The 72,089-nt window shown below is 42.6% G+C and overlaps 1 protein-coding gene across 1 annotated transcript; it reads left to right on the top strand.

The window, feature by feature from the left end:
• Positions 1-28,964: 28,964 nt before the first annotated feature.
• RNF103 (ring finger protein 103) lies at positions 28,965-50,782 on the top strand. Its single transcript, XM_031949803.1, has 4 exons — positions 28,965-29,655; positions 34,785-34,924; positions 46,120-46,235; positions 48,854-50,782. The coding sequence occupies exons 1-4, from the start codon at positions 29,430-29,432 to the stop codon at positions 50,346-50,348; spliced, it is 1,977 nt and encodes a 658-aa protein (XP_031805663.1). The 5' UTR covers positions 28,965-29,429; the 3' UTR covers positions 50,349-50,782.
• The last annotated feature ends 21,307 nt before the right edge of the window (positions 50,783-72,089 follow it).

Raw genomic sequence — 72,089 nt, 5'->3', positions numbered from 1 at the left:
AAATACAGTGCAGGTCTGAAATCAGAAAAAGATGAGTTCAAATCTCATCTCAGACACTGACAAGCTTTATGAGCCTGGGCAAGTCCCTTAATCCTATTTGCTTCAATTTCCTGGTCTGTAAGATGAGCTAAAATTGAACTCAAATCTAGCCTCTGTTAATTTTTAGCTAGACTCTGGGCAAATCTACAGGAAAACAATTAGAATGATGAAAGAGTTTGCATCCTTTAACATATGGGGAGCCATTGAAGGGAGCAGACTTAGCCTGGAGAAGAAAAGACTTCAGGGGGAGGTGATAACTCTCTGCAAGTATATAAAGGTTGTGACGAGGAAAAGGGACCATTAGTTTGTGTGGCCACAAAGGGCAGAATCAGAAATTGTTGGGATGGTTTTTAAAGGGACATATTTAGACTTGACTTCAGGAAAGACTTTCTAGACATAGAGGTGTCCAAAGTAGAAGGGCAGCTCTGAAAGATGGTGGATTTCCCTTCCTTGGAGGTCTTCATCCAACCATTGGTAGGAATATGGTATGACTGGGACTCCTTTGAACTATGTGATTCCTGAGGTCCCCTCAAGCTCCTACATTCAGTTTGTGGATAATGAAATGGCATTATTTCTCAGGGTCTCAGGCAAATTACATGCTATGACATGGAGACACACAAAGGCTTCTGCCCTTTGGCTGTGGTGCTGACCCAGCTGGATACAGGACGCCCGTATCCTTCAGGTGAACACATTGCCAGGTGATGCTGCTCTGGCTTCCAAAGGCTGTAAGGTGGAAGCCCAGCTCCATCTGTCCAGATCACAATGCAAGCAATGTAGAATCGAGGAACTTGCAATATAACCTTACCTTTCACTGCTTTTCTGCACAGCCCTCCTCAGAGTTTAATGAGTTATTGCCAAGATCGCAGCCCTAGGTGTAGACATGAAGAAGGTGCTTATAGGACTCCATGCCATGAGAATCTCTGCTCCAACAATGTCTGGCCATCTCTTCTGATATTCCTGCTGTTATAAGTTCTCTGTCCTGCCCTGATGACTGCCAGACAACTGCCACAACCCCAGTAGTAGGTATGTCATTTCTTCTGTGTAGCCAGAAGGATATCATCTCTTCATGGAGCCCTATTGGATTTTATATGGCAGTTGGAGGGAATCATGGCCCGATTCTGAATTAATGGAGCCATCGATGAGTCAGTGGCCAAGAATGAAATCAAGTAGAAATTGGCTCTCAGGCAAGTAATTTGTTATACCTCCATTTTTAAAATCATATAAGAGGCAGTTTAAAATCTTGGGAAGAAATACATTAGGCATCTTTATTCTAGTTTAGGATGACTGAAAAAATCCAACAACATTATATCATACTGAAAAGTGCATTTAAAAAATCAATATATTATAAATGGAAATCTATTTATCATTCTATTGTTTTATTTACAAGCTGTTTTAATATTTTATTTATATTTAAGACTGAACATAATAAAAAATAAACTGTTCAGTGTCCTATTTTTATTTTTAGAACACGAGGGCTTGTAAAATCATGAAAAAACAATAGAATTTAGAAAGCATAATCATATTTATGGAAAGACAATAACAAATATGAAGAAATTTGAGAAAGCCTAAAATCAGCACATGAAATAGGAATTAGATTTTTAAAATGGCATTTTCCACAAATAATATAAAATAAATATACCACCTATGAGAGAAAAAGAGAGGGGGGGAGGAAGAGAGAGAGAGAGATAAAGAGAGAGAGAGAGAGAGAGAGAGAGAGAAATGAACAGAAAAGGAAAATACAGTATATAAATTAATTATTCCATTGGACTATAATAGATTGAGCTGTGTGATTTCTGAGTCTCCTCATCTGTTAAGTGGGGATGATATTTTCTTTATCTTTCTCACAAGGTCATTATAAAGAAAATGTTTTACAATAATAAAATGCTAAATAAATTCAAGTTGTTATTACTATTATAGTCATGACATATTTGGCCCAATTTACATAGAACCAAATAGTTATTGCTATTATAAATTCCTACCACATTTTGATCCAATTTATTCAGCACTAAGTGAGGGTTGGTGCACTTGCAAAATTCCATAAAATCAGAATTCAAATGCATATAAGTATTATTGCATTTTCTACATAAATTTCAAACGCAGAAATGTAGGATTAATTGGAACAAAGAGATCACGCTAGCCCTCTAAGTGTGAGATAATAAGGGCTGTATTGTAGGGGATTAGAAATAAGAGGCAGGTTGTACACACCAGGAGGGTCAGTTACTAGAACAGCAAATTGTAAAACATTAGACCAGGGACCTGAGGCAGGAGGTGATCCAGGATCAGAGGAGTGAGTTAGCAATGAAACATATGAACACACCAAAGAATAAGCAGGAAAAACAGTAGAAGTCAGGCCAGAGTTCAATGAAACCAGGTGTCCAACACAGTTTGAGTTTGAACAAAGACCTTATAGATAATTTGTCACGCCCAACTTAATGAACATACCTGTGGCCTTTTATCCCTAGCTTGTGAAGATAACTATCTCCCTCCCTTATTTCTATGAAATGTCTTCAATTATGGACAGCTCCCATCTGCTGCCAGTTATGGGAAAGGATAGATCTGCAACAGCAGTAGAACTGGACTAGGGATCAGAATAAAAAAGAGAGAAAGAAAGATGCAAATTAAATTGAGAAGGAATGATGGAATGCTGGTAAGTGTTTTGCAAGCAGCTTTCTAGGGAATGGAGGGGAAGAAATGTACCCACAGCATTTAAATTTTTATCATGCAGTATTAATATTTTTCCATCACTTTCTTAAGTCTAGACAATCAACAGAACAATAAATAAAGCTCTGATTTGTAACATTTGCAGATTTCCAAGGTGTAAATGTTCTCACTGAAAATTTAACAATCTGTTCTAGCAGCCTCTAGCACACCCCTGAGAAGGAGTTGTATTAATATTTGATGATTGATTAGACATGGGGATGGTGGATTGAACATAGTAAAACAGAGTTGGTGATATTCAAGTTTTGAAGTCAATTAATTAGGCTGGTGACTTTCAGCCAGCCAAGGGTTGCCAAGTCCCTTTTAGGGAGTGTATGTACTAAGTCAAAACTATTAATAATACCAAGACATTTCAACTTCTAACACAGTAAATATTAATAGATATGACCTATATAAACAAAAGCTCTTTGGGGTCCTCAATAATTTTTAAGAGTATGAAGGAGGCAAGAAACTGGAAACTGAGTGGATGCCTATCAGTTAGAGAATGGCTGAATAAGTTATGGTAAATGAATATAACAGAATATTATTGTTCTATAAGAAATGATCAGCAGGATGATTTTAGAGAGGCCTGGAGAGGCTGATATGAACTAATGCTGAATGAAGTGAATAGAACCAAGAGAATATTGTACATAGCAAGATTATAGGCTGATCAATTCTGATGGATGTGGCTCTTTTCAACAATGAAATGGTTCAGGCCAGTTTCAGTGATCTTGTGATGAAGAGAGCCGTCTACACCCAGAGAGAGGACTTAGGGAACTAAATGTGGTTCACAACACAGCATTTTCACTCCTTTTGTTCTTGTTTGCTTGAATTTTTTTTTCTCTTTTTTTTTTTTTTGGTGCAACAAGATAATTGTATATGTTTATATATATTGGATTTAACATATTTTTCTTTTTCTTCTCTTTTTTTAAAGCTTTTTAATTTTCAAAACATATTTTACCATGTTTAACATATATTGCATTACTTGCTATCTAATAGAGGGGTGGGGAAGAGGGGGGAAATTGGAACACAAGGTTTTTCAAGAGTCAATGTTGAAAAAATTATCCTTGCATATGTTTTGAAAATTAAAAAGCTTTAATTAAAAAAAAAGAGTATAAAGGACTCCTGAGACCAAAAAGCTTGAGAATTCCTGATTTAGGTCCTTCCTACTTATTTTTGGTTATGGACAACTGGGAAAAACTCCCCTAGTGAGCTCCTATAGATCCCACCATCCCACTAGTAGTAGTTACCCACAGGTAGGCATAATACCCATGAGGAAACAATCAGTTTGTACAGAATTGCCCTTGTGGACTTGCACCATAAAATAATACTCCTTGTGAAAGCAAGCATTAAGACAAGTATTTTAATCTTTGTTGTGGTGTGGAATCCTTTGGCAGATAGTCTGGTGAAGTTTACGGATCAGAGAATTTTGAACTGAAAACAAAAATTGAATTTAAAACAATAAAATAATAAAACGGGTTTTGTTTTTCTTGCTTTCTCAGTAGAAGGGGATGGAGGAGATGGGAGGGAGACAAAATTCAGAGCTGAAAATAAAATAAAATTTAAAAAATAAAAAAATTTAATAATAAAAAATAAAGTTCAAGATGGCAGATTAGAGACAGTCACTCAATTGAACTCTCCTAACATTCCCTTCCAAACAAAGCTTCAAATAAAATTTTGGCCTGGCAAAGGCAGCAAAAACCAAAAACAAAATGAGGTGAGATCTTTTCTGACCAAAGAAAACTTAGGAAGTAGCCAGGAGAAATCTGTAACACCAGGTGGAAATCTAGTGAAGGTCTCTTCCACATATGTGGTAGAAGCAGCAGCAACAGCAGCAGCTTCTGAACACAGCACAGAAACAGGGAGGAGGTTGAATCGGAGAAAGATTATAGGTAACCCTTTGCCAGCACTGGGTACAGCTGATTGACAACTCTATTGTCCATGCATAGTTCTGGATCATAGTTCCAGGGCAGAGAGGACTGCTGGTGGTCTGCCACAAGGGAGCAGGGTGACGGTCAAAGTTCCAAAATCAAGAGGAGCACTAGTACTTATGCTGCAAGGGACCAAGGACCCTTCTTGGATCTAGTGGCAACATCTCTTCCAGAATCATACCACCTTGGAATTACGAAAAACTTGCAGACTAGCTATGAAAATAATAACAGAAAAAATATGAAACTTGACAGAGTGCTCCCCACCCTAGATGAGCAGAGACTAACTTTAACAAAAAGTTAAAAGTCAAGAACTAGGTTAGGAAAATGAACAAACAACAACAATGACAAAGAAGAATTTGATTATAAAAACCTACTGCAGTTGCAGGAAAGACCAAGACGTAAACACAGAAGACAGCAATGTGAAAACAGCTACCCAAAAAGGCTCAAAGAAAAATGCTAATCAGACACAAACCCATCAAGAATTGCTGGAAAAATGAAAGAAAGAGTTAAAAGTGGAGAGGAAAAAGTTAAGAAAAAAAGTGAGAATGATGCAAGAAAATCATGATATGAGAGTTAGCAGGTTGATTTTAAAAGGCACAAAAATATTGAAGAAAACAATGCCTTAAAAAACAGAAATGGTCTAATAGTAAAAGAGGAACAGAAATTAATAGAAAAAAGAACTTTTTTAAAAAGGAAAATAAATCAAATGGAAAAGGAGGTACAAAAATTTACTGAAGGAAAAAACTCTATATAAAAGCAGAATTGCTAGAGGAAAAAGGATGCAAAGTAGAAGGGAGAAGGAAAAATAAAAGAGGAAAATTTTCTCCCATAAAAGAAGCATTCATGAAACTCCCACATGACTCTGACTTAAGGTGACAATTAGGGGATCACTTGAGAGGTTATCTTACCTCCATTCAATATTCACCTTCCTTCTTAGTTCTTTTCCTCTCTTAGGATCTCCCCAAGGGGAAAAAATGGTAAAAAGCTGTGACCAGACAGTTTTTTGATGAAGAAATCAAAACTATACATGGCCATATGAAAAAAGGGAAAACATTTATAATAGCTTTCTTAGTAGTAGCAAAGAACTGGAAACCAAAGGGGGTGCCCATCAATTGGGAGATATCTGAACAAATTATGATTTATTAATATGATGGAGTACTATTCTACCATAAAAGATTATAAAAGTGATGGTTTCAGAAAAACCTGGGAAGATTTGCATGAACTGATATAAAGTGAAACAAGCAGAACTTGGAAAACAATTTATAAAGTAACCACAGACCCATAAAGACAAATAACTTTGAAGAATTTAAGATCTCTGATCAATATGATATCCAATCACAATTCTAGAGGGCTGGTGATGAAACAAGTTCCTTCAAAATTCACAAGTAATGGATTCAGGATGCAAAATGAGTTGCCAATGTGGAAATTTATTTTACTTGACTATATATACTTGTTACAAGAGTTTCATTTTTCTTTTTCTTTTCCCAATGAGAGGAGAGAAGGAAAGAAAAGTTTATTAATTGGGGGTGGGGGGTTAATTCATTAATTTTTAAAATAAAGTTTTAAAAGGGGAAAAAAGAGAACGATCCCCAAAAAGGACACAACAGCCGAACCAATCAGATTACTTCCAGTGACTGAGCTCCATGTTCCTTGAAGCAACAAGGAACACGCCTGTATCCCTTCAAAGGAAGATAAAATCAATTAATAAGTTTATCCAGGAACGTGCCTATATCCCTTCAAAGGAAGATAAAATCAATTAATAAATTTATTCAGGGTCCTCCCAAAATTTACACAAGGTAAATTTCTCACATCAATCAGGGGACATCATTTCTACATTTCCAATGGAACAGAATAGCATTTGTAGTGCTTTCTAGTACAAATGAAGTTATAGATTAACAGAGAGACCTCTGTTCTTTCCCAACAACCCATCTGGATGGCAGTAAGTGAGTTCTGAGCCAAGATGTAGTACTGTGAACAGCCTGAGGCCCTGCTGGCTTTCATTTCTGTTTTCCAAAGGACAGATTCTCCGCAGCAGTGTGTGTATCCAGAATGGAAGGGCAAGCCATTAGTTTTGCCAGCCATGTTTGTGTACATGGGCAATAAACCAATTAGCACTGTCAAATACAATGAGTGATTGTGTAGACTGTTTTCTAAAATACTGATAATAAGAGCCAACAACTATTTAGTGCTTACTATGTCCCAGGCACTGTGCTAAGTGCTTTATAATTAATTGTTATCTCATTTGATCCTCATAACAAGTCTGAGAAGGTCCTATTATTACTCTCCATTTACAGATGAGTGAACTGAGGCAAACAGAAATAATTGATTTGCTTAGAGTCATATAGCTAATTAGTATCAGAAGTCACCTTTAAATGCAGGTCTTCCTGAAAACAAGACTAGTATGCAATCCATTGTACCTTTAAAATCAAAAATCAACTCAATTGTTCAAAAATTAATGATTCAGAAATCCCAACTCCTTCTTCTTCTTGCTGTCCCATTTCTACTGATTTATCCTACTTTTTAGATCCTCTATACAATTTTTTTAAAAAAAGATTAAACTCAAATAGGAGTCTTAATTCTTTAGCTATGCAGGTAAAAGGTTCAAATATAGAAGGAATTTAAAATTAGTAGGCCCAAATGATGACTTGATGGTTTAAATTATACATGCTACCCAAGCTCTCCCTTCTCCCACCATAGGTTGCAAAATTAATAATAACAATTTAATCATTAAAAGACTTTTTTAGACTTGCATACCTTGGCGTGTCTACAGGCCTTCAATCTGTGACTTCTTCACAACTCGCCCCCTGATGAACCCTATTTCTGTTTTATTCCTGCAATCTGACTAACCTGTTTCCATTTACATGATACTGGAGAACAACAAACCAACTTAGTTTTTTAACTCACCTGGGCCCTCACTATATATTCTTTCTACTATTCCCTGATAGTCTGTCCCACTCACCATGCTGGCTGTTCCTTCCCTGTTGTCTACAAATATGTTCAGATCTTTAATTTTTTTTAAAAAGTGACTATCATCCATGATCCTATCATCCCAGGTCGCTGTCATCCTATATTTCTCATCCCCTTCTCAGAGAAACTCCCTGAAAAAGCTGTGTTCATTGCTTTCCCTCTCTCACTCTTCCAAACCTTCTGCAATCTGGTTTCCACCCACATCACTCAGTTCAAATTGCTCTTAAAAATTACCATTGCATCCAATTGCCATATCTAATGGGTTTTCCCTCGATTTTCCTGTTTCTCAATCTCTCTGCAGCATTTGACATTAGCCTGTCATTTTTGGATCACTGTTTAAACATTTTTCCTCAGCACACCAAGGAATTTATTTCAGAAATCAATATTTGTTTTCTTTGGGAATAATACTGAAAGAACACCCAAGTAAGCCACGGGAGTGGCGAGGCGGTAGAGTGAATAGAACGCCAGACCTGGAGAGAAGAAGACCTATGTTCAAATATGGCCAGAGACACTTACTTGCTGTGTCACCCTAAGCAAGTCACTTAACCTTATTTGCCTCAGTTTCCTCATCTGTCAAATGAGCTAAAGAAGGAAATGGCAAATTATTCCACCCATCTCTGCCAAGAAAACCCCAAAGAAGATCACAGTCAGACCCTATTGAAATAACTCAACAACAATAAAAGGGGATTGTACAATAATCCCCCACAACTGTGGGCAACAAAGGTCCTACCGTAGTGGATACATTCAGTCAAGAGATCTGGTTTTGGTTTCCCAGAGCCAGAATCAAGAAATAAAAATAGAAATTACTCTAGATGCCTAAGGAATTCAAGAAACTCATCGACTCTTCCCCCCACAAAGTATAATGAGGAATGAGGAGGTAGATGTCCTACAGGGCCAGACAGCAGAACCTTAGTGACAATTATGTTTCAATTATTTTTTGCAAAAAAAAAAAAACCCAAGATATATATATATATATATATATATATATATATATAGCCTATCAAGGGGCTGGGTCTCTGTAGAATGAGCAAGGACAAGCTACACCAGGATCATGTCAAAGTATTCTTAAAATAGGGTCATATTTGGAAAATGAATGATGGAATTCAGTAAATAGAATTTATGCTGTCTGTAGTGCAGAAAACTTAAATCCAATCCAACCTCAATCATTTACTAGTCACTAGTTGTGACTCTAGTCACATTCTTGCCTCAGTTTCTTCACCTGTAAAAAGGGGATAATGATAGCAGTTATCTGATAGGATTATTGGGAGGATGAAATAAAATAACACGTAAAGTGTCTGTAAACCTTAAAATGTTATAAAAACACTAGCAATTGTACTATACAGTACTCTCTGGCATGTAACCCAAGTGTGGGGGGCACTTTGCCTAGGGTGATTTTAGGTTTGGTGCCTTCCCATTGTTAATCATTTCTTCTTTTTCCTATAGATAGCTTGCTTTGCATATATTTGCCTTTTAGATTGTAAGCTCCTTGAGGACAAGGGGCTGTCTTTTACCTCTTTTTATATCCCCAATGCTTAGCACAGTGCCTGGAACATAACGAACAATTAACAAATGCTTATTGATTGACTTTGATGCTAGTATTGTATGATACAGAACTGTTTTCACTTGGGACTGGGATTTTTTGGGGGGCCTATCATTAAAACTCTGGGGAAGAAACATGTCTGATTCTTTGTGACCCCATGGACTAGATTTTCCATGAAGTTTTCTTGGCAAAGATGCTGGAGTGGTTTGCCATTTCCTTCTCCAGGTGATCAGGGCAGAGATTAAATATCTTGCCCAGGGTCACACAGTTGAATTTGAACGTAGGGCTTCCTAACTCCAGGTTCAGTGCTCTATCCACTGAGCTACCAACTTCTTCACCTATGAAATATTAATTTGCAAAAATGCCCATATGTTTCATGAAGGTTTTAACAATAGAGCATTTTTGCTGACTTTTATAGTTATATTACTATTACTGTAATGACAATTTAAAATGAAATTTGGTTAAATATATATATATATATAATATATATATTCCTGGTATTAACAAAATCTACCTTTTATATTTCTTTAAGTAATTAAAAAGGCCACATGCAGCCATATACATCCCCCAGATCGTACTGGAAACCCTCATTCTCCAGACAAAGAAAGCAAAACCCAGATAACTGGAGTAAAATTTCTAGCTTTAATTTTTTTAAAACTAGAATATAATATAGTTCTTCTGTTCTGCCTTCTACCTTCTATTATTCCAAATCAAACTATAGTAATAATAATAGCCAGCATTTATATAGCACTTGAGATCTGCAAAGACTTTACACGTCATCTTGTTGATGCTCACAATACACCTAAGAGGAGGTACAGTGGATAGAGCATCAGCCTTGAAGTCAAGAGGATCTGAGTTCAAATCTGGCCTCAGGCACTTAATACTTCCCAGCTGTGTGACCGTGGGCAAGTCACTTAACCCCAATTGCCTCAGCAAAAAATAAATAAATAAACCTAAGAAGTGACTGTTACTATTATTCCTATTTTACAGATAAGGAAACTGAGATAATTGGCTTCCTGGGTTAACACCACTAAGTGACTTAAGTGGGAGATGAATTCAGGTTTTCCTGACTATAGATCCTTATACTCTGCTCAGCTTTCCAACCTCCAATTTCTTCAGAAGTTCCAAAATAATAATTCTTTAAGTCTGAGGCTTTATAAATTTCATCTCTGCTCCTAAAATTCCCTGTTTACTCATTCTGATTTTTCCAGACCTTCTCATCAGTTGATGAGAAACTTATGGTCTGGCCTTGAAACCTTTTGACATTTAATCCTGCTTTCTTTCTGATTATTTATTTACAGAAGCTATCCCCGGAGATACAGAAACTAGTGCCATCTATTGGGGCTTATAAATAAGAAAAGAAAATCAATGTATTAAGGCAGATGTAACTTTGTTTAAATTAAATAAAATTTGAAACTAAATCCTTAGACAGTGGAAAATTCATTTCTTCCTTTAGTATTGATAAATTCAAGAAAAAAAAGAAAATATATTTTCTTTGGAAAAGAGCAGTTGTAATAAGGGTTGTAGCCTAAGCAAAATCATGAATCATATTCCCAGAATAGCTGATCATAGAATTTTAGAGCTGAGTTGTGTGTATGAGGGAGTGAGATGAAGAAACTGAGACAAACAAGTGACTTGCCCAGAATCACCCAGCTGGTAAAGAAGGTCAGATTTGAACTCGTCTTCCTGATTCTAGATTCAGTACTCTGTCCAATGACCAATCTAGCTGCCCAATAAGAGACATGAAAAGATGAGGGGTATAGAAGAAGGGGAAAGAACTGTCTAATGGGAGACCCCACCTTGGACAAAAAGTGAATGTATTTGTGTATTACAAGGTGTAATGGGCTGAGGTTTGAGTTGATGCACTGAGGTCCCAAGTACGTGAGGCTAAATAGTAATTGGGCTATGATCTATTAATATACATGGTTGGATAAAGAATGGTCCCTGCCCACTCTCCCTGCAAGTCCTGATGTGTTGTATAGGAAATGACGATTTGGGTGGGTGGAGGCAGAGAGGGAGACAGGAAGAGAAGCTGGGAGAGATTGGGCCTGGGTTCGAGACTCCGAACTGCTGGTTGTGTGGCTGCTGGTCGAGCTAGCTTCTTGACTCAGCTGCACACATTGCTATCGCCGATTCTCTTCCACCTCCGATCCTTCTTCACTGAGAATAAAGACTGACGATTTTCTCCTAACCTGAATTCCTGACTCCTGCTGATTTAAAAATACACGATCTTCACAACAAGGTAGAGAAATAGCAGGATTTGTGTGATCAATAGATTATTAGAAGCTAGCTCAATCAACATAAATCAAGCAGTTGTCAGAGAGTGTGCTTTATATAGTTCTGTATTTGGGGGTGGGGTAGCAAAGTGGAGAGAGAACTGGACCTGAAATCAACAATACCTCAGTTTAAATCCAGCCTCAGACATTTCCTAGTAAGTCATTTAATCCCATTTGTCTCAGTTTCTTTCTCTGTCAAATAATCTGGAGAAGAAAAATGGCAAACTGCTCTGGTATCTTTGCCAAGAAAACCCCAAATGGGGTCACCAAGAGTTAAATATGACTGAACAAAAATTCCAATTGGCTTCTGTGTAAAGGGCTCAGCCCAATTGTCCCAAAGGTGCTGGAGTGAGCCATGGACTTAGGGCCAGGTTGCCTGGGCTCCCTTACATGGTCATTGCTGTGGTCTTGGGTAGAATTAAGACATTTGGGAGAGACAATATGTATTGTGGACAGACGACCAGAATTGGAATCAGAAATTCCGATCTTATCTCTCTCTTCATCTCTCTGGAATTCAGCTACCTCACAGTAAGATGAGGCAATGGGACTTCAGGGTCCCTTAGGCTCCTTCCAGATCATCTGCTGAAGGAGAGTTGGCAAATCTTGGAGAGCTTCATTTGTCTAAAGGAGGCAAAGGCTAGGGAGAAACACCAGTCAAATCCAGGGATTCCAAAGTTTTTTCCCTGCCCATTTCCTAACATAGACAGCCGGGAATAATGAATCATTGAGAAAAAATGATCTTGAAATGCCTTTTGATTTATTCAGCTGATCTCCTTTGCATCCCACCAAAGACACTTGGTTTCTGGCTTTTCTGAATGACCTCCTCTCCTCCTCCCCCTCGCCGCCCTGGACGGAGATTTCACACAATTTACCCTTCAAATTAAAAAAAAAAAAAAATACTGGCTAAGAAATTATTTCTCATGACCTACTAGAAGCTTTCATTTAAATACGTCTAATGAACAGCTAATAACAAAGATCCTACCACTGCCCATACTCCCAATACATCCTAATAAGATCCATGATTAAAAGAAAGGCCCATATGTATCAAAATATTTACAGCAATACTTTTCATGGTAACAAAGAACTAGAGACAAAATCAATTTCCATTGGCTGGGAATGGCTAAACAAGCTGTGACTCATGAATGTAACAGAGCATGGCTGTGCTAATAAAAATGATGAATACAGAGAAGGATTGGAAGATTTAAATGAACTGATGCAGAATAAAACATAGAGAAACCTCTACATGGCTATAACAATGTAAATGGAAAATAAAAGCAACAAACCAATTAAAACAACACTGTAAAAATTATAATAATAATAGTATTTGTAAGAGTTCTCCAGGAAACAACCTCTTGAAGTAGATGCTTTGATTATTCCTATTTCATAGCTGAGGAAATTTGAGACAAACAAGTTAAGTGACTTGCCCAGAGTCACCCAGCTGGTAAAGGTCAGATTTGAACTAGTCTTCCTGATTACTCTTTCCGATGACCAATCTAGCTGCCCAATAAGAGAGATGAAAAGATAATTTCTTCCCTTATCCTTTTTTTTGAAGATATGGGGGTCAATGAGTATAGAATACTTTTCTTGATATGTTGATTTTTGCTGAACTTTTCCTTCACTCTTTTAATTCTTAAAAAAAAAAAAAAAAACATTTTTTTTTTAAATTCTAAGGAATCACTTTCTTGGAGGCAGGAGGGGATGAAAAAACAGATATCAAAAAAAAAAACAAAACATTTTTAATCCTTTTTAAAAGAACTGTTCAATGATGCTGAGTGAAATGAGTAGGACCAGGAGATCATTATATACTTCAACAACAATACTATATGATGATCAATTCTGATAGACATGGCCATCTCCAGCAATGAGATCAACCAAATCAGCTCCAATAGAGTAGTAATGAACTGAACCAGCTACACCCAGCGAAAGAACTCTGGGAGATGATTATGAACCATTTCATAGAATTCCCAATCCCTCTATTTTTGTCCTCCTGCATTTTTATTTCCTTCACAAGCTAATAGTACACTGTTTTAAAGTCCAATTCTTTTTGTACAGCAAAATAACTGTTAGGACATGTATGCTTGTATGGTATTTAATTTATACTTTAACATATTTAACATGTATTGGTCAATCTGCCATCTGAGGGAGGGGGTGGGGGGAAGGAGGGGAAAAGTTGGAACAAAAGGTCTTGCAGTTGTCAATGCTGAAAAATTACCCATGCATATAACTTGTAAATAAAAAGCTATAAGAAAAAAATTTTAAAAAAAGAACTGTTCAAGTTTCTCCACCAAAATGCCTTTCACATTATTGAGAAGAGTACTGCTCTCTTCATGGCTCCAGGAGCCCCTTTTTTTACACAGTCTAAGTCAAGCTATGTTCTTTCATTTCTCCTCCCAGGACCCATTTTTCAGCCATCCCTTTAATCCCAATCATCCCTCTTCCCAAAACCCTCTTTAATGCTACCACATCCTTTGAAATGTAAACTTGTACTCTAAATTTATCTACAATTAAAAACATTTTTTGTTTCATGAGAACATCTTTTCTCCCTCCAATTTCTATTTTAAACTTGAATGTTTCACTTCTAGGGGTTGTTTGCCCAATTACTAATTATTTTTTGGAGGCAGAGGGTCTGAATTTGTGGTTTTTTTTTTTTGAGTTTTGCTATCAAAAAGAAGAAAAATCAAAACTGTTAATCTCAAAAGCAAAGTACTCATGATCTCCGATCTAATAATTTGCATAACCATAATTCAAACCTAGGTTTGTACTGTCTATACAGCTAGTATTTTTTCTACTACACCAGTGACAACTATATTAGGCACAATTCCTATCCTCAAGAAATTTATAGTCCAGTAGAGGAGATAAAACGTACATACTAATAACTAACTGATTACTTAAGGTTTTGTTTTTTGTTTTGTTTTGCACTGAGGCAATTGAGGTTAAGTGACTTGCCCAGGGTCATACAACTAGGAAGTATTAAGTGATTTGAACTCACTCACGTCCTCCTGACTTCAGGGCTGGTGCTCTACCTACTGCACCATTTAGCTGTTCCTTTCTTGACGTTTTTAAAGCACTTTTTATACATATTTCATTTGATCCTTGTAACAAAACCATAGTTACCATTAGCCTCATTTTACTGATGAGAAAACTGAGGTTCAGGGAGATTAAATAATTTGTTACTATCACATTGTTCATATTAGAAGTGAGATTAGAACCTAGAACTTTGTCTATCATTCTTCACTACATCAAAGTCCAAGGTTAGTATCATCTCAGAGGCATAAACAGTATTAGATAACATAAGGGGAGAAGGAAAACTATGAGCATAGAATGCATCTCTCAATGACTGGGAGAGAATATTCTTTATTTATTTAACTGAGGCAAATGGGGTAAAGTGACTTGCCCAGAGTCACCCAGTTAGGGTCTAAAATCAGATTCGAACTCAGGTCCTCTAACTTCAGGGCTGCTGCTCTATCCACTGAGTCACCCAACTGCCCCAGAATATTCTTTAAGAGGCATGCCTTAGATCAGGAAAAGCAATTTGTTTGTATATCCTATCCTTAATTTATCCCCAGTACATTTATATGTAGAATTTCTCATTGATTTCCCTCCTATTAGAAAAATGACATGATTGATAGGAATTTTGAGCCTTTTGAGTGGATGTTTTTGACCATGAACTGATGTTAGTTGGGAGAGTTAGATAAGGGAATGAGGAAATTACTAAGATGAAGCTATCCAATGGAACATTGTGCTAGATGTCCCTGCCATCCATAGGAGGACTGATTCTCTAACTTCCTGCTCTGGGACTCCTTACATTGTGTAATTCCAACAAATGCTCATTGAAATTCCTTAACTTGGAAAAGCCCACTGAGAAGATCTCAAGAGAGAAGATCTAGTTGTGCTAAGGAGAGAGAGCAATTTATAAAGCAAATCTGTGCCAAATTTCAATCACTTTTGCTTCGTTTCAAGTCACTTTCACCATTTGGAGATGTCATCTAGGATTCCAAATATCTTAGCATCTAAGCATCCCTTGTCCTGCTGATGACAGCTCTGGAGAAACAACTCCATACAAAGATTCAACTGACAGTGGAACCAGAGCATCATTTCAACATATGAAAGACGGTACAAACTCATTTACTTATGGTTAGTTAACATTGTTTAAAAAACCACTTTAAAGCTCTGATTCAAAAACCTTGTCAAATTCTTTTTTTAAAATGTCATTTAAAAATTCTTTGCTCTGTCAGAGACAGAAATCAAAAAACTCCCTTGCTATACTATTTCTAGGAAAATTGCACTTAAAGCAATTGATTGCTAAGAGTATTGAGCTAATTAGTAATACCCCCAAATGATAAATGGTCAAAAGATATGAACAATTTTTCAGAAATTAAGGCCATCCATAGTCATGTGAAAAATGCTCTAAATCATTGTCGATTAGAGAAATGCAAATTAAAACAACTCTGAGGTGCCACCTCATACCTATCAAATTGATAAATATGACAGGAAAAGATAATGATAAATGTTGGGGGGTGAGAAAACTAGAACACTAATGCATTGTTGGTGGAGTTGTGAAATGACCCAGCCATTCTGAGGAGCAATTTGGAACTATGTTCAAAGGGCTAGCAAACTGTGATCCAAAGTATCACTACTGGGTTTGTATCCCAAAGAGATCATAAAACAGAGGAAATATTTGTAGCTCCTTTTGTGGTGGAAGGAAATAAAAATTGAGCGGAAACCTATCAATTCAGGAATGGCTGAATAAGTTATGATATATAAATGTAATGCAATGTTATTTTTGTATGAATATTATATGATGATCAGTTCTGATGGACGTGGCCCTCTTCAACAATGAGATGAACCAAATCAGCTCCAATAGAGCAGTAATGAACTGAACCAGCTACACCCAGTGAAAGAACTCTGGGAGATGACTAGGAACCACTACATAGAATTCCCAATTCCTATATTTTTGTCCACCTACATTTTCAATTTCCTTCACAGGCTAATGGTACACTATTCCAAAGTCCAATTCTTTTTGAACAGCAAAATAACTGTTAGGACATGTATGCTTATATTGTATTTAATTTATACTTTAACATATTTAACATGTATTGATCAACCTGCCATCTAGGGGAGAGGGTGGGGGGAAGGAGGGGAAAAATCAAAAGATTTGGCAATTGTCAATGCTGTAAAATTACCCATGCATATAATTTGTAAATAAAAAACTATAATAATATTTTTTTAAAATATTATTGTTGTATGAGAAATGATCAACAGGCTGGTCTCAGAAAAGTTTGGAAAGTCTGACATGAACTCATGCTGAGTGAAGTAAGCAGTAATGGCAAGATTGTGTAATATTCAGTTATGATACTTTGCTTTTCTTAGCAATGTGATGATCCAAGACAAATGCAATCGATTTGTAATAGATCTATATCTAGAGGGAGATATGAGAAATAATTCATTTGGACCCTACTCTATTCCAATCAGTATAAATCAATCGGAAAGAATAATGTCAAAGTTTTGTATATAAGGCCCCCAGAGCTATGAATCACAAATTCTAAATTCATTTACTCAATTACAAAAAGTTAACTAGAGGCCCTCCACCCTTGTTTTTCCTTGTCATAGAGGCCAAGTCTAGTGTGTCAGAGGTGATTCAACTCCATGGAAAGTCCCCCAAAATGTTTTTGTACCTCCAGACCAATCTCTTGTCCAGTAGGAGCCAGTGACCATCTTATGACCACTTAGATCACTGACCACGATAACTTATACCATTTCTTCTTGTCTAACCCAAGGAGAAGCCCGTTCATCTTGTGTGCAGACATTTCTTACTTCGTGATCCTGCTGACATATTATTTTGCTTATTATAGCTTATGTATGTCAGTTGATGGAATTATTCTGAATTTGTTATAACTTGTCTTCAAAGTCTAGACATCCAGCCCTATAAAAGTAGGGCCCTGGAGGGAGGAGGCATCTCAGATTGTGAGGAAGATCTAAGGTCCACTTCATGCACGGACCCTTTAATAAAGTGCCATTGTCTCTGATCTCTGCCTCAGTCTCTCTTATTGTAAGTGGGATAATTTTAATCAACCCACAGAACTATAGAGACTGAATATAGACCAAAGCATACTATTTTACCTTTTTTTTTTTTTTGTTTGCTTGCTTGCTTGCTTTTTCTTTTTTGTGTTTTTCTCTTTTGTTCTGATTTTTCTTTCACAACCTGACTAATATGGAAATATATTTTTAAAGGATAATTAATAATAACAAACATGGCAGCTAAGTGGCTCCATAGTGCACAAAGCACTGGACCTGCAGTCAGAAAAATTTATCTTCCTGAGTTCAAATCCTTTTTCAGATACTTCCTAGTTGTATGATCCTGGGCAAGTCATTTCACTCTGTATCAGTTTCCTCATCTGTAAAATGAGCTAGAGAAGGAAATGACAAACCACTCTAGTGTATCCGCCACAAAAAACCCCAAATGGGGTTATGAAAAGTCAGATAACTAAAAATAACTCAACAACAAAAAAGTATTGACATAATGCTTTAAGGTTTGCAAAGCACTTTCAAAAATTAACTCATGAAGATGTAGTAGAATGTAAGTTACAACTGGCGACTAAAATATGTATCATGATACATGAATACAAGAACAAAAATACTTTATTAAGAAAGCATTTAACATAGATAAGAAATAAGAATTTCTTTTATTAATTTGCTTAATAATTGAAATGTACAGATTTAAATATTTCAGTCAATGAAGGAAGAACAATAACTTAAGAAAATCAGAAGACAAATTTATTTTTATATCAATAAATGTGTTCTGAATTTAAAAAAAACAAATATTAACTCATTTGTAGGGCACAGTAATAAGTATTCATTTTTCTGACCAAAAAAATTAATTTTCCAGGAAAACCCATAATTGGTTATGAGTCGTAGGTTTATGCACCAGAGAGACCCTCGTAAGTGACATCACCTTTTGGCTTCTGCTCCATTCAGGAAGAGAAAAAAGTATATGTATGTATATATACACATGTATGTATGTATGTACACATACACATATAGTCACACTGATGCAACCAAGATGAAAAGAAATACAGAAAACTAAAAAATCTTTACAGCAAGCATCTCTGATAAAAGCCTCATATAGAGAACTGAGTCAAATTTATAAGAACACAAGCCATTCCCCAATTGACAAATGGTCAAAGAATATGAACAGGCACTTTTCAGATGAATAAATCAAAGTTATCTTTGATTAGAGAAATGGAAATTAAAACAACTCTGAAATATTAACAGACACTCATGAGATTGGCTAGTATGACCAAAAAGGAAAGTGATATATATTGGAGAGGGTGTGAAAAAATTGGCTCACCAATTGGTGGAGTTGTGAACTGATACAGCCATTCTGAAGAACAAGTTGTAACTATGTCCTAAGAGAAACCAACCTGTACATATCTTTTGATCCAGTAATACCATTAATAGGTCTGTATACCAAAGAAATCATAAAAAAGGGAAAAAGAGACCCACATGTGAAAAATATTTGTAGCAGCCCTTTTCATGGTAGCAAAATATTGAAAACTGAAGGGAAGCCTAACAATTGGGGAAAGGCTAAAAAAAAGTGATATATGAATTAATGGAATATTATTGTGTAATAAGACATTATGAACAGGCAGATTTCAGAAAAAACCTGGACTGAACTGATGCAAAGTGAAATGTGCAAAACCAAGAAAACATTGTATACAGTATTAGCAACTTTGTGTAATGATCAACTATGATTGACTCAGCTCTTCTAAACAACATAATGATTCAAGACAAGTACAAAGGACTAACAAAGGAAAATGCTATACATAACCAGATAAAGAACTGATGATTTCTGAATGCAGATTGAAGAATATTTTTCTCACTTACATTATTCTTTCTTCTGTTTTTTTCTTTTTGGTATGTTTCTACTTTCACAATTGCAATTAATAAGGAAATATATTTTACATGATTGCATATGTATAAATTATATCAAAATATTTACCATCTTCAGAAGAGGAAAAGGGAAAGAAGAAAAAAAATGGAACTCAAAATCTTGTAAAAATGCTAAAAATTTTCTTGATATTCAATTAGAGAAAAAAATACTGATTTTTTAAAAAGTGAGTCATGCATGCAAAATTTTTTTTTTTTGGTTTCCCAGGACATATAAAAATTATGCTTCCTCTATTCTATATTAAATGTGCAATAATATTATAAAATTTAAAAGCAATCTATTGTTAGGAAATGCTATTACCTCAGCCTTCAGCAAGTTGCAATCTCTTTGCTGATAAAGGGTCTTGTCTGGATATTGACGACTGCCGACTAATCAACGTAGTGCTTGCTGAAGGTTGGGCTGACATGACAAGTTCTTAAAATAAGACAAAAATGAAATTTGCCACATCAATTGACTCCTATTTTCCCTTGAACACTTGTAGGGTCATTAATTGCTCTAATTTAATTATGCTTTGTTTCAGGAAATAGGAATCCAAGGAAAGGGAGAGAAATGGGAATGGACACTTGGTAGAACAGTCAGAACACACACAATATTTATCAGTTAAGTTCCTGGTCTTAAAAGGCATGATTCATGATACTCTAAAACTTTTATAATAGTTGCATCAAAGATCACTGATCACAGATAGATTAGTGATGAAAGAGTTTGAAATATTGGGAGAATTACCAAAATGTGACACAGAGACACAATGTAAACCATTGGGGAAATGGTGTTGATAGACTTGTCTCAGAATTGCCACAAATCTTCAATTTGTAAGAAAAACACAATAAAGTGAAGCACAACAAAATGAGATATGCTTACATATTATCAGATGCAATTTCTCTGTGGTTGGTTGGTTGCTTTTTGCTTTTAGTTTTTCTTTGTCACCAAGAAAATTGAACGTATGTGTGGCATATTTGAAAATTATTCATGTGTGAAGAAAAGAAGAAAATTAATTTTAAGAAAGGTAAAAGGAAACTAAGACCAGAAAGGTTTAAATAGGGAGCTTTTTCATGGAGGGAAGATATGGAAAGGCAAATTAAGACTAATTAGGAATGTAGAGCCTCCCACTGCATCCAGGGCTATCTCTAGTCATCTTGATCTATATCATGCCATTGGAGCCAGATGGATGCAGAGGAGAAAATGAAGCTGGTGACTTTGTATAGTCCTCCCTCATTTTAATCCAATTCACTTGCATATCATGACATTATTTCCCATATCATGGGCCCTTTTGATTATGAATGACAAACAACAACAAGATAAACTTAGATAACCTAACAAGGTTTAAGGATTCCCCTTTCGGGGAGAATTTTCATTGTCCCCTCATTGATATCATGTTGAGACAATGGGGGATACCTTCTTGGGGTCCTCTGGAATACCACCAGTCAACATATCTGAATAGTTATTGGTCCATTGATGTCTCATGAGAAAGAATGGGTAATTGAGTCATTGTGGCAGGGACCAGGAAGAAACTTAGTAATTAGGTCAGGATTGCAGATCTGACCTTCAACTTGACTCGAATTTATAAAAGGGAACTGATAGAGATAAAGGTAAAAACAAAAGATAAAAAGAAAAAGAAAAGCACAGATAAAATAAACAGAATAGAGAAGGAGAGAGAAAGAGACACAGAGAGGGATTCAGGAATGGGCATATAAGGGACCAGGGACCTGAGAGCAGATTTAGATTCCTCAGAAATGAGAGCTTTGGTTTATCCATGCAGAACTCTCAGTTACCCCCGCAGACAGCTGTGGGGAAATAGTGATAGATTGGTTCCCCAAAGGGGGAACCACATGCTATGAGATCAGTGGAAACAATGGTAGAGCCATGAGAACTATTTAGTTTCATGAGGAAAAGAACACATATACAAAAATATTTTTAGCAATGCTTTAGTAGTACAAAAACAATGGAAACTAAGGGGATACCCATCTGTTGGGGAATGATTGAATAAATGAAGATATATAAATGTAATGGAATATTATTATCACATAAGAAATAAAAACTGGGAAGACCTGTATGAACTGTTGCAGAGTGAAGCAAGTGGAATCAGAACAATGATACAGCAACAATATTAAAAAGTGAAACAGTTTTGAACTCTGATCACTTCAATGATTCACTTTGCTTGCAGAGAACTAAAGATGAGCTTATACTACCCATCTCCTGAGGGGATTCAAGGAGAGGAAAGGGATTCAAGAGGCAAAATGAGATGTACAATTTTGGTCACAATTAATGCAGAAATTTGTTCTGCTTTAGTAGCCATTTGAAATGAGGATTTGCTTTTTCTTGCTTTTTTCTTTTTCTCCTTCTTGAGAGAGAGAAGAAAGAAAAAATACTTGTTAGTTGAAAAGATAATAAAACAAAATTTAAAAATAACAATTCCTTTCTTTTGCAAAGATAAAGGAGAAGGAGTTTTTCTTGAGTTCCTGAATTAAGCTTCTTGGCAAGAAAAAGAGAAAGCAGGTGGCACTAGCAGGTGAAGGAACAGCAAGGAACAGAGGAAGCAACCTGGACTTTTTCCTAAACCAATATAGAGAGTTATCTAGAGAGCCAATATTTTGAGCAATTATTTGTGCAGCTCCAATAGGAAGGAAGAAAGCAAGGAAAAAAGAAGGAAACAAGGAAGAAAGAAAGAAAGAAAGAAAGAAAGAAAGAAAGAAAGAAAGAAAGAAAGAAAGAATGGAGGGAAGGGAGAGAGAGAGGGAGGAAGGGAGGAAAGAAGGACAATAAGAAAGGAGGGAGAAAGGGAGAAAAAAGAAGGAAGGAAAGAAGGGAAGGAAACAAATGTTTCTTAAGCATTTATTATGTGCCAGGCAATGTGCCAAGCATTTTACAAATTTTCTTTTATTTGATCCTTACAACAATCCTGGAACACTGCTATTATGACCGCCATTTGATAAATGATAAAACTAATACAGATTAAGTGACTTTCTTAGAGATGCACAGCTAGTAAGTATATGAGGCTAAATTTAAAGTTATTACTGGACCTAATTCCAGGTTCAATATTCTAACTCTAGTGCCCCTGCCACTGGGCATCTCAGTCCCAGGATAGTCCCACGAATCTAGAGGACTGGAGGGGTCCATGTGGGAAGAGTGGGATCCATGGGAGAGAGAAGTACATTTGTCCTTGACTCTTTCAGGCCTTTGGGTTATTTTTTGCATTCTTTCTACAGGGTGAGACAAACTCTTTCCTGTATCCAACATATAGCATTAGCTTAAATACTTGCATGCAAAATGATGGTCCTTTTTAGCCATGTGTATGAAAAACTAGATGATCTATATTTGGGAAAACCTGGTTGGGAACAAAGTGATCCAAGTTTAGAAGTCCACAGAAGAAACTTGGGAATGTGAATTTAAAAAAAAAAAAAAAAAAGATTCTTAAGACAGCCCCAAAATATAATCCAGTTCATGTAAACCTTGAGCTTGGGGTCTGAAAGCATGAGTTATAGCAATTCACAGAAATTAAAGGAATCTTGGAAATAATTTAATCCAAACTCCTCATTTGATAGATAAAGAAACTGAGTTCTAGAGAACTTAAGTAATTTATCCAAGATCACACTAATAGTAAATATCCTTCTACTGATTAGAATGAGATAGCCAAGGAAAAGATTCTCTCCAAAGAAAATGATGGTCTACAGATGCTTTGACATCTTGTGAAACTACCATAAAACCTTGCACATTTTCTTAAGAAGAGTTTAGAGTTTATTGAAAAGATAAACAGAGTGATTTCTAGGTCTTTTAATCAAGATCTAGAAATTCAAATAAGGATTAGAATAAATTGATGGCTGGATTTAGTGAAGAAACTAATTATGCCTAAGAATTTGCTTTATAAACATATCACTAGGGAATCATGAGTTGATAGGAAGTTTAACCAAAACAGACACCACAAAGATCTAGAAACCAGAAACTTTCTCAGCCAGCAAACTCATAATCCCCGTATACAATTGAAAAAACATGGCAGCTAAGGTCAGTTGTGGGTTAGAATATAAGTTCATTTTGAAAAGATTTTCCCAGAAGGCTGATGGAAGACTGAGCTGTATTGCCTCACAAAAAAGGGAGTCATGATTATCGAAATGTGTTTCAGTTTAGGGGAAAAGATAATGAGTTCTATTTTAGACATTTTGAGTTTAAGATGTCTACTGGACATCTGGTTCAAGATGTCTGAAAGGCAGTTTTAGATGTACCTAGTACATAATAAGTGTTTAATTAATGCTTGCTCCCTTCTTTTTTCTCCTTATCATCACAACATTTTGAGAGAGTGAAGGCTTTTAGAAATGATCATTACTTTCATTACCATCTCAGGTTGAAGAGAGATGGGCTTTATAAAGGGGGTTGTATAGATAGCTGTTGTAGGCTTTTCTCCATTGCTCAGAGAAAGTTAACCCAACAAGCTTGTTCTTCTCTGATTTAAAGGAGACTGCTAGTCAGTCTTTTCCAATGTCCTTTTAAGGCTGATTATAAATTAAAATTTAAAACGCTATCAGTGTTTTACTGATTTGAGAATAGAAAAGGATTTGACCAGCTAGAGCTTAGAAGTGAAGCAAGTAGCAGAGAAATAGTTTTGTGTCTTACAGATGTTCCTTAATGAACCGATGGCATTAAAGCTTGCAGTCTAGCTTACCTGTTAGATCTATGGATAAGGAAGGAAGTAATGACAAAGCAAGAAATAGAGAGCATCATGGAAAATAAAATGAATTAATTTTGATTAAATTAAAATGGATGATTTGCACAAACAAAACCAATGCAGCCAATATTAGAAGGAGAACAGAAAAAAACAGATAAAGGTCTCATTTCTCAAATATGTAGAGAATTAAGTCAAATCTATAAGAATATGAGTCACTCTCCATTTGATGGTTGCTTGTTGTCCTTTATTCTGGAAGAGGATCAAAATCATGTCAGTATGTTGGAGTCAAGGTACAAAGTGTCCAGGATGCTGTTCAGGCCAATTATAAGGTCGGAAAACTCTACCACAGGTTGAGTACAAATAATTCATATAAACATTTAGAGTAAGGTCAAAGGATATGAATAGGCAGTTTTCATAAGAAATTAAAGCTATGCTCATATAAAAATGCTCGAAAGTACTATTGATTGGAGAAATGAAAATTAAAACAACTCTGAGATAAACCATGTCACACCTACCAGATTGGCTAATATGACAGAAAAGGAAAATGACAAATGTTGGAGGGGATTTTTGTTGTGGGCAAATTGGGACACTCCTGCACTGCTGATACAGCTGTGAACTGATCCAACTATGCCCAAAGGCCTGTAAACTGCATACTTTTTGACCCACTACTAGGTTTGTATCACAGAGATTTTTTTTTAAAAGGAAAAAGAAACAAATAAACAACAACAAGAACAACACCAAAACATCAGGGCAGTTAGATGGTACATCAACCCTGAAGTCAGGAGGACCTGAATTTAAATTCAGCCTCAGACACTTAACATTTGCTAGCCATATAATCCTGGGAAAAAATTTTAAATGAATGTTAAAAATGTCTTTATATGTAATTGGAAAAATAACTTTTATTAAAATTTTTTTAATACGAAAGGCTTTTTGTTATTATAAAATTTTAAATTGGATCAAAAATTAAAATTGTTCAGATTGTGTGGTATGGTTAAAAAATAGAAAAGCTGACCATCAGAATAATGCTAACATAAGCAAGATTTAGAAGCAAATAAATAGAGCAAGTTAGTGATTGATGAACTCAAGAATACAAATCATTGAAAAAGTATTCTTTAACAAAAACAGCTGGGAAATGACTTAATAGTTTGACAGAAAATGGACTTAGATTAGCATTTTGTACCAGATATTACAAAGTATTCAAAATACATAATCTAAATATAAAAACTCATTCTATTTAAAAATGAGAGGAATATGGAAAGTATCTTTTACAGTTTCAGAGGGGAAAACTGTTAATCAGACAAGATACAGAAGAAATTATAAAAGACAAAATTATTGCAATTATATGGCAATTATTTGTGTTTGCATAAAAAAATTTTTAAGATGGTAAAAAAAAAATGTAACACTGAAGATCTTTGATGAAAGTTTGATGTAAGGTCTATAGAGAATTGACACAAATCAATAAGGTTAAAGTCTAATTGGAATTGAGGGGCAAAGAGTTCTTGCTTTGGTACTTATGGGCATTAAAAGCATGTGCTCATCTATGTAAGCCTCAATCAGAATCTTAGGGTTCTATTTTTTACACCCTGTGTTTCTGAACTATGTACTGAACATAGATAGCCAAATAGTGATCCTGAAATAGATATTTACATCTTAGGTAGCCACCTCATGACACTGAGCACTTATAAGTCCCTGGATTCTTTATCTGGAATCCTTTTCTTGGAGAAAGGGAATGAACCCCAATCCTCACCTGATTTTCCAGAAGTCATAGATCTTGAGGGAATTACTTAGAAAATGTGGAATGAGGTGAAAATGAAATGCCTATTTTTAAAAGCTTTTTATTTTTAAAACATATGCATAGTTTTCAACATTCGTACCTGCAAATCATTGTGTTCCAAATTTTTCCCCTCCCTTGCCCCACTCTCTCTCCTAGGTGGCAAACAATCCAATATATGTTAAATATGTGCAATTCTTCTGTATATTTTTCCACAATGATCAGGCTGCACAAGAAAAATCAGATCAAAAAGGAAAAAAATGAGAAAGAAAACAAAATGAAAGCAACAACAACAAAAAAAGTGAAAATACTATGTTGCAATCCACACTCAGTCCCCAACAATCCTCTCTCTGGGTGCAGATGGCTCTCTCCATCACAAGTCTATTGGAACTGGCCTGAATGACTTTGCTGTTGAAAAGAGCCACGTCCACCAGATTTGATCTTCTTATAATCTTGCTGTTGCTGTGTATAATGTTCTCCTGGTTCTGCTCACTTCACTCAGCATCAGTTCATTTAAGTCTCTCCAGGCCTCTCTGAAATCATCCTGCTTATCGTTTCTTATAGAACAACAATATTCTATAACATTCATATATTATTCAGCCATTCCCCAATTGATGGGCATCCATTCAGTTTTTAGTTCTTTGCCATTACTAAAAGGGCTGCTACAAGCACTTTTGCACATGTAGCTCCCTTTCCCTCCTTTAAGATCTCTTTGGGGTATAAGCCCAGTAGAAACAGTGCTGGATCAAAGGGTATGTCCAGTTTGATAACCCTTTGAGCACGGTTCTATATTGCTCTACTGAATGGTTTGATCAGTTCACAACTCTACCAACAATGCATTGGTTTTCCAATTTTCCCACATCTCTAACATTTATCATGTTCCTTTTCTGTCACTTTAGCTAATCTGAGAAGTATGAGGCGGTATCTCAGTTATCTTAATTTGTATTTCTTTGACCAATAGTGATTTAGAGCATTTTTTCATATGAATGAAATGGTTTAAATTTCTTCATCTGAAAATTATCTGTTCATAACCTTTAACCAATTATCAATTGTAGTGAAATGCCTATTAAAGAGACCCAATAAATGCTCTTGTGCAGCCAGGTGGCAGAGTGAATAGAGCTCTAAGTCTGGTCAGGAAGACCTGAGGTAAAATTCAGTTTCAAACACTTACTAGCTGGGTGACATTGAGCAATTTGCCTCAATTTCCTCATCTGAGCTAAAGAAGGTAAGAATAAACAGAAGAAAATTCCAAATGCGAGAGTGAAACATGACTCTGAGCTTTCAAGTTTTAGATGAATAGATTCCCCCCAAGACAGCATAAGAAGACTTAAAGATTTTGATTTATGTTTGAAGTCTATCAATAAATACTTTTTGTGCTTTTCTGTCTTTAGGCATTTCTTTTGTAGTGGAGGAAAGAAACAGTTGTCTGATACTCGAATTATCTAAAACACTGAACATTTTTCTACTAGCTAATATTATGTAGTCATCATGTGCCAAGCTCCGTGCTGAGGACGTTATAATGTTTAGCCCATTTAATCTTCACAATTCTGGGAAGTGAGTGCTGCTATTATCCCCATTTTACAGATGAATTAACTGAGGCAAATAGTTAAATGACTTGACTAGAGTTAGATGGCTAGTAAATATCTGGATTGTCTCGCTGACTCTGAGCACTCGGCTCTACCTCACTAAGCTGCCCTAGCTTTCTTTAAGTGATGTTCTCCTCGGCCTTGAGTTGAGAGTGTATATATATATAATTGGGAATATATATGCATATATATAAAGAGCGCCAGAGTTTGGGGGTGGAAATAAACTCTCTGTGGAGTCCTGGCTCCTGATTGTGAACAGAGTTGGGTGTCCTTCGTGGGAAAGGATACTCCAGCCTCCCAGAGCTGGGGCCGGCCTGTTATAATATTTATTTTCCACATGCCATCCACTAAGGGTGTGTCAGGTGCCGCAGCGGTGAAGGACACGGCCCAGGACTCTGCGCTTTCGTGAAACACACAAATACGCAGAGACCTTTGTCTAGTCTGCTCAAAGACTGTCAAAATCGCAGAGACCAGAAGCTTTCCCCAAGGGGAGCCGCCTCGGGAGGGGAGGAGGCAGGAGGGGGAAATTTGCGCGGCCGTAGAAACAACTCCACAAATAGAGTCTAATTGCAAGTCGAGCCAACAAGCACTTATTAAGCGCCTTTTACGTAACCCGGGAATAGAAAAAAAACCCGCCCGGGCTTTTGGGGGGAAAAGAAACGGGCCCGGGGGAAGGAAAGGGGAGGGTTTTAAAAAAAAAATTCCAAGTCGCCTTTCCCTCTCCTTCCTTCCTTCCTCCTTCCTCCTTCCCCCCTTCCTCCCTTCCCTCCTTCCTCCCCCCCCCCCTCCCTCCCCCCCCCCCCCCCCCCCTTCCCCCCCCTTCCCCCCCTTTCCCTTTCTCCCTCCCTCCCCTCCCCCCCCCCCCTTTTTTCCTCCCCCCCCCCTCTTTCCCCTCCCCCTTCCTTTCCTCCCCCCTTTTCCCCCCCTCCCCTTCCTCCTCCCCTCCCCTTCCCCTTTCTCCCCTTCCCTCCCCCCCCTCCTTCCTCCTTTCCCCCCCCCCCCCCCCCCCTTTCCCCCCCCCCCCTTTTCCCCCTTTCCTCCCCTCCTTCCCCCCCCCTTTTCCCCCCCTCCTTCCCCCCCCCCCCCCCCCCCCCCCCCCCTCCCCCCCCCCCTTTCCCCCCCCCCCCTCCCCTTTCCCCCTTTCCTTTCCCCCCCCTTCCCCCCCCCCCCTTCCCCTCCTCCCCCGGAACACCCGCCCCCCGGGCCTTGGCCCGCCCCCCTGCAGGCCCCGCCCCCCCCCCCGGCCCCGGCCCCCCCGCCTTGCCCCGGTTTTTGCCGGGCCCGCCCCCCGCAGCCCTCCGCCCCGGGGACGGGGCCCCGTCCCCCTTCGGCCCCCCCCGGCCCCTTGGCCCTCCTGGCCCCGCCGGGGTTTGGGCCGGGGGCCCCCGGGAAAGCGGGGCCCGCGCGCCGGGGTCCTCCCCCGCCCCGCGGGCCCCCCCCGGCGGCGGCCGGGGCGCCTGCCCCGGGCCGCCCCAAAGGGCCGGGGCCCCGGGCGCCCCACCCCGGCCGTCCCGGGGCGGCCGGTGGGCCTTTGGGCCTGGCCGGCCGCCGGCGGCGGCCGCGGCGGGGTCCGCCCTCGCCTCCCTCGGCCGCGCGGCCCGCGCCTCCTCGGAACCTTTGGCGGCCGGCCCCGGAGGCCTCTGGCAGTGACCGAGCCCGGAACCCCCAGCCGCGCCCGGCGCTGCCCGCTGCCCCCCTCCGTTGGTGCTCCCCACGCCCCCCCTGCGGGGACTCCCCGCTCCTCCCCTGCAGCCCCTCCAGTCCCCCCTCGCACCCGAGCGCGGGTCTCGTCCCCCTGCTGCAGGCGCCTCCCATTAGCTTTCGGGGAGGCCCCCCCTTGATGGGGGCCCCCTGACCTCGGCTTCCGCCCCGGGTGGGCCCCTGGTGAGCGCCCCCATGGCCGCCCCGGAATGACCGGGGGCCGCGGGCCGCGTCCTTGGGCTCCCGCAGCGCGCTCCGCCTCGGCCGCCCCCTCCCCCGCTGAGCCGGACTCGGGGCGCCCTGAGGCGGCGCCGCCAAGATGTGGCTCAAGCTCTTCTTCTTGCTGCTCTACTTCCTGGTCCTGTTCGTGCTGGCCAGGTTCTTCGAGGCCATTGTGTGGTACGAGACGGGCATCCTGGCCACCCAGCTGGTGGATCCGGTGGCGCTGAGTTTTAAAAAGCTGAAGACCATCCTGGAGTGCCGGGGCTTGGGCTACTCGGGGCTGCCCGAGAAGAAGGATGTCCGAGAGTTGGTGGAGAAGTCCGGTAAGGGAGCGCGGGCCGCCGGGCAGGGCCAGGGGCTGCCCCCCTTCGCCAGGCCCCGGTCAGCCGCCTGGACGGACAACTGGCCGGGGGCGGGGGGGGGAGGGGCGGCAAAGCCCCGGCCGGGGGCACACACCGCCGCGGCGGGTCCCAGGCTGGCGCCCGGGGCTGTGGGTCCTAGAGACAAGCAGCTCCGCGGCACCACCGGCCTGCACCTGGGATTGCAGCGAGAGAGAAAGGGGAGCCAAAAAAGAGACAGGGAGGAGGAGAAGGGGCACAGAGAAGGGACAGAAGGAGAGGAGATAGAGCGAGAAGGGACAGAAGAGAGAGAAAAGGGGCAGAAAGAGGGACTACAAACAGGGAGAGAGAAAGAAGGGACAAAAGGAGAGGAGATAGAGCGAGAAGGGACAAAAGGGACAGAAAGAGGAACTACAAACAGAGAGAGAGAGAGAAGGACAGAAAGAGAGGAGATAGAGCAGAAGGACAGGAGAGAGAGAAAGGGACAGAAAGAGGGACTACAAACAGAGGGAGAGAGAAGAGGACAGAAAGAGAGGAGATAGAGCGAGAAGGGACAGGGAGAGAGAAAAGGGACAGAAAGAGGGACTACAAACAGAGGGAGAGAAAGAAGGACAGAAAGAGAGGAGATAGAGCAGAAGGGACAGAAGAGAGAGAAGGGCAGAAAGAGGGACTCATAACAGGGAGAGAGAAGAAGGGACAGAAAGAGAGGAGATAGAGCGAGAAGGACAGGAGAGAGAGAAAAGGGACAGAAAGAGGGACTACAAACAGAGAGAGAGAGAAAGAAGGGACAAAAGGAGAGGAGATAGAGCGAGAAGGGACAGAAGAGAGAGAAAGGGACAGAAAGAGAGGAGATAGAGCGAGAAGGGACAGAAGAGAGAGAAAAGGGACAGAAAGAGGGACTACAAACAGAGGGAGAGAAAGAAGGGACAGAAAGAGGAGATAGAGCGAGAAGGGACAGAAGAGAGAGAAAAGGGACAGAAAGAGGGACTACAAACAGGGAGAGAGAGAAAGAAGGGACAGAAAGAGAGGAGATAGAGCGAGAAGGGACAGAAGAGAGAGAAAAGGGACAGAAAGAGACAAACAGGGAGAGAGAAAGAAGGGACAAAAGGAGAGGAGATAGAGCGAGAAGGGACAGAAGAGATAGAGAAAAGGGGCAGAAAGAGGGACTACAAACAGGGAGAGAGAAAGAAGGGACAGAAAGAGGAGATAGAGCGAGAAGGGACAGAAGAGAGAGAAAAGGGGCAGAAAGAGGGACTACAAACAGGGAGAGAGAAAGAAGGGACAAAAGGAGAGGAGATAGAGCGAGAAGGGACAAAAGGGACAGAAAGAGGGACTACAAACAGAGAGAGAGAGAAAGAAGGGACAGAAAGAGAGGAGATAGAGCGAGAAGGGACAGAAGAGAGAGAAAAGGGACAGAAAGAGACAAACAGGGAGAGAGAAAGAAGGGACAAAAGGAGAGGAGATAGAGCGAGAAGGGACAGAAGAGATAGAGAAAAGGGACAGAAAGAGGGACTACAAACAGGGAGAGAGAAAGAAGGGACAGAAAGAGAGGAGATAGAGCGAGAAGGGACAGAAAGAGGGACTACAAACAGGGAGAGAGAAAGAAGGGACAGAAAGAGAGAAGATAGAGCGAGAAGGGACAGAAGAGAGAGAAAAGGGACAGAAAGAGACAAACAGGGAGAGAGAAAGAAGGGACAAAAGGAGAGGAGATAGAGCGAGAAGGGACAGAAGAGATAGAGAAAAGGGACAGAAAGAGGGACTACAAACAGGGAGAGAGAAAGAAGGGACAGAAAGAGAGGAGATAGAGCGAGAAGGGACAGAAGAGAGAGAAAAGGGACAGAAAGAGGGACTACAAACAGAGGGAGAGAGAAAGAAGGGACAGAAGGAGAGAAGATAGAGCGAGAAGGGATAGAAGAGATAGAGAAAAGGGACAGAAAGAGGGACTACAAACAGGGAGAGAGAAAGAAGGGACAGAAAGAGAGGAGATAGAGTGAGAAGGGACAGAAGAGACAGAAAGAGGGACTACAAACAGAGGGAGAGAGAAAGAAGGGACAGAAGGAGAGAAGATAGAGCGAGAAGGGACAGAAGAGAGAGAGAAAGGGACAGAAAGAGGGACTACAAATGGGGAGAGAAAGAAGGGACAGAAAGAGAGGACATAGAGCGAGAAGGGACAGAAGAGACAGAGAAAAGGGACAGAAAGAGGGACTACAAACAGAGGGAGAGAGAAAGAAGGGACAGAAGGAGAGAAGATAGAGCGAGAAGGGATAGAAGAGATAGAGAAAAGGGACAGAAAGAGGGACTACAAACAGGGAGAGAGAAAGAAGGGACAGAAAGAGAGGAGATAGAGCGAGAAGGGACAGAAGAGACAGAAAGAGGGACTACAAACAGAGGGAGAGAGAAAGAAGGGACAGAAGGAGAGAAGATAGAGCGAGAAGGGACAGAAGAGACAGAGAAAAGGGACAGAAAGAGGGACTACAAACAGAGGGAGAGAGAAAGAAGGGACAGAAAGAGAGGACATAGAGCGAGAAGGGACAGAAGAGACAGAGAAAAGGGACAGAAAGAGGGACTACAAACAGAGGGAGAGAGAAAGAAGGGACAGAAGGAGAGAAGATAGAGCGAGAAGGGATAGAAGAGATAGAGAAAAGGGACAGAAAGAGGGATTACAAACAGGGAGAGAGAAAGAAGGGACAGAAAGAGAGAAAAGAAACAGAGAGGGAGAGAGAGCTCCTTCTAGCTTCGCAAACGTCAGAGGCACAAGAAGTGTCCCTCTGAGCTCCTTCTCCCGGTGCAGGTGGCCACCTTACTTGCGATTTCCAGTGTCGGTTTCCTGGAACCCTAAGGCTACGTGACCTGCTCAGGGTCACCCACCGGGTGTCTGAGGCAAAACTTGAAGCCATGCTTTTGAGGGCACCCGGCTGTCCTTTCTGCCAAGTTGTCCATTTAACCTCATGGAGGTTACACCTCATGGTGTAAGGGCTAGTGGTTATCCTCATGATGGAGCATGGCACTGCAGCTGTCAATTTTTTATATCCTGGGGCCTTTTCCTCCATAAATAGAATAAAGAGGATTTTAAGCCAACAATTTTGTGAAGTTTTAAGCAAATGATTCCGTTTCCAGCGTCCTGGAAAAGAAAATGTGAGATTCCCTTCACTTTATGTGGGAGACTGGAATGATTTGTATGTTTTGTTTTTTTTAAGTTTGTGGAAAGTAAGTAACACTTTCAACAGAAAATCTCCTTAAAGATTTAAGGATTTCTCAGCAGTTCTGACTTTGTTTATAGAAAAACAGAAAATGATTTTGAACCATTTGAAAACATTCTTACAACAAATAAGTCATTTTAAGTTTCAGTTTATAAATTAAGTGTGTATGTGTATGTATCCATTTATATATTCTCCAGATTTTCCTGTATATATACCTGTAAGTGTAAATTTCATGTTTGTGTACATGTATACACGGATGCACTGTGTGTAATAATACCAAGGCAGCCGGTCCTTGTTTCGTGGCTTGTTAGAACTCTTGGTAAATCAGAGTGTGAAGATGCCTAGGCCTCAGGCTTAAAATTTATAGGGAGGAACATAGATTTTTAATAGAGAACAATGCCTTGTACTACGAGTGAAGTCTGTGCTTTAAACTCTAGAAAAAACTGGGGAAAGATAGGTGGAAACTTTAAGGAGGCTCTTCTTTTTTTGAAAAGGAAGTTTGGGAGAATGTTTTTCTTTGATGATCCTTTCTTATCTTGGCTTGAATTTCCATTTTCCCTGCATTTTTAGTCCTTGGCCCTAACAGCTGTAGGTTAATGGATTAAAACACCAGAAAGTGAAACCAAATGTAACACATGAACCCGATTTGTCCCTCTTACAGACAATTGGCTGGCTACATTTTTAACATAATGTCAGTGGGAACATTAACTTTTTTCCACTGAATTCTGAAATGTACATTTTTAAGGACCCCCCAAAATGTTCATTTTCTGCACAAGAGAAATATTACTGTATTTGTTTAAAAGATTTCTTTCCTTGTTCCTTCCTGTCCTTCCTCCCCACATGCACATATGTACACAAAGAAATGTATATTTGCTTTTAAGTTTTCCTTCCTGGATCAGGAACATACCAGGCTGGCTTTCGGTATGTAACTGTTGAAACCAATGGTTCTTTTTTGTTTGTTTCGAGTGTGGTCTGCTCTATATTTGTAAGGCTGCTTACTGTGTTAGATATAAATATTAACTCTTCTGGAACATTTACTTGTTAATGATTTGAAGGTGACAGTGTTATTAAATTCATATGTGAACTAGTCCCATGTTCTCTCTCTACAAAAAAAAAAAAGAGTTCATTTTTTTCCAATTAAAGATTGTGTCCTTTATTTTAGTGTGTTTTATTATGGGTTTTATTTCTAATCAAGAGAATTTAGTGAAGTAGCCAAAATCAAAGGTTCTTAATATGCATATTAATAAACAGGCACTACTGATGTAAGAAATGAGATCTGTCCTATAGACATGATTAGCTGTAGAAATATAGTATTATAAATTTTAGTCCTAGACAGATGAAATTAAAATTGTTTCAAAAACTAGATAACTAACTAGATGGTTGCAGATAACCTTAAAAGCTGCTGTGTTGATGTTAGCTGAGGATGGTAGTACTCCTTCCTATCTCAGTAAAAGCTAAGTCAGAGACTATATCTTAAGTTGTGTTTTTCTTTAGAGTTCAGTTGATGGTGAAAATTCACAATTTCTATTGTTTGTTTTGAAAGGTCAGGTTTTTGACACTTAATCATACTGCAGGATCCATTATTCATTTGGTACGTGACATCCAGCAAGTCCTTCTGCATCCCAGTTATTCAGTCTCTAAAATGACAATCTTATTTAACAACAGACTATTTATATGTGGCCCAAGTAAAAAGATATACTGTATAAAGTCTTAGGGTTATTGTGATTTATTTTTAGCTGTTGATAGAAATTCTACAATATCAATATAAATCTCACCTTTATGTGTCTATACAACAAAGTGATAGTGTTTAGCTATGTAAAGCTCATTCCAGACATTATGAAAGAAATAGGTTTAGAGGTGAATTTTGTCCCTTTGTCCTTTTTGAAGTTTTATTTCTCTAACTTTTTCCTTTAGGAGACCTGATGGAAGGTGAGCTTTATTCTGCACTCAAGGAAGAAGAAGCGTCGGAGTCTGCTTCGAGCACCAACTTTAGTGGTGAAATGCACTTTTATGAGCTCGTGGAAGACACCAAAGATGGCATTTGGCTGGTTCAGGTATTTGGTTCAGTGGCTCATTCACACTCACTTCAAAACTCAGGTGATCCTTCCAGAGAGGGGCTTATCTGTCACCAGGCTTCTTCTGAGCCAGCTCTTCCTGGCAGTGATAGCAGGCAGTTTTTGTGCGTCAGCTGTAGGCTGTTGAATCCCAAGGGAATAAAAGGAAGACTGAGTGTCTTGATTCCCGTTGTCTGGACTATTGTCTTTTTCCCTTCCTGTTCCCCAGACTGGAATAGATGGGTATTTGCTTGTGTAGTTCTGTCTGCTTTTAAAGCATTTTAGAAACAAAAAAGAGAAGCTGTTTAGGCAGACTTTTCATTGTGTTTGTAGAGATGGAAATACAGGCAAGCTGGAGAGGGTCGAGTTAGTGTTAGTTGATTAAACTATAGTTTTTAATCTTCAAAATTCAGAGCAATAAAATCAAGGCCTTTTAGACCTGATAAGGATCCTACAGATAATTAAACCCAGTGTCTTGACTTTCATGATGGTGAGCCTGCCTGTACGGGAGAGCCTGAGGTCATAGAGCTAATGGTGTAGAGTTCAGGGTTCAGAAATTCAATTTAGGTACATTTTTTCATTCTTCTTTTCCTTGGAGTCCAGAAGGAGGCAGTTAGAATAAAAGGAAGACTGGACACGAGGTCTGGAGACCTTGCTATAGAGGCCAGTAGTGGCAGCATTGACTTGGGCCAGTTGTCTTACCCTCCATACCACAGGCAGCGTCCACAATAGCGAACATCTCTGGGAAGAAGTTATGTCTGCCTGGTACTTCCTCACCGAAACCCTGGGATTTAAGCCAATTCATTGGAAAGAACAAACCGAGGCTTAGAGTGATTAAATGGCGGCATCCATCAGCCAAGGAAGGGTCTGCTCAAGTTCTTACTCTAGCCTGGCAAGCTCCTGAGCCACTTGTATGTAGTGCATGTGCCCATGGCAGGACAGGGATCTGATTGGCCTTAGCATCCCATAAATCATGGGAATCACATCTCACAAGTACCTAATTCACTTCAAATGGAAGCCCAAGTACCTTTTTGGGTGACCTGAGGTTCTAGGGCCTTTCTCCTCCCAAATTACCTTATGTTTACTTTGCCTGTGCTTAGTATATGTGTTATTTCCCTGGATAGAGGGATGCTCCCGGAAGGCAGGGCCTGTTGGGTTCTCCAGCATCTGGCACACAAGAGGGGTTCAATAAATGTTGATTGGTTAATTGCATAATAATGATAGATCATATTTATATAATGCTATAAAGCTTGCAAAGGGCCTTCCTTATTTGCATCCTTTATCTCATTTGATCTTCCCAGTCCTGTGAGAAAGTTAGGAATTGTTACTATCCCATTTTATAGATGAAGACTACAGGCTGGGGAGGGCAATAAAGTGAGAGTCCAGGGACTTTTTTTGGTGCCATTTGGATTTGCCCTCCCATCAATTAAGAGTCCTTGAATGTCTTTTTTAAAGCTATAACATCTTTGACCTGTTTAGTTTGTGTGAAGACACTTGCTCTTTGTTTCTTGTCCCTTAGGTTTATTTGTATTGGGACTTCCCAAGGAAATCTTAGATGGTTTTAATCATGCTAAAATGTTAGGGATAGTAAATTGTGTAGACTGTCCCATTGGCCTCTGTGTTCTACACGTCGGGACTTCATAGAATATTAGGGAAAGGTCCCAAGGATCAGAATGTTCATGATTATTGACTTTCCAGATTTGGGTTCCCAGAGTTTGTGTTGGCCAGCAACAGACTCACAAGGGCTCTTTGGAATCAACACTGGCATGTGAAGACTGTGCAGATTTTTAACAAAGTTGCTTCCAAGTGGAACTCTTTCATGGATATCAAGTGATAACTGCTGAATATTCAGCACTGCTAAATTCTGTAAATGTAAAACTCTGTAGATGCTAAATAAAAATTGTCCAGGATAATGTTCAATGGCCTCCTAGAGATAAAAATTTCAGATGAAATATGTTCCCTACCTTTGGGGAGTTGACAGATGGGTTTTTGGGAAACTGACTTATTAAGTTACTCGGAAGTAGAAAAGAGGGACTTTGTACCTAAACACCAGTTAACCTATTGAGTCTTGGCAAGGGAATGCTGGTCCTGGTAGGTCTTTGGGAAGATGCCCTAGCCACCATCAGTACTAATGGGATATTTTCAGAATCCATGATTTCTTCAGCCAGGATACCCTTTCCACCAGGGAAGAAGGCAGCCCCTATGCTTTTGTGGACAGTCTTTATGATCATCAACTGGACACCATCCTCCTGTTGATGAGCCTCTCAGGACGTGCCCACTCTGGTCCAGTGATTGAGGGTGGGCTTGTGCACCAGGGCTCGGGTTTTGCTGTGGATAGTCCGGAATCATCTCCACTCTGTGGAGATAAATCAGAGGAGAGACCTTTTCCCAGGGGTGGTGGTGATGCACAAGGCTCTCTGTGTCCACTTCTTTTCCGTGGTTTCCCTCGTATCCAATGGCACACCCTGTGAGATGTCTGAGACCAGGTTAACTGGCCGCTGGGTGTTGGCCTTGGGAGCTAACCCAGCTCAGTTTCTCAGGGCAGAAGGACTTGCTCTAGTTAATCCCTTTTAAGGGTTATATGATTGGTTTTTTTAAACCATAATTGAAACTGAGGGTACTGGAATTGAGGAGATAGGAATATTCTCTAGGCCACTGCTCTGTTATTTTTCCCTCCAAAGGTATTTAACTGGAGTTGTGAACTTCGGAAGGTCAGAGAGAAGTCAGCTCTGTTTGTCAGAAAGTCCCCAGGTTATCAGGAGGCTGGATCTTCTCTTCCCACAGGACACGTCCCTTCTCTTTTCGGGAGTTGGGTTTCACTCTCTCGGAGATCCAATGTTCATAGTGGGTCTGTGGCAGAGGGGAGTTCACGTTTGAGGGAGTCATCCAGGACATCCAGAGCTTGACTGCTGGGTTCCTGGTGAGGGTCCGAGCCAGGCCTTGAACCCAGGCCCTCCTGGCTGCCTTGGGGCACCTGTGGATCCTTGCTCTCTGTGACCTCCATTTCCTTTTCAAGTCAGCTTGGTGTTTTGGTGACATTGAGAAAGCATTTAGGGAAGTGTCACACAGCTGATAGTAGCTTTCCATGCAGCTTCGTGTATGTTCTGGGGTTTAAAAAGTGTAAATCCAGTCGGGAGGCAGCAGGCCTCTGCCTTGGAGCTTTCGCAAAGTGATGGTGGGCTTCCTTAGCTTATTGTCAGATCAGCAGGGGTCTCGGCACCCACCTTGGAGCCTTTTGCGTCCTCTGAAACTTAGAGAGTACCTGAGGGACAGGCCCCTGTGGAAGCCTTGCCCTTCCTCTGACCCTCTTTCCAAAAGCTTCTGGGCAGTCTTGGGCAAGCCCAGCCTCATGGTCCGCCTGCTGCCCGTAGCCCACCCTAGCAGCCCCAGGGCCGGGAGGCTCCTTCCCAGCACAGCGTTGCTGCCAGTCTCTTCTGTGGTGCCATCCTTTTCCCCCTTGGTCATGGTTGTCCTTCTGGTCCTGGGCCTCTCTTCTCTTGCTGGGACCCTCGGCGCTCCAGGCGCCTCCTTGTCACCATGTAAGCTTGATCTGCGGCCCGTGCTGGGCTCCGTGCCCTGGCCCCAGGATGCAGAGTCGCATGGAAGGACACGCACAGTTTAGCAGCTGTTTCTCAAGCCCGCCAGCTTTGCTCTTGTTGCTTAACCGCGCTGCTGGTTTGGCCATTGGCATAAAGGGAACCAGCCGCACTCAGCCGGACCAGGCAAGTGGGGGGAGAGCCAAGGGGCCAGGGCCGCCCTGATCTCTCAGGGGCTTCCTACCAGCCTCAGGACGCGAGGGCCATCGCCTCTGGGGGAGCCTGAGCCCAGGAGGGCGCCACAATGTGTCCCACGCTGTCCAGAGCCCCTGCTCTTACTGCCGGGGCATCGTTTCTGTGCAGGCTCGTGGCCTTCTCTACCAGCGCTCAAAACATAAAATGTCAGGCATTTGCCTTCCGACTTTATTTTTACCTTGCCCAGGAAAAGGACCAAAATAATACCAAATGTCCTCGGTTTGCTGCTGCCTATGGCATGAGCCATTTGGCCAAAATGTAGATTTTGAAATTTAATTGAAAATGCCTCGTCATAATGAAATGCTGACTTACAGGAAATGGAAACATCCTTGACTAAGTCCAGCTGATGGGATTAAAGATGTTTGCAGTTAGGTTGTCCTTGGTCTGATGCTAACTTGTAAAATCATAGACTGAGCTGCAGGACACCTTCCCTGATCCATCCCCCTCCTTTTATGGGTGGGAAAACAGGCCCAAAGAGTTACAGACACAAAAGGGGTCAGAACTTTGGCATCTTGATGCCCGCCTAGGCCAGTGTCCTTGGACCCGGAAGCCCAGCGCCCCAGAAGGCACATCAGCAGCCGCCATCTAGTGTCAGCAGGCAGCTTTCAGTCTGATGGGGAGGTGCTCTGGGCTCATCGATAAACATATTCAGCCATCGGGGGCTCCTCCCTACCCTGGGGCCCCTCAGTACGGGGGATCCCTCAGTATTGTGGGCCCCCTCGGCATCATGGGGCTGTTCTGTTTCGTGGGACCTCTCAGTATCATGGAGTCCCAGATGTCTGAGTCGATTCTCATTCAGTGCTTCCCTGCCCTCCTTGCCGTCCCTGGGGGTGGCTTTTGGGAAGACCGTCACCAGCTGGAGCCGGGAGATACAGTTTGCTCAGAATGATAGAGAAAACTGCCCGTTGAGACCAGAAGGAGAGTGAAGCGGGGCTTGTGCTTTGGTTGGGAAAGAAAGGGTTGCTGAAAGGAGATCTCAGGAGAGATGGTCCAGAAGGAGCCTGAAGCTCTTCCTCCTCTCCCCATGGCAGTGACAGGGCCCTTCTCCTCTTTGCCATGAACTTTGAGCCCCCTCCTCACAGCAGGCGGCCGTGGTGTCAGAGTGACCAGGCCAGCAGCCACCCCTTCAGACCCCTCTCATCTTCCATCTCGGGCACCCCTGCTGTGTGTGGCGGGCTGTTCTCGCCAGGTTACTGGTATCTGCCCATTGTACCCCAGTCAGTACCAGGGAGACCTCCCCAGCCTTGAAAACCCATGGGCACCATGAGGGGAGTCAGAGCAGAGCAAGTGTCTTTGGCAGGTCCGCAGAGGGAGAGCGTTCCAGGCCCTGGGTCTGGACAAAGAACTGGCTGGGGGAGAGTCGCTTGGATCAGCTTGGAAAGGGGCCTCTGACCGAGGCTTGTGCTTTGCCTGGAAGACTTCGGGGACCTGGTGAGACTTGTTGTGGACAGCTGTGGTCAGGCTTGGGATTCCCCTTGGAGGGGGAGAGACAAGCTCTGGGGGCCCTGGGAGGTGGGGACAGTGGTTCAGGCAGGCTTTGGGACGGCCAGGGCTTGGATGGGCTGTGGCCCAAACAAGGGACGGGTGGCAGGGCCAAGCCTGGGAAGTTGGTGCAGATGAGTAAGAGGGAAGAGCTAAGAGTGACTCTCTCTGTGGGGAACGTGAACGATGGCGGCCGTCGCCAAGGGGATAAGGAGCCAGGAGAAGGGACGAGTTTTGTGAAGATGGCTGCAGCCTGTGCAGGAGCCGTGAGGCTCGCAGGACCTCTACAGACATTTTCTCATTTGGTTCTTAAACTGCCCTGGAGGTGCTTCTGTTATAGTGACTGACTGACAGTTGAGGCTGCCCAGTTAAGTGAGTGGGCCAAGGTCACACAGCCAGCGAGTGTCTGAGGTCTCCCTGATTCATGCTGCCCCACTTCATTGCCAGAATTCACGGAGTAAGAGACTGAATTCTGTTTTCATTATGCTGCATTTGAAACACTTAAGGGATATCCAAGTGGAGGTGTCTGGCGGACAGCTGGAAATATCTCTGGCCCATAGTAGATACTAAATAAAAATTAAATGATAAAATGTCAGACTGGGGCTCAGGGGGTGATGAGGTCTGGAGGCATTTATTTCAAAGTCATTTACCTAGAGATGATAGCTATGTCTCCAGGAGCAGATGAGAGAGAAGGGGAGGGGGAAATAGTCTGTTAGATGACAACAGCATATCCCCTTTTCAGGTCAGGAAGAGGGTAATTTATTGTCTAAAGCAAACTTTAAGAAAACTCAGTACAGAAAGTAATTTGTTAAAAACCATAAGACTTGGTGGATAAAGCAAATTCCACAGGTAATGGCTGAATGTGCTGGTTTTCTAGATTTTTTTGGAAGCTCAAGAATGGCTTTTAAATGTTAGAATTGCGTTCATTTCGTGCCCTAAACTTTCTAGTAAATGCTTATTTCATCTTTTTAGCCCCCAAGCTCTAATACCACAGTTTTTGTATATACAATATCCCAAGTTGTTGTGAGCATGAGATTGTCCATAGCCATGTTAGCTCAGATAACAGAGTAAACATCCTTTACCCGGTAGGTGGGGACGTATCAGAAAAATCTTTCTTTTTAAAAAGTTTTTAAAATTCAATTTTGTTTTTAGTTCCAGATCCTCTCCTTCCCTCTACCCATTGACAAGAGAAGAACAAAATTTATTAATACATATAGTTGTGCAAAATAAATTCTGCATTAACCTTATTCCAAAGATAGAGACAGAGAGAGAGATGGAGACAGAGAGAGAGAGAGACAGACAGAGAGAGAGAATATTTCCATCTGTATTGAGTTCGTCAGAGAATTCTCTCTGTGGCCAGGGAGTGCTTTGGAATTGTGGTGGGTCGTCGTACTGATGGAGAAGCTAAGTGTCTTACAGTTGATGACGAGTGCAGTCTTGCTGTGGCCGTGTACAATATTCTCCTGGTTGTGCTCACGTCACTTTGCCTTGGTTCATATATCTCCTGTCAGGTTTTCCTGAGACAGTTCCCTTCAAGGTTTCTTACAGCATGGTAGCATTACATTTACCCCCACACCATAATTAGTTTAGCCATTGTCCACTTGAGGGGCATCCCCTGAATTTCCAGTTCTTGGCCACCACCAGAGAGCTGCCATACGTGTCTGAGCCCAGGCCCCTTTTCCCTGGATGCCCCCGGGGTGCCGCCCTAGGAGTGGTGTGGGGAGGTCAGACCAGGAGCGCTGTCGTGTTGCCCATCGGGCAGAGTCCCAAGTGGTGCCACGAGTGGTCAGGCCATTTCACAGCTCCCCCAACAGGGCATCCGTGCTCCTGTTCTCCCCCATCCCCTTCAGCTTGTGTCCTTTTCCTTTTCTTCATGATTAGCCAATCTGAGGGGTCTGAGATCGTGCCCCAGAGTTGTTTTAATTTGTATTTCTCTCTAACCAGTGCGTTTGCCATGACTAACGACGACAGGAGCTGGGGTTTCTTCCCCTGAAAGCTGCTTCTTTGGTCTCTCGGCCATGTTCTAGCTGGGGGGTGCTCCCAGAGCCCTCAGAGCTGCCCTGGGGAAATAGAGAAGTTGGCTTGGCCCCCGGGCCGGCCCGGAAGAGCCACTGTGGTGGGAGGCGGGAAAAGCCCCTACGGCTGTCTGCAAAGTGAAGAGCTTCCACGCTGGCCTGCCCTGGGCCTGGGAAAGCCTGGCAGTGGGGGCAGCTGGCTCCCTTCCCCCTCCGCCTCCCGACTTTAGCGCCGTGCCCGCTCAGGGATCATGGGAAAGGAAGCAAGGTTTGTCTTCCCCCAGGGGTGGCAGAGACTCCTGTTTAACCAAGTGGCACGGGAGCTTAGAGCGGCTGTGAAAGCGGCCCCCAACCTCTGTAGACGTCCAGGGTCCAAAGGACCGCTGAGAGCAGGACGAGAGCTGCAGGCAAATGAGGAGGGGAGGGGGGAAGGCATCCAGGAGGCTGCTGTCTTTGCGCTCTTTTGGAAGCCCCTTTGGGGGGGAGGGGTCACTTCCCAGGGCCGGGGTCACTCTCCTCCGGGCCAGGGAGAGGAGGTGCTCTCTTGGGTGCGTGCTTTATGTGGGTAGAGGTTCCCTGACCCTCGGGGGCTCCGGCTCTTCCTCCCTGGGGCCTCCCTTGCAGCGAGCACAGTCCTGAGCCTTTGTTTCCACCTGAGCCCCTGGCCTGGGCCTTCTCTGTGGCCTGCTCCCGTGTCCTCCTGGGCATGTGGCCGGCCACTGGCCAGCTCCTCCTGATGGTACGGATTTCCCAGGGAAAGACAGGCCCCGAGGGCATCTCGGGGCATCATCTATTGTCCCTAATGTCCCTGAGAGGCGGCTGCGGGCTGAGCCCGATTTTAGAAATGGGGACATGGACTTGCCCAGGCTTAAACAGTCAGTGCTCGAGGCTCGGCCTCCCTCACCACAAGCCCGGCCTCCCTCACCACAAGCCCGGCCTCCCTCACCACGGCCCGGCCTCCCTCGCCATGGCCCAGCCTCCTTACCACAGCTCTATGTGGGTGCAGGCTCCCTGACCCTTGGGGGCTCTGGCTCTTCCTCCCTTGCAGTGAAGACAGTCCTGGGCCTTTGTTTCCACCTGAGCCCCCAGCCTGGGCCTCGCTCACGGTGGCCCAGCCTCCTTTGCCCCGGGCCCAGCCTCTGCCCTCTGCGCTGCCCCCGGCCTCAGACACAGGGGCTTGGCCCTGGTCACGGGCAGCGGGTCCCAGCCGGGGTCTGGGGGTTTGGTAGGGCCAGTGTGTCCCCACTGAGCTGACCGGCGGGCGACCTCCTGGGCCTGGAGCTGGCAGGAGGGGAGTTCCGCTCTGACCTTGGGCGCCCCCGGCAGGGTGACCCCGGAAGGCTGTCTGTCCTCCAGACCACCTCCCTCTCCTTGTCTTAGTATTTGTGTCTCCCTCCAGGCGGAGTCGTCAGGCTTTGCAAGTGCCATGGAGTGTTTTGCGCAGAGTAGGTACCTTACAAATCCCTAATAACTGAAGGGATACCTTGGTGAGGAAACCCCTCCCCTGTGCAGCTCAGCCCCCCCCCTTTTCCTCCTTGGGGTGACTAGCCCAACATGGACGGCCTGAACTTGCCCCTCGAGACCACTTGGCTGGCATGAGTGAGAAGCCCCTCAAGGGCAGCTCTGGTCATGTGAGCTCCTGCTGCCCCCTGAGGAGCCGGGCACGGCCCCAGCTCTTGGCACTCACTGACCTGCTACCAGACAGCCCGAGATGACCCAGAGGGGGCAAGAAGGGAAGGCTGAGGGAGGGCGCACCGGGGGTCAGAGCAGAGGCCTGGAAGGGGGGGAAGGCTTAGAAGCCAGATGGGACCCCCGACACTCACCCCTCCCCTCTCCCCCTTGACCCCTTGGTAAACCAGGCACCCCCTCTATTATATCATCTCTAAGGCCCAGCCCAGCCTCAGTCAGTCACACCCGTTCTCCTCTGCCTTTGCTACTACACAGGGGGAGGAAAGGCCTTGCTTCTGACCGGTCCCACTCACCTGGGCCCTCCCTGCAGCCCCGTGGCCCTGCTCCACTTCAGTCTCTGCTCCACTTCCACTGGCAGCTTGCCCTCCCCCCTCCACAGTGGCTCTCTCCCACTTTCCCCTTCCTCCTCCAATCTCTCCCCCAGCCCGGCTCAGGGCCCGTCACTCGGGGCTCTCTCCTCTCACCTGGAGGCGGCCTGGCTCCTCTTCCCTCACAGGTGAACCTGTGCCGTCCGGCTCCTCCCTCTCCCTCTCCCCCTGGTTTCAGTTTCCCTTGCCCCGGAGCACTGAGCCCAGGGCCGGGCACGTTTGTCCGCATGTGGTCTCTCCCATCTGACCGTAACCTCCTTGAGGGCAGGGACGAGACCTTCTCTTTGGCTGGACCGCTGTGGGATGCCTGAAGGGGCCAATGGAACAAAGGCCTTGGGGAGGATTGGCTCATGGCGGGAAGAGGCAGGCCCCTGTACAGCAACATTCCTCTCTGGGAAAGGGAGGGTTAAGGTTATTTCCTTGTCTCGAGACCGTGGAGCCCTCTGGGCCAGGTCCGGGTTCAGGAGCCCCCAAGGTCGGGTCTGTTGGCAACATAGTAACCAACTGCTAAATGCTTACTGGGTGCCAGGTGGGCAGCGGGTGGGGCAGTGGATCAGAGCCCCGGCCTGGTGTCAGGAAGACTCATCTCCCCAAGTTCAAATTTTGCTTCAGACATTGGGGGAACCCGGCCAGGTCTCTTCACCCTGTGTGCCTCGGTCTCCCCAGGGCTCAGATGGGCTGGAGAAGGAAATGGCCAAACCAGCCAGGTACCTTTGTCAAGAAAACCCCAAAGGGGGTCACGAAGAGCAGGACCCGACTGAGAAACAACAATGTGCCAACCTGGAGAGCCAGAGAAAGGCACAAGAGGGTCCCTGCCCTCAAGGAGTTCACACTCCCCTGAGGAAAGGTGGCACCGTGGGCACAGGGTGCGTGCACAGTGAGGGAAGGAAATGGCCTGAAGTGGTGGGAGTTGCATCCAAAGGGAATTCTTGCTGCACTGAGGTTCTGGAGGCCATAAAATCTGAGTGGGGGAGGGAATGAGGAGCTGAATTCCCTGAGCGGTGGAGGCTCCCACCTTTGCCCTCTCTGACAGGGAAGGGGTTGCTGAAGAGGCGGCACAGAGCTGTATCCCTCCGGCAGAAGGATGAGATTCAGAATTCCCAGAGAGCATGCAGGTGGGACATGATGGCGTCCTGAGACCAGAAAGTCAGAGAACTAGTTTCAGCCTAAAGTTATTCTGTTTCAGAATCATCTTGATTACTGGGAAACTTTTCTTCCAAATTCAGGTGTTGTGAAGCCACATATTCAGTCTGTGTGGTTTATTTGAGCAGGCTGCAACCTTCTTTGGAAATGAGGGTTAGCTGTCATTTGTCATTATGGATAATTGGGTCTTTAAACACAATTTGTCATTTAGCATTTTAACATTTCAAATTTGCCTTTTTGAGCAGCCAACAATATTAGAGGGATTTTCAGAGATTTCTTGGTTGTCTTTGCCATTTAAAGCATTTAATGAGTGTCTGGCCCCAGGGCATCCTCCCAGATGGAGACAGCTGAGAATTTGATTCTAGGAAGCCTGTCAGCGCTTCCCACCACTTGAACCCCAGTTGAGAACTGGCTGCAGAGAATTGTGGCTCCAGCCCGGAGGGACGGTTTGGAGTTTTCCCAGAAAGCTCATTTCCCTGAGTTTGTCATAGAGGGAAGGGTCAGGCCCAGTAACTTGGTGAGGAGGAACTTCTGGCCTGATGGATGGCTAGTTAGGGTGTTGGAGCTGTGTAACGTCTGGCTCTGGAGGCCCTGTGGGGCCTTGTCCATTTTGTCGGGTTAGCGTTTGCAGGGGAGACGATGATGTGGCAGAAGAATCAGACACCGGTGTGAGGAGCTGAATTCTGTCTCTTTCCTTTTGGCTACAGGTCATAGCAAGTGACAGAAGTCCTCTGGTGGGGAAGGTCCACTGGGAGAAAATGGTGAAAAAGGTGTCCAGATTTGGAATCCGCACGGGAACTTTTAACTGCTCAAGCGATCCCAGGTAAGCCCTCCTGCCCTTCTGAGTCCTCTGGGCCTTAGGAAGAGCCATAAACCCAAGGGGCTGGTGGGGATCCGAGCAGGGGCCGCTGCCGGCAGACGCCTGTGGCTGAGAGGAGGTTGCTAAGGTCCCCTCGGAGCCGCAGTGTCAGTGTGACCCAGAATCCCCTTGGTGCAACTGCTTGGCTTCTTCTTGAATTAAGCACCAGGAAATTTCCGAAGCGAGGATCCACAGGCTTCCTTTTTGCTTTGTGCCCCGTGTGTGGGTGAATTCTTCCCTTTGGCTCTGGCCGCCCTTGCCAGCCACGCTGACCTCTGCCCCGTCCCATCCCTGGCACTTGGGAGCCAGCAGGCTGTGAGGGGGGAGTTTCCACGCCCTTGATACTTGACCCCAGAAGTCACTTAGTCCCTCTTCCCCCCCACCCTGGGCTGAAATATCACAAAGTGGCAAACCTGTGCCCACCCTTGGGCCTGATGCCTGCTGCTAACGGTGTCAGGAAGTCACATGTCTCTGCCAGTCACAAGTCCTGGTCGGTTTTCCCTGAGCCCACAAGCAGATAGCTCAGGTCCTGATAGCAGAGATGAGGGAGTTTTACTGCAGAAATTGGAGGCCTGGGTGACCCCGGGTCCTGACCCTCAGTGTCACGGAGCAGTCAGGGCTGACCAGCCAGCCTCCGGTCACTCAGGCTGCTCGTGCCCGACCTCCCCGTGCTGTCCAGATGGCCTCCTCACTACTTCTGGGCCTGCCACAGTTCCCCCTCTTGCCTCTTGGAACCCTTTAAGATGGAGCTAAAGTTGGTTTTCCCCCCGAGTTTTTTCTTCTCTCCCAGGGCACATCCCTCTCTCCTTTTCGGTGCTTTATCCCTTGGCCCTTCCTTCTCCCCTATTGATTTTGTGTGTTCCTATTGTTCCTGTAATTGGATGGAAAGCTCGAGGAGAATGGGTGCTGGGTTATTGCCCCATGCCTTGGACTTTGGGAAATAGTCTTGATTTCACAAAAACCACACTTTGAAAAAGGCTGCACGTCCTGATTTTGGGATCACGGGCTCTTCACTGCTGCGCTGTGGGAGGTGCTTCCAAAATCCCTCCTTTGAGTGATCCCTAAGGTTCAGGGGTCCTCCTCCAAGCCTGTACCTGTGGCATTGGTCAGAATGACCCAGGTGTATCCCAGTATCTCGGTGTAGACTTGTCTCCATCACAGGATGCAGAAGTGATTAAACGTGATCCCTTTGCACCGCTCCTCTTGAGTTACCCACTTTGTGCCCGTTTGTTGGGGTGAGAATTATCCAGAGAGCTTTTAACCATTAAGAGACCTTTAGAATGGCATATTGGGTAGGACTTCTTTTACAAATAAATGAAAGCTTTCGTGAATGAGTCTCGGTTCCCTGGTGTTTTGGAAGAATACAAGTCACCGCAGAAAAGCCCTTGGGGATGATCCCATTGTCAGCCATAAGAAAAATGTGAGAATCTCTGGGACAGAAGGCACTGTCCACATGAGGTCATTTTAGAATTTCACAACATTCGGTTGTTTGGCCATGGCCCCCTTCCCTTGGCGTGCTGTGCCGGGCTTTCCATGTGGTTCTCCTGATTCTGCTTCCTGCCATTTGCATCAGAGCATTGAAGTTTTCACGTGCTTCTCTGTAGTCGTCATATTCGTTGCAGATACTTAGACTTTGCTGAATTCAGTCAATCAACAAGCATTGACCAAGTGCCCGCTGTATGTGGCAGGTGCTGGGGATGGAGCCATAAAGGATAGTTCCTCCCTTCAAGGTAATTATAATCTCCTTAGGAAGAAGATGCTCAAAGAGGAATAGAGACTGCTTGGAGACGGAAGAAATGCAAACTTATTTACTTTGGGTCATAGGAATCATATCTTGAGATGCCCAGTGAAGGCAGGGGCCTTGAGCCGACTCCTGGGGGGAGGATGAGAATAAAAGTGTTCTGGGCTTGGGGAACAAATGCAGAGGCGGGCGGTAGGACGCCCAGTACTGGCAGCTGCTCTGCAGTACTTTGGCCACTTCCACCAGTTTCCTTTTTTTTTTTAATTGCAATAAGCGTGATGAACCTTTGACCTTTTAGAAAAGAAAACTTATAGGACAAAAGCAGAAAATTGGAGAGGAGGAGAAATCTTACTGCAAATTTCTCATATTAAAAAAACACTAAGAAATATAAAGAAAGGGAACAAATAGGCTCCGATCTGAACTCAGGAAGCAATAGCTCCTGTCTCTGGAGGTGGGGAGTGCTGTTCATCAGGATCCTCTGGGATCTTGAGAGTAGCTAAGCCTTTTGCAGGCGCTCACTGTTGCTGTTATCCTCTTGCTGTTACTGTGAGGGGGATGTTTCTCATTTCTTAAATACATAGAAAGCTGAACCAGAATTCCCTAAATGAGAAACAGACAAGGGTATGAACAGACTGTTTTTAGAAAGAGAAATCCAAGCTATCAAGTTTTATGAAAAAGTGCAGTAAATCATTAATAACTAGAAAAGTGCAAATTAAAACAACTCAGAGGTGCCTGGGCAGGGGAGCCTCGGTCCTTTGGGAGCGGAGTACCAAGGGCGCTGCCCAGCGAAGCAGGGGCTGGGGACGCGACGCTCTCGGCTCACGCTGTCTCTCTCTCGTAGGTATTGCCGTAGGCGAGGCTGGATCCGCTCAACCCTCATCATGTCCGTGCCCCAGACCAGCACGTCCAAAGGGAAGGTGATGCTCAAGGAGTACAGCGGGCGCAAGATGGAGACGGAGCACATCTTCAAGTGGATCACCGCACATGCAGCTTCTCGCATCAAAACCATTTATAACGCGGAGCACCTGCGGGAGGAGTGGAACCGCAGCGACCAGTACTGGGTGAAGATCTACCTGTTTGCCAGCCTAGACCAGCCGCCAGCCTTCTTCTCCGCCCTCAGCATCAAGTTCACGGGGAGGGTCGAGTTCATCTTCGTCAATGTGGAGAGCTGGCCCAACCGCAGCTCGATGACGGAGCTGGGCATCCACAGCATGCCCTCCTACATCCTGCGGACGCCCGAGGGCATCTACAGGTACGGGAACAACACGGGTGAGTTCCTGTCCCTGCGCGCCATGGACTCCTTCCTGCGCTCGCTGCAGCCCGAAGTCAACGACCTGTTTGTGCTGAGCCTGGTGCTGGTGAACCTGATGGCCTGGATGGACCTGTTCATCACGCAGGGTGCCACCATCAAGCGCTTCGTGGTGCTCATCAGCACGCTGGGCACCTACAACTCGCTGCTGATCATCTCCTGGCTGCCGGTGCTGGGCTTCCTGCAGCTGCCCTACCTGGACAGCTTCTATGAGTACAGCCTGAAGCTGCTGCGCTACTCCAACACCACCACGCTGGCCTCCTGGGTGCGCGCCGACTGGGTCTTCTACTCCTCGCACCCCGCGCTCTTCCTGGGCACCTACCTGGGCCACGGGCTGCTCATCGACTACTTCGAGAAGAAGCGGCGCCGGCAGCACCATGCCGAGGAGCCCAACAACCTCGAGTGGCTCTCCAGCCTGTGGGACTGGTACACCAGCTACCTCTTCCACCCTATCGCCTCCTTCCAGAACTTCCCCGTGGACTCGGACTGGGACGAAGACCCCGACCTCTTCCTTGAGCGCCTGGCCTTCCCGGACCTGTGGCTGCACCCGCTGATCCCCACCGACTACATCAAGCACCTGCCCACCTGGCGCTTCCGGGGTCCGGATGTGCCGTCCGAGGAGGACGCGTCGGAGGCCCCCCGGGAGCCCGACGATGACTCGGATGGCGAGGGCGGGGAGACGGAAGCGGCTGGCCCCGCCATGGAAGGAGGCCGCCTCCAGGATGGGCCCCGCTCGTGTGCCGACCGGTGCCGCCGGGCCGGCCCCCCCGAGGGGGCGGCGGAAGACGGGGAGCCCGCCTGGCCTGCCGACATGCTGCGCTGCACCGAGTGCGTGGTCTGCCTCGAGAACTTTGACCGCGGCTGCTTGTTGACGGGCCTGCCCTGCGGCCACGTCTTCCACCAGAATTGTATCGTCATGTGGCTGGCCGGGGGCCGGCACTGCTGCCCCGTCTGCCGGTGGCCCTCGTACAAGAAGCAGCCTCCACGCGGCCGCCGGCCGCCCCCCTCGAGTGACGCCGCGTCCTGATGGGCAGCGCTGTCCTGTGGAGCCCGGGCTCGCTGAGGGTGCGCCCCGTCAGTGTTAGTCACAGCGTTTTTGTGGTTTGAAGTTTAGTTTAATGTTAGTGCAGTGACCAGAAATATACATTATGCTAACGTTAATGGCAGAATTATTTGGTTGCCTTGTGTGTCAAATGGAATGCATACTTAATTGTACAAACTTTTCTTTACTCCGTTGGAGATTCAGCAGTTGATGTTTTTGGTAAGCACAAAAAGGCGAGACAGAAGTCTATCCTAGCAAGAGATGACAAGTTGGGGTTCAGAGTCCAATGAGATTGACGGTTGCTTCTCTTAAATGTTTCCTCCCTTTTTACAGTCTCTCTGTTCAGCACCTTTGGTTGAATAATGTATCTCTGAGACATGAAATTTAAGAAACCTATGAAATAAATTATTTTAAACCCAGAAGGCTGCAGACTTTCCAAAATGAAATCATTTTTGATAAAGTAAATAAATATAGATATAGATGTCTGAATATTTGATTTATCTGTAAAAACTAATAAAATATAATTTTGGTCTCTTTTACAAAAGAATAATAGAAATCATTGGAGTCTGGTTGGCTGAGAAATAGCGCTCTCCTGTGTCACCATCAGTTTTAAGTTAGCTTTGTCAGGGAAGATGCTCATCATGGGATTTTTCCAATTCTCATTGCCCACTTTTCAGTAAAAACTGCTGGAAGGTAGAGTCGTCCCACTCGTAATGACTGCCATAGAGGTGCCCGTAGGCACTATTCAGGGCGATTTGTGGTCGCCCGACGTTGTGGTTAAAGGAATGCTCTTTTAAAGGGCTTTAAGTGGCCACCTTTTATTAACATTGGATTCTTTTTTGAAATAAAATTAGAGCAACCCATTTGCTTTGATGGGACCATGTAGTACTTTCAAAGAAACAGCTCCTCAGCTTTCCCTTTGGAGAAGGAGCCGTCAGGTTGGAGAGATAGAACAACTAGAAATGTCACATGAACAAAGCTGATCTTTGTTGGAAAAATACCAACTCTGGGAGGTTCGGGTCTCTGGGAGCTTGAGTCATCCCTCAACTCGAGTCGGGGTGAGAAATAATAAGACTTTAGTCAGATTCTCCTGGGGGTGGAAAGTTGAAAGGGAACATTCAGGATTGACAAAGTGAACTCTAAAAGAAATCAGATACCACTTTAACCAAAATCATTTTCAGTCAGTTTGAGACTCCTCCCACACTCCTTCCTCAGTTAAAGGCGTGCTGATGACTGTCCTGTACATGGTAGCATCCAGTGACCGTGATTTTAGTCCCCTCTGGGGAGGGTAGAGGCTCTCTGTCCCATTGAGAAGACAAAGACTGTTGCCTTCTTGTCCGTACCACAGTCCTGTGGAGGTCAGGAGGCTGGGATCTCCATTAAGTTATTTTTAATACAGAAGCCTTTGTGGGAGAACCTCCTTTAGTTTTCCAGTTTCCAAAGGTTGCCCAATGCTCAGTCTGTTTCTCCCAGATGCTAAAGGAGTTCTCTAGTAATTAAACTTTCGGTGTCTGTGGAGGGGATGAGGGAGCTGTGGCCAGCCCAGAGTTCGCTTGGTTCCGGCGTCCTCCAGTTTGGTTTCTCTCAGTCATTTGGAGCCATCTCAGGTCACTGGTGAGAGACCTAATTTGTAGATTATTCAGGTCCCCTTATTTCTTGTCTGCTTCCAATCTCTACCAAAAGAACTAGACGGTGGACGGGACAGATTCCGATCTACTTTTCTTTCTGTTTGCTCCTAATCAAAGAAAGGCAGAGAAGGGGAGTTGAAACATTCAAAGAATGATTTAATCTGATCTTTTGATCATCATCATTCTTCATTTATCTATGCTGTCTTTTTTTCTTACGATGAGTTGTGAGTTTAATTTTTTTGACCAGTAAAGTCCTTGTACCTCAAATTTTGTTCTTTTCTCTCAATTTGGGACTTGGGAACCCAAAATTAGATCTTAAAAAATTAAAAATAAATGAACTCTGGACCATATTTATATAAGTAATTCCTCTTTACAGCACTCCTATGTCACCAATTGAATTACCAGGTTAATCATGGCAGGATTAGGATATTTAATATTTGAAGGCCATTGAGCCCACCTCCCTCATTTGGCTTGACAAGAGACAGAATTAGAACTCTATTCTTGACTTCCTGTATCACACTCAGATTACGTCCCCTCTGTCAGAAACCTCCTTTTAGATTTCCATGGCCTGCCATCCAGATAGTCAAACTTTTACTCCTAAACAAGGTCCTTGACCTTTTCTGTATCCTGGACCCATTCTCAGAATAAGGCCTTAAAAGCATAAAAAATATATAGGATTCCAAAGGAAACCAAATACCATGAAATTAAATTATCCAATTTTTTAAAAATTCCCTCAGGTTAGGAACTATGATTCTTTCATAGGCTATTTGTGCATCTTTTTTTTCAACTTCTGTTTTAGATGTGGATAACACTAGGCTGCTCTTGAGATAGCATAAGCAGACCTGGAATCAGGAAGACCTGAATTCAAATCCTGCCTTGAATGCTTCTTGGGTATGTGACTCTTAAGCTCAGTTTTGCTTTCCTCCTTCCTAAAATCCAAATTATAATAATGTCTTCTTCTTAGAGTAGCATGGATCAAATAAGATAATGCTCTATAAGTATTAATCATATAGTCACAGGACCACACATGTAGCTCTGAAATCAGTATTTTGAATGACATTTGTGACAAAACCCAGAATTTGAGGCCATTTACAGTTTGTCTCCAGTCTAACCCTTCTGTGTATTTCTCTTATTGGAATACTCCAAACAATGATACAGTCAACTGATATCTCTTCTGCATGTATCATGTTATGACTTCTCTGTTCCTTCTGTTTTCTTCCCCATTCCATCCCTCCAGTAGAATATAAGCTCTGAGGGAAGAAATTGTTTTGGTTTTGTCTTTGTATTTCAAATGACTAATGCTTGTTGAATGGATGAATAAATGAACAAATGACCCAACTAAGGAAGAGCCAGGACAGTCTTGTTAGTCAAAGATGTGATTCATACTAGGAGCTTCTCTCCTTTTAAACATGACTCTATCACATATGACACACAGCTATAGGAATTCTCCCATGTTTGTTTTCCCTCTGTTTATTTTCTTTTACTTAATATTATTTTATTTTTTCCAATTACATATAAAGATAGTTTTCAAGATTCATTTCTGTAAGAGTTTTGAGTTCCAGATTTTTTTCTCCTTTTTTCCTCTTTTCCTCCCCAAGGCAAGCAATTTAATAGAGGCGATATGTGTTGAACATTTTTCTGTATCAGTCATGTTGTGAAAGAAAAATCAGCAAAGGGGAAAAAAAAACCACAGCTTTCTCTCTGTTTAATCGTACCTAGAACCATTTCATTAGAAAAGGATCCTATTTGTGCTGCTATTAAATTGGCCCCTCTTGAACATCCATAGAATCACAGAGCATAAGCTGTAAAGGACCCGAGAGACCCTCTTGACCTTTAGATTAATAGTTGGATTTTATTACTAAACACTCTTCTCTCTCATGTAAGTATAAGGGATTTTCCTGTTTTTGCTATAGAACCCTTTAAGCCAGACAGAAATAGTACTTTCTTCTTAGTTGTGTATCTCTCCCCTAAAATAGGCTTTACCACAAAAATACAGATAACTGAATTGAATATTTGGTATCATCTAAAAATAATCCACAGGTGATTCTCCCCCACCTCCATTCCCACTGTCTGGAAACAGAAAATGGAATTGTTGGTATGGGTTTTTAACTCATATCCTGTAATCCCAAAGGTATCCCTCTTTTCTGGATACCACGCTAATTCCGTAATAATAATCTTGCAAAATCATGGCTCGGGTTTTTTTGTTTTGTTTTTTTGTTTTTTTGTCGAGTTTATTTTGTTTATGGGCACTACTTAAAGTGGTAAATCTGGAAAATTTACATCTGTATCATAGCTCATTCCCTCCCCTTCCTGCCCTCCCTCACCCTGAATATCTAGATGAATTAAGTCTTACTTCGGAGACCCAATGGCTCAGCTGATGTTCCCAGCAGGATATTTGCAAAAACAAGGTAGTTTGGCCAAATTCTACGCCAACAGGCAAGGATGACCAGGAAGGAGCTTAGCTTTTACTTTGGGGTGATGAGAAATCTTGAAATGTGCTCAGAAAACTGGATCTGTTCATCTAAAGGACAATGGAATCAAGTTGAAATATCATGGGTGACATGACTTCTTATCCTGGAATTTTACAGCATTTCCTGGCATTCAGGGAGTCGAATTATTGAAGTTTCAGACATACATCTGGGAAATAACTCTGTGATATTTACAATCGCTCTGCTTGTTTTTCTGAATCAAGTGGGCCCTTTCTCTAAATTTCCCCTAAAATCTCAAACTAAAATGGCAAACAATGCCCCAGACTTTAGTGGCAGAGGAGGAGCCCTCCAAAAATGCTAAATATAGCCATAATGAAGGTTTTTCCAACAATAGCCATCCCCACCCTAGCCGTGTCTTCCTAGTTTCTGTGTGTTTCCCACAAGGAACCTTGACCTTCCTCCACCATTGCCCAGCCCCAACCCTGATGGATCTCGTTTGATTTAAAAAATGTGTGAAAACACTTTTGTTTGGAAAGCAAAACAATTCAGTCCAAACACGCCAAATGAATTCTCTTGTTTAGAGATTGGGAGGAAAATCAGCGGTCCCTTGGTGAAGATACTTGACCCCTGTGATCCTCCCAGGAGCACAGACCTGCTACATTCGGTTCCCTCCCCTTCCTGCCCTCCCTCACCCTGACTATCTGGATGAATTAAGTCTTACTGACGGGCCAGCTGAACAAAATGCCCATTCCAGGATGAACATCCACAGAACACCATGCAGGTGGGTTTGCCCCAGCAAATTCGGACTGAAAAAGTAGGCTGAGTTTTTAGATATCTTCCATGATCTCTGTCTCTGGGAAGATGGAAAATCAAGTGGAAACTATCCTATGATATGTTTATCCAGTATTTTGCTTTGGGGAGGAAGCCGTGAAGTTCTTCTCCAAATTCTCTCCCAAACTTAAATCCAATTGTGCTTTTTGTATATCAGCTTTTCACCCAGTATTTTCCCCAGATTGGAAACATATAAAGGTTTGGGAATGGCTCTCTGTCTCCCTGGCAAAGATTTGCTCCCTCTGTCAGCAGAAATGTGTTTATTTCCCCAGAACCTGATGATTTATAAGACTATGGAGAGGACAGAGGCAATGCACAAGAGCACAAAATGGCTTTTCTGTGTCAACGTGGAAAAAAAAAAGGCAGCTCTGAGAAGATGCTCTAGCATTCATCAAAACTCACTTCTTACGTAAGAACTACAGAAATAGTAGCCAAAAATTAAAAGGGATTTTCCAGAGCTTCTGTCCGAACTCCCTCTCCCTAAAGTAGGACTTCTTAATCCATGGACTGATTTTAAGAGGGGGGGGGTCTGTGAACTTGGATGAGAAAAAAGGATAATTTTTATTTTCCCTAACTTCTACCTAAAATATAACTTATTTTCTTCATTTATTTAAAAAACATGATTGTAGGAAGGGATCCATAGATTTCACCAGGTTGCAAAAAAGCTCCAACATAAAACAAAGGTAAGAACCCAAACTGAACAAATAGATCAAAATGTTATAATGTATAATATGCTATAATCTAATAATCAAATTTATTTAGTTAATAACCCAGAATAAACCAATATTTATTGGTAATAATCAAAATTTTGTGCCAATAGTTTGGTCTCTTTAGTAGAACAAAAATATAAAGTCATTGGATATTACAGTGGAGGAATTTGGAAGGATTCTTTATATCTAATCCTTTACTTCTGAATAAGTACAAATTGCCTGAAAATGTCGGTTTTGTCTTCACTTTCCTTTTTGTCCCCCAACTTATGGTTCTTTTTCCAATTACACATAGTTTTCAACATTCATTTTTGTAAGATTTTGAGTTCCAAATGTTTTTCCCTCCCTCTCTTTCCTTCCCTATCCTTAAGCCAATAAACAATTTGATATATTGTCTTCACTTTCTTGATTTTCCTTCTCTCTCTCCATTCTTTCTCTCTCTCTCCCCCAAAACCCAAAATGAGGAAAAGAATAAAGGTTTTGTTCAGAAAAGGTGGGGGATAAAGAAAGAAGGTAACAATCCCTATAAGTCTTCTTCATTATTTCAAGCCCTAAACGAGAGAATTCAGAGCCCTGGTGTCTGAAGATGAAACAAAAATGAAGTTAAAATCTTTCAAGTGATTTTAAATATCATTGGGAAAATGTTTAATTTGGAAAAAAAACTATAAGAAATGTATCTAGTATAAGTCTATGTCTAAGTAGCATTGATGAATTTTGCTGTGGAAAGGAGGGTTAGCTGGCTTGCATCTGATATTTTTTACTCTTCTGGAAAAAGAACAGAATTGAAGCCTCATTTTCTCTGGGGGGTGATTTATGGTGTGAGCTGCTCCCTGCCCTACTCTTAACTCTTGTAAGAAAGGATTTATAAGTTTCAACAGATTGCCAGAGAGATCTAAAACAAAACAAAGATAAGAACCCAAACCGAACCAATATACCAAAATAATGTACAGTATAATTGATATACTTTACCTTGTCTTAACAATTAACTCATTTTTAGCCCAGGGGCAATACGGTAGTCTTTTGCAATTTCATAGAATTTATAATAGATAGTTTTTTGTAAGTTTTTACAGGTATTTAGTTAGATTTGTCTCTCTGCCCACTAAGCACTGTTTCCTATTGCCTTTTTTTTTTCATGTAGTAAATATATACTATAAGCTTTCATAAGAAATCTGTGTTTCTTTAGATATGAAGCAAGGTTTATACAAAACAAAGAGGAAGAATATAGGACATTTCCTGATCCTGGACAAGTGTGGGGAAAGGAAGTTGGGGTAAGAGTAAACTTTTTAGACCTCCCCTCAGTCCTTGAAGATAATTCAAGTCTTTTTTGTTGGGGGGAGGGGAGTTTTTTATTCTAAGATGCCTGAAGAAATTGATAACTCATTTCTGCTTCTCCTTTCTTTGTCACAAATCAGCTCTCCTTTCTCTCCGACTCAGTTTCTCTCTCTGTCTTTCTGTTTCCCTCCTTGTCTCTGGATCATTTTGCCCCCAAACAGAGCTGACAAATTCTCCCTGACCGAGTCAGCTCATGTAATCCTCAATCCTTCCTCTCAGTCTAGTTTTTCACTTACTATGTGCTTTAGAAACACAAAAACAAAAAACTTCCAGGTGTAACAGAAGTCTGCCTCATGGCTCAAAGATTGGAATAGCCCAAATAATTCTCTGGGATGAAAAAAGAATTGTCCCTTTCAGCTACAGATATCCACATGCCAGTCAGTTCTCAAAACTCCATTTGCAGCTGTCTACACGTAGGCGTGTTTGTGTCTCAAAAGCTTAGTGCAGTTTTAAGTCATTCAAGCTTAAACCTCACGGAGACTTTTAGGACACCTTATAAATACATAGACATGTATGTTTATGTGAATATGGTAGCAGCAACATAGATGAGGACTGGGAGTAATTTAGCAGAGACCCCTATGGTCTTTCTGATCCTAAGTCAGAGAAAGGCTCCTACAGAGACAAAGTCCTCGGCAATCAGGAAATAGCATTAAAAAATAAATACTTTTAAACCCAAAGGCACTAATTAAATAGAGTAGGTCCTGTTTTTCACACAAATAAGTTCAGATCTAAACAATATCAAGTACTCATGGACAGGCTAAGCTAATTTAATAATAATAATTAATAATAAAAATTTAATAAAAGTGACAATTCCACCAGGATTAGTATGTTCTAGAGCATGTGAACTCCTTTTGGAAAGAAAACAATGTCTAGCCACAGGTTTGGGTTTTCTCTAGTCCTGTGACTGTATATTAAGGTCTTTGCCTTTTTAAAAGAACTAAAACAGGAAGACATCTGAGTTTGAAGTTCAGAAAACAGGAGGGAAATCCACTTGTGCTTGTTCTCTTTTCCTCCTCTTCCAGCTGAAGGCAGAGAAGCTAGAAGCAGTCAGGAGATCCACAATTTCACGCGCCCGCTGGGGCTCCAGTGACCTGACAATAGAATAAACAGGATCGTGCCCTGTAAATACTTCTTACCCCACCCACATGCCATGAAAAGACACCCCACCCAGAGGCCCGCAAGAGGCTGCCCTGAAAATGGGACAAGGAAATGGCTTCCCTTAAGAGCGTGGGAACCTTGCATCACCAGAACACAGGTAGCCACACATTTCCCAGGTGGGTGCGCCCCTCCACAGGCCCTTCCTTCCACTAAGGGTTGGTCTAGAGAAATGGTGTCAGATTCAGATAGGAATGCAGGTGCTTATTGACTGGGAAAACCACAAATTAAAGTTATTTATGTTGTATTTTGTGAAACACTTCCTGAAAATTACATTCTAATCTAGTTCAGACCCAGGAAGTTTTTTACCCCACAAGTTTAAACCTCTGGGATAAAGGGTATCCTAGATTTAGGGGGAAATGATTTATTGCTACTTTCCTTACTATGTTATTTTATTAAATGCCTTTCATTGAAGGAATTGTGCCCTCTGATTGCCTAAAAGACATCAGGGAAGAGCCATAAGCTATGTTTTTGTGGGGGTCACTTGGAAAAGTGGAAAACCTTCCCTAAGGAGTGTTTAATACGAGCCCTCCAAGTACGACATCATTTTATATTGAGATTTCCCAGGGACACATTTACAATATGAAATGAGTTGTATCAGTATGGGGGATCAGAGCTAGGCCCCCTCCCCAAATTAACTAATCAGAGACATCTTCAGGTACAAAGAGAAAGCATTTATTTAATCCCTACAGGAAGCCATCCCAGCTCCGCCATGTGCTCCCGGAACCAAGTCAGCTTCTGGTTTATTTGGGACTTAAAAGCAAAAGACCCAAGCCTTCTCATTGGATAGACTAAAAAGACATAACCATCCTTGACCAATGGTCACCAAAGTTGTCTGCCTCCCATAGGTTACGTCACTTCCTACAACTTCACTAACTTCCTACATCCCAGGGTTGGAGGTGTGGGAATAGGGATCATGTGACTTCCTAAAACCCAAGGCTCAACTGGGCATAGGGATTATGTGATTTAGGTCTAGTCTCACAAACTTGAGAAAACTCCATCCAATCAGTCCCATTCACCTGTGTTTTGTAAGGACAAAATTTGTGTCAGGAATTCGATTTTGTTTCATGCATAAAAGCAAATATTTTATCACTGTGGAAGAAAATTCTGTACTATGTGTTGAGCAGAAGCCAGTCCAGGACAATTTATTAATTAAGCTGTTATCATCTTTTTTTTTTTCTTTTCTTTTTTTTAATTTAATAGCCTTTTATTTACAGGATATATACATGGGTAACTTTACAGCATTAACAATTGCCAAACCTCTTGTTCCAATTTTTCACCTCTTACCCCCCACCCCCTCCCCTAGATGGCAGGATGACCAGTAGATGTTAAATACATTAAAATATAAATTAGATACACAATAAGTATACATGACCAAAACGTTATTTTGCTGTACAAAAAGAATCAGACTCTGAAATATTGTACAATTAAGCTGTTATCATCTTAAACACTTGTGCTTAGTGGGAGAAAAGTTCCAGTCGGCAGTTTTTCCTATCCTTTTGGAAATCTTTTAGACCCAATCCGCCTTAGAATTACAATTTATAGTCTTCTCAGTAGAGGCTGGAAGATGGATAGAGTCCTGGGCCTGGAGTCAGGAAAACTTGAATTCAAATTCAGCAATCTGCCTTCATAAAATAGAAAAGGAAAGACAAACTACTCTAGTATTTTTTAAATTTAAATATTAAATTTTTAAGTTTTAAATATTAAAAACTCCCAGTACTGACATGGCAAGAGTCAGATACAACTAAACAGCAACAAATATACTCGGAGAGTCAAGTATTCATCCATCAAAAAGAACAACAATCCCTGAAAACATTGCATACGCTAAAGAATTGCTTACCAAAACATTTTCAATTTAGTCTCCCTTTAATTGCTTTTTTCCAAAGATTTATCTTCCAATTTGACCATCACTCTAATGACCTCAGGAAGGAGTTCTTCCTGGGTGAAGGTGGGGGTCTCTCTTTAGAAACTTTAGGAAAAGGAGGCAAAATCAAGATAGCAGAATGATAGGAAACGAGGTTCCTCTCCATAAAATCCTACCAATAGATCTAGAAAATGCACCAGACCAAAGTCTGATGGAGAAATCCAAAGAAAGTCCCAGTGAGAGAGAAAGAGAAAAGTCTGTGGACACTAAACATGGCATCGGGTCAAGAGCGGAACCAAGATCTAGGCCACCCAATGGGGACAGTTGTCTGCTGGTAACTTTGTCACTCGCTTCTCAGGCCTGGGTCACAGGTCTAAGGCAGCGGGAGATGCAGACTGTGCAGGGCAGGGGAGTTCCAGGTAGAGAGGCCCCGAAATCCGCTGCATCAGAAGTGAGACTCAAACTCCCATCCCAAAACAGGGTCTCACCTCCAAAGTCTAGCCCAGAATGCAGAGGAATAACTGAGTTGGAGATCCCATACAAGGGAGAGCCTACAAACTGCTCTGAGCTAGTACAACTTTCCATCTGGCTGATAATAGCAGAGTCCAGCAGCCCAGATTGGATGCCCAGAACCAAACCCAGCTCAGAACTCAGACCAGATGAGCAGGGATCAGTCCTTTGCCCCGGATCAGACACACTGAGAATTCTGATAGCTTGTAGGATTCCAGCCTGTCCCTGAAAGACTGGAATAATACAACACTCCAAACTCCAAGAAAGTAGCAACGGGACCAACCTGGACCCACTGACCCAAAGTATAACAGAGCCCAGCCATCAAATCCAAAGTCAGGAAATAAGTTGGAAGATTGTGCACACAAAAAATAGAATCCCACCATAAAAGCCTGTTGGGATGGCAGTGATGCTCAAGACACAAACATAGAGGAATAGAATGATTTCAACACATCTACAAACACATTAAAGAGACACATTTAAGAAACTCAATTAGAATTCCTGGAAGAAATAAAGCAAAAGTTTGGAAAAGGGTTTAAAATCATTTTCTAAATAGATTGAGAGTGCTAGAGGACAAAATTGGAAAAGAAATAAGAATTATGTAAGAAAGTATTGGAAGGGAAGGAATAGTTTGGCACATGAAGTACAAAACCTTGTCCAAGTAACACATTCCCTGAACATGTGAATGGCCCAAATAGAAACCAGTGCTTTGGAAAGCCAAGAAGAAATAGGAAAACAAAATAAAAAACTGAAAAGAAAATATAAGGTACATTAGAGCAAAACCAACTGACCCGGAGAACTAATTTAAAAATCACTGGACTTCCATAAAGCAAAGACCCCCAAAAGAATTTAGATATCATATTTCAAGAAGTCATCAATCACTGACGGATCAAATCCCTGAGAATTAGAAGGCAAAGTAGAAATGGGAAGAATCTTCTAGACACCTCCTAAAAGAAACTCAAAAATGAAAAAAAAAGAACATTATAGTAAAAATTCAGAACTTCTAAGTCAAAGAAAAAATACAATAAGAAGCCAAAAAGAGTGTATTCAAACACTAAGGAGCCACAGTCAGTATCACACATGATTTGGGATATCCACCACAAAAGACCAAGGAGAGACCTTGGAATATGATATTACAGAAAGCAAAGGATGGGGGATTATAGCCAACAGTAATTTTGTTTTTCAGTTGTGTGCAACAACTTGTGACTTAATTTGGGTTTTCTTGGCAAGGATAATGGAATGGTTTGCCATTTCCTTCCCCAGCTCATTTTGCTGATGAGGAAACTAAGGCACAAGGTAGTTAAGTGACTTGCCCAATATAGCTAATAAGTGTCTGAGGCCAAATTCAAAATCTCAAAGATGAGCTTTCCTTGTTTGGTCCTTTATCATTGTTCATTCATGTTTGCCTTTTATATTTTTCATCATTCTTGTATTTGAACTATAAAATTTCCCCACAGCTCTGGTCTTTTTATCACCAATGTTTGGAAGTGCTTTATTTCAGTAAAAATCCCTGTAGGATTATACTTTTTTTTTTTCTGAGTAAGTATTTCTTTGAGCAGCTAGGTGGCTCACTGGATAGAAGTCAGGAAAACTTAAATCCAGCTTAGATCCAAAAAGAGATGATACAAAATAACTCATGTGAAAATATGTTGCACATGTAAAACCTATATCAGATTTCTTACCATTAGGTAAAGGGGAGGAGATGGAAAAAAGGATAGAATTTGAAATTCAAAACTTTAAAATAATGTATGTTAAAAATTATTTTCTCATCTGGGGGGGATAAATATATAGATATCTAGATAGGGTCAATTTTTTTTTTCTTCTACTATACATATTTATAACAGGTGTTTAGTTTTTCTTCCTTTCTCAGTGGTATGGCGAGGAAGTGGGAGAGAGAGAAGGCTGGTCTTTGTTTGAAAATAAAATAAAATTTAATTGAAAGACTTATTAAGTTTTTGATAAGAATGATACAAAAACATTTCGATGCAGGATGTTTTTCATAATTCATAATTAATGAAGAAGCAATAATAACTTAAAAATTTTTTTAATTAAATTTTGCCTAAAACAGCAGGTCACATGTTTAATGGAAACTTATTGAAATTTAGTTCAGACCTCTAAAAGTTTAACTCAGATGATTAACTGATTAAGGATACAAGAAATTCTGCCTCAGCTTTATGAACTGTATTTATTGATGATGAACATATCATGATTGGTTTGTAAATTCCAGAGAAATTCTTTTGTATTTGCTGATCAGGTTACTATTTCACCTGATGAAAATCCACTTTCTTTGATATTTAAACCTCTTTTCTTTCTGTCTGCTATAAAATTTACTTGATTGTCTTTGAAACACAAACCTTTACTTTTTCTTTTGGCTCTTGTAAAATTCCACTTGTTTCTTCCTTGCTAATGTAACTGAAAATTATATAAGAATTTGGGGAGGATTCTGGGAAGATGGCAGAGTAGGTCAGAAAATTCCAAGCTCTCCAGATTTCCCCCACAAATGGAACACCAGGTCCAGGTGTCCTGCTGAGATGTGGCCTTGAGGGAGAGGGAACCATCACACCGGGAGTGCAGAGGACCCTACTGGCTGCGGGCATTTTCTGGGGGGAGTTTTTGGTTTGGGATTCCAGGTCTGAGGGGAGAACTTAAGTAAAGCCAGAGACCCCATTCCCCCATCCCACGATTAGAGGAGCTTACACTAAACTCATGAGTTTTATTTTCCTTTTTGATCTGATTTTTCTTGTGTAACATGATAAATATGGAAATATGTTTAGAAGAATTGCATATGTTTAACCTATATTGGACTACTTACTGTCTAGGGGAGAGGGATGGGGGAAGGGAGGGAGAAAAATTTGGAACACAGTTTTGCAAGAGTGAACACTGAAAAGTATCGTTGCATGTATTTTGAAAATAAAAAGCTATTATTAGCTTATTATTAAATTATTATTTTATTAAAAATGAACCAGCAAAGAAGGAAAAAAACAACAGAAACTTACTGTAGTAATAGATTAATCTTCAGAGGAGAACACTGAACTAAAACCAGCTTCTCCTATCTTAAAGAGTAATATTAAATGGTTACCTACCTAGAAAGAATTTATAGAACTCACAAAAGACTTTAAAAATGAAATGAGAGAAATTGAGGGAAAGGTAAAAAAAAAAAATAGAATCATCCAAGAAAAACAAGAAGATTATGAAAAGTCAACCAACTAGAAAAGGAGATCTAGACTTAAAAAAAAAAAAAAAGAAAGAAAGAAAAAGAAAATGATTTTTTGGAAATTAGAATTAGGCAAGGAGAAGCCACTGAAGTCATGAAAGCAAGAAATAACAAAACAAAATGTAATAGGAAAGAATGCAAAGCACATTATAAGAAAAACCACAGATTTGGAGAACAGATCAAGAAGAAAAATATAATAATTGAACTATCTAGAAGCTATGACTTAAAAAAAAGAACTTTGACACAATAATAGAGATAATCTAAGAAATTATCCTGAAGTTTTAGAAGTAGAAATGGGAAAAATCCACTGAACACCCCTAAAAGAGATTCTACCAGGAAAAATATAGGAATATTATTGTTAAGTTTCAAAAAACCCAAATCAAAAAGAAAATTTTACAAGAAACAAAACAATAATTCAAATATGCTGGAGCCATAATTAGAATTGTGCAGGATTTATCAACAGCTACTAAGATATATCAACAATCAAAAAAACTAGGGTTAGGACAGAAAATATATCCAGCAAAATTATGTATAATATTGAATGAAAATAAATGGATATTCAATGAGCTCTCAGGTTTTCAATATTTTGTTTCAAACAAAGCTGAACTCAATAGAAAATATAACAAGAGCAACATCAAAGAATAATTTCAATAATTTCAAGGGCTCAATAAGGATAAACTGTGTTTTATATTTGGAAATGTAAACCATATGTTTAAGATTGACATTAGTAATAGGGCTGTACAAAAGAAAGACTGGGGCAGAGTTGAGCATGGTGGGACTCTGAAAAGCAAAACCATCTAGGAAAAGGTAAGAATAGTAATTATGCTATATGAATGAGGTGAAGAGGAAGAACTGATACATAGAAATCAGCAGGGCTGGTAGTTCTGGAAACCTACTCATATCAGGAATGGGTTAAAAAGGGAACAATATATGTATACACACACACACACACACACACACCAAGAAGGGTATAGCACCCTTTAAATCTATAAACAAATAAGGAGTAAGGAATAGAATAAAGTGGAGTATAGAAAAGTGTTTGGATTAACTGGAGTGGGACAAATTGTGTACATTAATGGGAAAGGTAGAAAGAGTAAGGGAGAAAATAAGGGAGGGATATATAGGAGGAAGGAGGTTAAGTAATAGCAAAGCAAGTTAAGGAGCAGAACTAAAGTCGAAGAGTTAGCGGGAGAGGAAATAAGATATAACAATAACAATAATCAGGAATAGAGTTTATTAGGGAAAAAAAAGTAAGGCTGGGAATCATTGATCTCAGACAAAGTCAAACTAAAAGATTGAATCAAGAAGGAAATCTACATTCTATACTAGTCATATTAATAGTATTTTAGATGCATGTCTTTGTATGTGTATATGTGTATGTATATATATATATATATTTATATTTATATATATATATATATATATATGTGCGTATATGTAGTGAATGCATATGTTTGGGTATATGTACGCACATACATACACAGTTATACAGAAATATATCTGTGCTTACTTGTAGCCTGCTTGGGGGAGGTCAGGGGAGAAGGGGAAAAATAAGTCAAGTAAAAAGTGTGCCACAGAGAACAAAAGAAAACTTACAAAGAAGCAAAAAAAGATGGACAGTCAAGAATATAATGTCTTCTATTATTATATATGCTTTCTTGAAATAGACATTTATTGTTACATATTTGGAATCCTCCCTCATGTTCTGCTGGGCACATGACAAAATTTTTTTTTCTTTTTCTTTCTTTTTCCATTTTTTTTTACTTTATATTTAAGATTTAAATAAAATTTTAAAAAGAGAACATATTCAACTTCCATTTTTAATAAGATTCTGAGTTCCAAAATTTTCTTCCTCCTTCCCTCTCCAAAATAGCAAGCAATCTGATATAGGTTATACATGTGCAATCACATTAGTCATTTTCTGAAAGAAGAAACAGAAGAAAAGGGGGAAAAACATGAAGAAAGTAAAAAATAAAAATAGTATGCTTTGATCTGCTCCCCAGACTCCATCAGTTCTTTCTCTGGATGGGATAACATTTTCATCATGAAGCTTTTGGAAATGTCTTGGAACATTGAAGAGCTAAGTCATAGTTAATCATAGCACAATGTTCACCTGCTTCTGCTCAACTCACTCAGCATCAGTTCCTATAAGTCCTTCCAGGTTTTTCTGAAATCTACCTGCTTACCTTTTTTTTTTCTTCTCCCCCCCCCCTTTTCTTTTTCCTGAGGCAATTGGAGTTAAGTGACTTGCCCAGGGAAGTGTTAAGTGTCTGAGACCACGCTCATCTTTTCTTAGAGCGTAATAATTGATTCATCAGACAATGCACAAACTGGCTCTCCTAGTTTTGAATCATACCTCGATCGGAGAAGGATGTCAGTTGTGTCTTTCCCTAAGTCATGGATTTATTTTAAAGATGGGTCCACACAGAGCCAATGGCACCCAAAAAACTTTGGTTGTTTGCTGCTTTGAGGAACAAGGGAGCAGACACCTCAAGCCTCTGAAGTGCTAAGGAGTTTAGCTGATGACCAGTCCTTAAGAATAGCCATCAATGATCCAGAATGAGAATGGGAGTCTGGAGGAAGGAGGGATTTAGGAAAAAAAAAAAGTGGGTTTAACATACCTGGGGAATCTAGGGAGACTGGGAGGAGACTTTCTCCAGATGGAAGTAAGTGTGGTTAAGGGTCCCCCCCCCATCTTATTTTCTTGTCTTTGATTTTGTCCAGGAGGGAGGAGTGGGTCCAACAGAAAGAGCTAGGTGGGATGGGTGAGGGCACAGGTCATCTGCCTTACCCATCACCCCAGATAGACTTACAGAAAGGGATCCTCTTCTCAGGAGACTCGGGGGAGCTCAGAGCAGGTAGAGGCTGATCCGAAGGCAGCCTGACCCTCCCACATGGGCCACAAGGACAGAAGTCTCCCAGGCCATTTTCTAAAGCCACGTTGCCTTCTCTCCTTCACTCGAGTGCAAGGCGAGAAGAGGGAGGCTGAGCCATTCCACGGGCAGTTGGCTCTGGGGATGAGAAGGAGCCCAAGTCAGGCAGAATGACTTTCAGGTGAGGAGAAAAGCCAGGGCAAGCCCCCCTTGCTGCCGGGCCAGGGTGGTGGCTGGGGGGGGGGGGGGGAAACGAGACCCGGAAAGGGGAGCAAGCTCCCAGGGATGTGGGCAAGGCCTGTTTCTCTCATGAGAACCCAGCTTGGGAGTCATGAGGATTATCACCCCCTGACTTACAATAACTGGGCTCTATTGGAGGATGTGGAGAAAATAACCCTAACGGAAGGCCCAAGAGACCGGACTTCGGGGCTCGCAGGGCAGAGGGGCTCCTCATGAATGGAGCACGGGGCAAGACTGATGAGGTTCCCCAAGCACTGGGGGGTTGTAAGGGCACGGAGCCGGGCGGTGGCCAGCTGGATGTGCCCGAGAAACTATCATCAAGTCACCACAGAAACACCATCTGCCATGAGAATAGACTCATGCCACAAAATCATCCATTTATTATTGCACCATGTCCAAATGGGGGGACACAAAGAATCGGAGCCTGAGGGCGGGTTGGGAGCTCAAGGAACCCGGAGTGCAAACCTCTCATTTTGGAGAGAGGGAATGGGGGCTGAAGAATAGGAAGGGCCTGAGTGAGGGGCCATAGTCAGTAATGGGCAAAGGCAGTCAAGAGAGGGCCAGGCCCTTTAATTGGGGAGGAGCAGATCAGGGGTCATAGTCAATAAGGGGGCCAGATCCTTTAAGTGAGGAGCAGTTCAGGCGTCACAGTCAATAAGGGGGCCAGACCCTTTAAGTGAGGAGCAGTTCAGGCGTCACAGTCAATAAGGGGGCCAGACCCTTTAAGTGGGGAGGAGCAGTTCAGGGGTCATAGTCAATAAGGGGGCCAGACCCTTTACTGGGGAGCAGTTCAGGGGTCACAGTCAACAGGTGGGCCAGCCCTTTAACTAGGGAGAAACAGTTCAGGAGTCATAAGTGAGTTTTCTCCTGGCAGTGGACGGGAGCCTGTTAAAGCGTCGTCTTCGGCTTTGTATCAAGGAAGCAAATCTGTGGTTGAGGTAGGAGAAGCCCGCCTCTCCGGGGTCCGAATCCTTATTCTCAGAATCTCGCAGCATCTGTGAAGGGAAGAAAAGAAAGAAGGCATCAGAGTGTCCAGGGAGGGACCCATTTCCCTGAATCCCAACACTTCCTCCTTGATGAAGGGAAACGCCACAATGATCCTGCTAAAGTGAAAGATTTGAGCTTGAGCTCCCCACTGCAACTTTTTTTTTCCCCTGAGGCAATTGGGGTTAAATGACTTGCCCAGGGTCACACAGCTAGGACATGCTAAGTGTCTGAGACCAAATTTGAACTTGGGTCCTCCTGACTTCAAGGGCTGGTGCTCTATCCACTGAGCCATCCTGCTGCCCCTAAAATAACAATGTTCAAGATCTTTTTTTCCCCCAATCACATGAAAACACAATTTAAAATTTTTTCTTTTTACTTTTGAGGCCCAAATTTTCTCTCTCCTTTAAGTCCTCTTCCCCCTCCCTGAGATGAAAAGCAATTAGGCATAGGTTATACATGTGCAGTCACACAAAACATATTTCCATAGTAGGTAGTGAAAGAAAACAGACAAAAAATACATTAAAAAGTTCTTCGATATATGCTTTGATCTGCACTCAGACTCCCCATCAGTTCCTTCTCCCCAGGTGGAGCCCATTTTTTATCACCATGTCCTGATTTTGGATCTCGTATTACTGAGAATAACTGAATCATTCAACATTTGATCATTGTACAATTTTTGCGATTACTGCGTACAAGGTTCCTTCTGCTTCTATTCATTTCACTTGGCATCAATTCATGTACGTCTTTCCAGGTAAAATCATTTTTTTTTAAAAGTCCAGAGGCGCCAAGTTAGAAACTTTCGTTCTATTGGGTCTTACTCTAGGAATTCTAGGGATCAAGCAAGCTTAGGGAGGGTAGGGGGCGGTGGGTGGGATTTTTCCAGAATACACTTACTGGGGCATGATCTGTGTCTGGGAAGTGCCTGTTGTGGTCTGCTGGGGAAATCGGGGCGCTGCCCTGATGCATCAGCTGAAAAGATGCTTCACCTGCAGATAGAGAGAGCAGGGTGAGAATGGACTGAGGGCAGAGATTGTGATGGGGTAGTGGGATAGAAAGAATCCCTATTCATTCCTCTCCCTGGGGAAAAAGCAGGGTATGAAAGGATCCCCCTATTCATCCTGGCCCCCAAAAAAGGGTATGAAAGGATCACCCTATTTATCCCCACTTCTTTGAAAAAGCAGGGTATGAAAGGGACCACCTACTCATCCTGACACCCCAAAAAGCAGGGGATAAAAGGGTCCCAGCAAAGCCTGAAGCTAACTGAGGGCAGGGCTTTTTCCCTTTGGTACAAAAGAGCCATCAAGCTATGAATAGAAGAGTCTCTGAATAGAAGCTCATGTTGCTTTTTTGATCCCCGAGTTGAATTGGGGGAGATGTACAAAGGTCTTGTAGGGAGGGTGTCTGTATGAAACTCTGCGGTGGAGCTCCAAGGAGGTGGGAGCTGAGACTCAGGGTTATGGAAAGCATCTCTGCCCAGGACTTAGGACCCCCATCAGCCCCAGGGACACAGACACTCGAGGCCTTTTTCCACCTTCAACCATTGAAACCATTGAAGACCCAGGAAGTAAAACTGTAGCTCTACCTAAAGGAGCTCTCCTCTGAGACCTCTGAGGGCCTGGGGCACAGGTGGATGCAGAATGGGAATGGGGGGACTTTGGGATGGAGGAGCTTCTTAGGAGGGGGACACGGCCCTCCAGGCCACTCCTTCAGCTGCTTCAGACAGATGTCACCCCTGACTCCTGCTGAGTCCCCCAGCTTTGGGCCAGATTGCCAAGTTGTACATGACTTGCTAGAAAGAAGGTCGGGGGTTCTGATGTGGTTTTGGCGGGGCCCCGGCCTTGTCAGCAGGTTCTAGGGTGGGGCTCCTAGATGGGAGCCGAGTGGAGAAGGGGAGGCTGAGGACGGTCCCTTGGAAGAGGGCTTGGGGATTCTTGCCTGGGAGTTGCATCTGGGCCTGGACTTCTGAGGGAGATTCATCATGGGAGATGCAGACTTCTGAGTGGTCTTCTACGATGATAATTTGACGATTCATTGGTTCTGAAGGGAAACAGAACAAGAGGCTAAGGGGTTAGGATGTGGTTCTGGCTGGGCCTGGGGCTTGTCTGCTGTCCATCCGTGGCCAGAGGGGGCTTTGAGATGGGCTGAAGATGGAGTGAGGGCAGAAGCTAAGAGGGGGAGCAGAGGAAAAGCACAGTTTATGAATGAGTGTCAGGAAAATCAGCCAAGAGAGGGGAGGACCTTCCTCTGGGGGCAAACCATCCAAGGGTCTCTCACACAGTGACCCCAGGGACCCCTCGGATTGCTTTCACTCTAGCCAAAGTTGGCCAGCTGTCCAAAGCAAGCTACTGTATATAAATGAGGAAAGCTTCACAAGCCTGGGGTGGACTTCTGAGGTATAGATGGATGGAGAGTGGGGAATGGGAGGCTGAGGGGCTGGTGATTCTTACCCGAGAGGTCCATCTGGTCCTGAGGGTCTGAAAGAGGTTCAACATAATAAATATAAACTTCTGGTTGCTCTTCCAAGATAATCCCAGGAATCTCTGATTCTGAAGGGAAATACAGAGGACAAGCGGCTAAGGGGTTAGAATGGGGTTCTGGATGGGCCCTGGGTCAGCAAGTTCCAGGGTGGGTCTCCAAGAATAAAGGGAGGCCACAGGTGGATCTCCTGGGAGAGGGGTTAGTATTTCTTACCTGCAGGGTCTAGCTGATCCTGGACAGCCAAGAGAGCTTCGTGTTGATAAATCAAGATTTCTGCTTGGTTTTCCAAAATGAAAATCCCAGAATTTCCTGATTCTGAAGAGAAATAGAGAGAACAAGAAGCTAAGGGGTTATGAGGTGGTTCTGGCTGGGCCCTGGGCTTGTCAACTGTCCATCCCATGGCCAGACACGGCTTTGAGATAGGCTGAAGTTGGACTGAGGGCAAAGACCAGGATGGGGAAGAGAGGAAAGTCGGCCGGCAGAAGGTAGGGGGCAATCTGAAGGCTGCTCTCTCTGCTCCAGGGGTCTCCCACACAAAGGGTGGGGGCAGCCATCGTGCAACTCTGACAGGAACTTTGGCTATCTGAGTGTAAAAGAACAGACATTGCAAGCCACTGGATGTAAAAGAGGTGAGCTTCAGGACTTCCGGCCAAGCTGGCGGCGAGGAGGCACACAGCTGTGTAAGCTCCGCATTTTCTCTCAGAATCCATCTCATTACAAGCCTCTGAATTAATGCCTGGCTGAAAAAAAAACCCACAAACAGTTACCAAGAGAAGACATCCTTGAGATTTGCCAGGAAAGGTCTGTTTTTGCTCGAGGGCGGGACGGTTTTAGATCGGGCACAGGCTGAGGGCAGCAGTGGCAGCAGGCAGCTCACAGCCCAGCAGACCGGAGGGGGTTGGGGTGTGATCTCAGCCGTCTCTGCGGGGAGAGCTTCATCACAGGATTGGATACTTTGCCCTGGCAGCAAGTCAGTAGCCCAGCAGAGAAGCTAAAAACACCGGGGGTGAAGAATACAACCCCAAACAGCTGGAGTTCCTTGAGACCGGCCACCCCTCCCTCACAGCGTCTCAGCACGCTCTCAGAGTCTCAGAGCGCAGGCGCAGCACAGTCCTGCTAGTGCCTCCCTGCTGCCCCCTCAGTCTGTAGAGGAAGCTCGGTAACGCCACCCAGCCCCTCCCCCCAAAAAAGCAGATTCCATTTGGGATTTTTTTTTTTCCTTTTTTTTCTTTGCTAGTTTGTCTCTGATTCTTCTCTGACAAAATGAGCAAAAAGTTAAAAAGGACCTTAACGATTGACAGCTTTTATACAGACAGAGAACAGACTCTAAACCCTGAGGAGACTAAAAACAGATTATCTTCAGGTGAATCCCCACAGGAGGAGATCCTCTGTTCCTCAGCACAGATGAATCTCATAGAAGAAATTAAAAAGGCTCTCACAAGGGAGCTAGAAGAAAAATGGGAAAAGGAGAGGGAGGCTTG

The sequence above is a fragment of the Sarcophilus harrisii genome, chromosome 2 (assembly GCF_902635505.1).
Source record: "Sarcophilus harrisii chromosome 2, mSarHar1.11, whole genome shotgun sequence".
In the NCBI taxonomy this organism is placed as follows: Eukaryota; Metazoa; Chordata; class Mammalia; order Dasyuromorphia; family Dasyuridae; genus Sarcophilus; species Sarcophilus harrisii.
Note: the sequence above shows the minus strand (reverse complement) of the source record. Positions and strands in the feature narration are given on the sequence as shown.

Coding starts and splice junctions, on each gene's coding strand:
- RNF103 (XM_031949803.1), top strand. CDS start 29,430: ATGTGGCTCAAGCTCTTCTTCTTGCTGCTCTACTTCCTGGTCCTGTTC. Junction 29,656..34,784: donor AGAGTTGGTGGAGAAGTCCG/GTAAGGGAGCGC, acceptor TTTTTCCTTTAG/GAGACCTGATGGAAGGTGAG. Junction 34,925..46,119: donor ATGGCATTTGGCTGGTTCAG/GTATTTGGTTCA, acceptor TTTTGGCTACAG/GTCATAGCAAGTGACAGAAG.